The sequence below is a fragment of the Adiantum capillus-veneris genome, chromosome 5, assembly GCF_014529385.1.
Source record: "Adiantum capillus-veneris isolate H3 chromosome 5, ASM1452938v2, whole genome shotgun sequence".
NCBI lineage: Eukaryota > Viridiplantae > Streptophyta > Polypodiopsida > Polypodiales > Pteridaceae > Adiantum > Adiantum capillus-veneris.
This window is the reverse complement of record NC_140935.1, coordinates 17,704,057-17,776,145: the sequence shown is the minus strand read 5'-3', so window position 1 is coordinate 17,776,145 and position 72,089 is coordinate 17,704,057. Positions and strand designations below refer to the sequence as shown.

General features: G+C 42.2%; 1 protein-coding gene across 2 annotated transcripts; it reads right to left on the bottom strand.

Moving 5' to 3' along the window:
- Nucleotides 1–38,735: 38,735 nt before the first annotated feature.
- Nucleotides 38,736–42,749, bottom strand: LOC147456945 (uncharacterized). 2 transcript variants are annotated; one of them, XM_086512013.1, is made up of 4 exons: nucleotides 42,593–42,749; nucleotides 41,184–42,291; nucleotides 40,159–40,455; nucleotides 38,736–39,357 (listed from the first exon to the last, which is right to left on the bottom strand). In XM_086512013.1, the coding sequence occupies exons 2-4, from the start codon at nucleotides 42,167–42,169 to the stop codon at nucleotides 39,093–39,095; spliced, it is 1,548 nt and encodes a 515-aa protein (XP_086368139.1). In that variant the 5' UTR covers nucleotides 42,170–42,291; nucleotides 42,593–42,749; the 3' UTR covers nucleotides 38,736–39,092. The 2 variants fall into 2 exon arrangements, with proteins under 2 accessions (XP_086368139.1, XP_086368140.1); XM_086512014.1 differs by lacking the exon at nucleotides 42,593–42,749 and adding an exon at nucleotides 42,384–42,577.
- Between the last annotated feature and the right edge of the window lie 29,340 nt (nucleotides 42,750–72,089).

The window sequence follows — 72,089 nt, the reverse complement described above, 5'->3', positions numbered from 1 at the left end:
TAGGCTAAACTAGGCCACTTAATTACTGACTTTAATTCATAAATATTCTAATAATTGTAGTAACTTTAGTAATGTTTTATGCTATGAGGATATAGTTCTCTCTAGTTTATTTCACCTAAGTGTGACTTGTGTTATGGAAGCCCATGTGTTAAGATGGTATTTGAGACCTTGAGTGTCCCGACTAGTTTAAGCTCAAACTGGTATTTGAGACCATGAGTCTCCCAGCTAACTGGTATTTGAGACCTCAAGTCCCCCAGCTACTTGTAGCAACTATGACAACAAAGGGGGGGGGGGGGGGAAAGAGAAAGAAAATAGCACAAACTTCCTTGTATTTTATGTGGATCACACTTAAGTGGTATAAGTGACAAGACCACTATTCCTTAGACCCCGACGAGCATTCCTAGGGTTAACTACTCTTTAGTCGACATTTCTTAATTAACGTTGGTCAATCTAGTACTTACTTTAGGGTCGACTTAATAGACCTTAACGCAATTGCATTTTATTCAAGTACTACGCTTGTTCTAGTTGAAAATGTTACAATTCATGAATTTGTTTTTTCATTTCTTAGAATATCATGTATGCGTCTAACTTATTGCACACCTGCACATGCTGCCTTTGAGCTTTGACAATGTTGTTTTTCTTCTGACACAGGTACTTCTATCGTGGATCCCGATGCTGCACTATTATATCTCGAGGACAGAATCTACATCAAGAAGGGGGGCATGTTAACCATTGGTGTCTACTTCTAGTAGTCATGGGTCGGGCTTGTCGATCCAATAGGAAAAGGATAAGAGTGATCGCCGATGAGAGGTGCACTATAACAAGAACATTCAAGGGTTAGTTGGCTAAGTATGGGCGTCCAAGTGTGAATGGGGCGAGCTCATATAAAAGTCACCTAAACCTAAAAATCGTTCATTCTCTCATTTGTGCAATTGAAGAGTGCTCTTGCTCCATCTCCATCTTCTTCTTCTTCATCTCCTTGTGTGTGTGTATGCGTGAGAGAGCGCGGCACAGTGGTAGCTCCTTCTTCTTCACGGCAAGGAATCCTCCACGAAGGCAAGCGTAGGGTGGTGAGTGACACACCCTTGCTCTCTTGATCTTTCTAGATTAGTCTGGTTGTTGTGTGCTTGAAGTTGTTTGTGGCTCGCACACAGCATATCGGCAAGTCCCTTGCACATGCTGCCTTTGAGCTTTCACAATGTTGTTTTTCTTATGACACAGGAACTCCTACCGTGGATCCTGATGCTGCATTGTTATATTCCGAGGACGGAATCTACATCAAGAAGGGGGGCATGTTAACCCTCACGGCTCACGGACACCCTATCACCTACGACAGACGTCGTATCATTTATTTGGGAGAGTCAAGGACCGGGCTTGTCGGTCCAATAGAAAAAGGGTAGACTGATCGCTGATGAGAGGCGCCCTCTAACTGGAACATTCAAGGGTTAGTTTGCTAAGCATGGGCGCCCAAGTGTGAATGGACGAGCTCATATAAAAGTCACCTAGACCTAAAAATCACGCTTTATCTCATTTGTGCAATTGAAGAGTGCTTTTGCTACATCTCCATCTTCTTCTTCTTCATCTCCTTGTGTGTGTGTGTGTGTGTGTGTGTGTAACAGAGAGAGAGAGAGAGAGAGAGAGTGCGATTGAGCATTGCAACAACAGCACGGCGGCGGGGAGGCGGTTGAGCGCGGCATGGTGGTAGCTCCTTCTTCTTTGTGGCGAGGAATCCTCCACGAAGGCAAGCGTAGGGCGGTGAGTGGCACACCCTTGCTCTCTTGAGCTTGCTAGATTAGTCTTGTTGTATGCTTGCAGCGATTTGTGGCTTGCACAAAAGGTACCGGCAAGTCCCTTGCATTGACAAGTGCGACAGATGCGCACAACACTGATCAATGGTCATGATAAGTATTGTACTTCATGGCAATGCGTAATATCATTATCAGTTTCAATGCAAGTGTATGTTTTAGTGTGAGAAAAAATTTAGCAATGATGTGTGTGTGTGTGTGTGTGTGTGTGTGTGTGTGTGTGTGTGTGTGTGTGTGTGTGTGTGTGTGTGTGTGTGTGTGTGTGTGTGTGTGTGTGCGCACCAACCCAAGAAAAGGTCCACTTGGCGGAAGATTTTATATTTGCGAGCTTTTGTTTTCAAGCTTTTGAAATTGAAATATCTTTTTTGAGCTTTTTAACGCTTGTATTACACTAGCAATATCTTCAAATATTAGTGTGGCATGAGGAATGTCGACATTAGATTGTGCAAATGCAATACAAAGGCATTCCATTGAATGTGTTGTCAATGTGCTCAATGTGTAAAGTAACTGATTTTTAGTGGATGAGGCCATATCCTTCTTGATAACATGAGGGAAAACAAATATAACATACACTAGGGATGAAGAGCACTTCCTCATATAATTGACAAGTGTGAAGCGAATGGCATGCATGTGACAAAAAACATTGTATCGGTCACTTTTCATCCACCGATGCAAAAGGAAGCACCTCTCTACCAAATGCCTTCACATGTGCTTGTTTCAACTTAGGGGTATGCATCATTTCTCAAGACATTAGACGATAACATGGGAGAATTAATTTATGGCAAGTAATTGATCATTAAAGGTTGTTAATAGCCAAAATATCATATCTAGAATGGGGTCTCTTACAAATGCATCATTGTGGGAGATGTTGAAATCACAAAAATTTGTTGATGATAATCTTGTTTAATATTCCATCTCTTGGATATGCAAAAAGGGCAAGAACCAAAAATCTTCAATATGCTTTTAGAGAATGCAGATGGACAATCTATTTTGAGATTTTGAATCTTGACACTTATGGTAGGATATCCTGAGTAAGTGTTGACCAAGAAAGTTATGGGCTCTTTTCAATGGATGTACCTTCTTCTAATACATTTTAGGTGCAGCCCAATGAATTACCAAGGTCACTCAGACATAGGCTCTGCCTCAAAGGAGGCAAAGGCTTTTCTTGAATGTGTTGCAGAGCACTTTTCCAAAGAGCTGGCCACCACTCACATTGCAAGTCATATTGCAAAATTGAAGGAGGCAGTTGTACATTGTGCATGGTAGTTTACGTGATAGCTAATCCGTTACAGAAAAATAGCAATAAGCGCCTTCTACTTGGCATGCATTTCACTAAACATTCCATTTGTGCAATACTAAGCACACTTCGTTCGCGCATCTACAAAAAAAGGGGGGGCTCCAATCCCCCCTTTTTTTCAAGTCTTTACATTTTTTTAAATCATTAGACCCTTTGCACATAGGCGTCAAGAAAAGCAAAAAAATACCCATTTGGGTATATCCTACCATCAACACACTCTAGGTGATTCCATAGCCCATCAACAACTTTTGGTGCTTTCATGCAACTTCTCGATCTTTCGTGAGGTACAACACTTGATATATGTAGCTTATAATATGCTTCCTAAATATGGACTTTTTTACGTAGCTCACAGTTGTGGAGCATGTCGGTCATCTACGTGTGCACGAATGATCATGATGCCCTAGTGACCAATTATTCTCGAGCTCTATTGACCAAGCTATATTTTGAGGGATGCAAAGCATACACAAAGCAAGTCTCCTAATCTAGCTTTCTGGTGGTTAGAGCAAAGGACACCCACTTGGAAGGCACTACAAAATGGGTAGGGAGTGGAGCTGTTGTGAAGGACCTGGCCAAGCAAAGCAAGTAAAAAAGAGGGGGCTAAAGCACCTCGCTCATCCGCCCGCGGATGTTGAGAGGGTGCTCATTGCTCCACCCCATATTTTGGCTACTTACTAACTTTAACAAAATATTTATGAAAATTTGATCTAAAAAATAGTTTTTGAGTATGTGAAGAGGTCAAAATATCCAAATTTTTGGAGGAAAAAAAAAGGAGGCAAGAGCCCTCTTCTCCCCGCCCCTCGCCCCCACCACCCAAAGTTTGAATATTTTGACCTCTTTGCAACTAGAAATATCCAAAAAATAGGGTGTGTCAAAGCTTGCCCATCATCCGCATGCAAGCAGATGATCGAGGAGCTATGGTTCCCCCTTTTGTTCTATGGGATTAAGGAGAAATTGTGCACACGGATGATGGGCGAGCTTTGGTGCCCCTCTTTTCTTAAACATCTCTATCAAAAAGGCCTTCCAATTTCTCCTTAATCCCATAAAACAAAAGGGAGAGCTAGGGCTCCCCAATCATCGGCTGGCACGTGGATGATGGGCGAGCTCTGGCACCCCTTATTTTTTAAGTGTGCGAGGAAAAAATACTCCTATGTAACATAAAAAATCTTAAATTGCGACAAATATTTGGAAGTTTAGAGCTTGAACATGTTCCTCTTCAAAGTTGATGATCTTTTGCAATTGGTGATACATAGTTTTTGCTCTACCTGAACATTTCATTAGGTGGAATCTCATGACATTTCACCTTAGCAGCACAATCTACCATGCACTGTGTCAAGGTCCAAATGATGTTGCAACAAATTTGAGCTTGCAACCTAGAGCTTTTGAATGAGTTTTCTGACCCAAGTCAGTGTGTTGTGATGCCTTGATTGCCTCCTAAATGAGGCACAAAAAAGGTAACTTTGTGGTTTGGTGCCTCGTAGATGTTGGTCCACTAAGGACCTCTACACGTGTGGGGCCTCCTCCCACATGTACCCTTGCCTATTGGGTCTTCACATCTTGCAATTTTTTCTTCTCCTTTTCTTTTCTTTACCTTATGCTTTTTTAATCTTTAAGAGGTATCTTTTGTAGATTTCCATTAAAGAAACCGTTCCAGAATGGTGGATCATGGAGACATGCTTCATGATGTGTATACCTACGTTCAAGGGGATCTTGATCGTCCGCATTCGCGCTAACAATCATCCAGCTTCACAGCAGTGGGTTATTTTGGCTTTGCTGCTTGATATCGGGCAAGTTAAGGGAGAGCAACATCATAGGTCTCTGCTTGTTTTGCACCTAAGCCTTTCGAGCACTTTTACACCGGTAGTTGCTAATCTTGCCCTATAATCAGTTAGGTGTTAAAAGAAGTAGCAATGAAATCTATGGCTATGTTTTCGAGCTCTCATGCTTATCCACAAGCTTTCCCTTGGCCCTCAACATCTAGGCTTGCACCCTCCATTGTTGCTAGCATTGCTTCTGTTTGAATGCATTAAATATCATGACCCTTAGCAAAATCTTCTTCAAGCTTTCAATGCCACAGAGCACTATGAAGCCCAACTCTAGCTTGCGATCAAGATTAGCATATGTCTGCACGCGCACACATGATAAGAAACCCTCGCAACAGAGGGTTACTTTAGAAAATTGTGGATCGTAGTTGGTAATGAAGTTTCGAATGCTCAACAGTTTGCCTTCTTGTGAGCCACTCAGTAAGTTGCTTGCTAGCTGCATGGTTGTTGAGGGTGTTGCCACTTGGTGCACAAGAAGTTTTGGACAAATTCTCACAATATTTCCCACATTGTGACTTACGTCAACATCATGAGCTTCTGTGAGGGAGGTGTTGCATACCTTGCTAGGTACGATTGGGGATAGGGGACTGTCGGCCCGGTGGGGGGGCCAGTGGTCCGATTGCCCCCACTCGTACCTAGCTAGGTACCTAGCTAGGTATGTGGTGCCTCTCGAGCATAAGCTCATGATGTTATGCATTGTATGAAAAACACTGAGAAAGACTTTGTTTCTGTACATGAGAATATTTCTAAATCTTCTTGTGGTGGAGTTACTTGCTGGCTGCACTCACCATCAGTCTTACTACTAACTCATGCTCACACACCCCGACGAACGTGTTTGACAAATAGCACTATAAGAGGTACATCACATTAGCGATGCTCGTAGTGCGACGCTCAAAAGTGAAAATCCACGAGTCGCTATGGGCGTCGCTATTTTCTTTGTTGAATAGCAACATCTATAGCGACGCTCATAGCGATCGCCATAGCGACACCAACACAGGTAAAAGATGAATCGAGAGTGCCAAAAACTCAGATCTCATATCTGAGTTTCGGGGCTCTAGCGAAACAGGTAAAATCCGTGCTCTCCCTCTCTCTCTCTCTCTCTCTTCCCCAGACACACACACGCGCGCGTGCACAAGGAGAGGAAGCAGAGCCAGGTATGCTCCTTCCCTCTCCTCTCTCTCATGTTCCCTTCCCCTCTTTCTCTCTCTCTCTCTCTCTCTCTCTCTCTCTCTCTCTCTCTCTCTCTCTCTCTCTCTCACACACACACACACACACACACACATTGTGTCTTTGAAAAAGAGAGAGAGAGAGAGAGAGAGAGAGAGAGATACAGAGAGAGAGAGAGAGAGAGAGTACACACATGCATAAACAGAAAACACATACACACACACACATGCATAAACAAAGAATGCACACACACACACACACACACATTGAGAGAGGAAACGAGAGAGAGAGAGAGAGAGAGAGAGAGAGAGAGATAAAGTAAAGAGAGAATGAGATATATATATATATAAAGCAAAGAGAGAGAGAGAGAGAGAGAGAGGAGAAAACAAAGAGGGAGAGACAGTGAGAGAGAGAGAGAGAGAGAGAGAGAGAGAGAGAGAGAGAAGAAGAAGAAAAGAGAGAGGTAAGGGGAAAAACAAAGAGAGAGATAGAGAGAGAGACAGATAGAGAGAGAGAGAGAGAGATAAAAAGTAGAGAAAATATGAAATGAAATGTTATATTAAGATTTAGGGTTAGCTTAGATTTAAAAGTACATTTAAGGCTAGGTTAGATTAAGATCTAAGATTAAGTTAGATTATATTTAACCTATATCTAAAATTTATGCTAAATTTAAAATTAGGTTAAAATTTAAATTAGATTTAAGATTAGGTTAGATTACATTTAGGTTTAAGTTAGATTTAGGTTTATGTTGAGTTTAAGATTAAGTTAGATTTAAAATACGAACAAGATTTAAGATTAGCTAGGTTAGATTTAAGCTAGATTACATTTAGGTTTAGGGTTTAAGATTAAATTAGATTTAGGTTTATGTTGAGTTTAAGATTAAATTAGATTTAGATTTATGTTAGATTAGATTTAAATTTAAGTTAAATTACATTTAGGTTTAGGTTAGATTTAAGATTAGATTAGATTTAGGTCTATGTTGAGTTTAACACTAGAATGGTAACAGGACACTTTTATGTCCTGAGACACTTTTGTGTCCTGTTAAGTGACCATTTTGCTTGAATTATTTGAAGAGTATGAAAATGAATTTCTAGGTGCTATATATCCACAAATTTGCCTTATGAGCTGAAAAAAACTTAGCATTTTTTTTGGAGTATCGATCTCACCATTAACATTACTCTTGCACAACATTTTTGAACCTAAACTGTCTGAAAAAACGGGTCCTGTTTTTGGCTTTTTTTCAATTGTTGGCAACTATACCACTCTAAATTTCATGTTTGTGAGGTTTAGATGGCTAGAGTTTAGGCCTTCATAGTTCTCAACATGTTTTGATGCTTGTAGGGAGAGCTAAGTGTTAAAATTGAAAGTTATGACCAATTTACAAGAATTGCATAATCTTGTTTTTTGGCCAAAATTAGCACTTTCATGATTTTTTTGGTGGCTTTCTTGATATCCAAATTCAATTTTGATTGTGTAAGTGTAATGTATAGCATAAATCTAATCTTCCTTGAGTTTTGGGGGACCTAATATGCTATATAGCATAGTATATGATGATGGTTGAGTTTTTGGATTGTTGAAGAATACGATACATTTTAGAGTAGCAAGTATAACTTTCTCAATATTGCTAGTTTCTTAGGCGAATTGTGTGTATTTTGTAGGTAGTAACCATATCTAATCATAGACTACAAACTTGGCTAGATATTGAGTAGTTTCTATGGGTTTCTAGAGGTCATAATGCTAAACCCAGTTTTTTCATGTTTGCTGTATTTAGCACTTTATCATTGTCCCCAAGGTTCCAATTGTAAGAGATCCATTATCCTTTTGACATGCTCCATGGCTCCTTTTGAATCCAAAGGCCCAAAGGGAACTAAGAAAACATGTATATAGTATATGTATTGAGCGTGACTATAGAAACTTTGATGATAGGTCCGTAGAATGGCAAAAATGCAACTTTTTTGTACCTATTTTTTTTGCCAAAAAAAAGTTTAGTGAGGTAAAAGCAACCATATGTTTTGGTCACCAACCCATTGAAGTTAACGGGGCATTTTATGTCATGTCCTACAAAAATCCCCACTCTTATCTATATGCAGTCAACCGTAAGAAATTGCTCTTTTGGGCAAAAGGCACTGGTCCATCAACTTTGGAGACTTGTAGTGACCAAGGGATGAGAAAAATTACAAGTTTCTCATTTTTTACATATGTAGTAGTTATTGAACTATAAGCTCATGAAAGGATTTTTCAAAATGAGTGGATCTACTATGGTTTTGGAAATTTTTCCCAAAACCCTAAAAGGACACTTTTATGTCCTGTTAGGTTACCATTCTAGTGTTAAGATTAGATTAGATCTAGATTTATGTTAGATTTAATATTAGATTTAGGTTAGATTTTTGGGCATGTCAATGAAGGCTTTGTCCCAAGAGCAAACGCTAGGTACACAACAATATGTATATTCCCATCAGAATCTCACACCTATTAACTCACCCACTAACCATGTTCAATTAGCTCAAAATCACCATATGTTCAATTAGGTTAGATTTCAAATTAGATTTTGGATTTAGTTTTTATATTAAAGTCTACCTTTGGGATTAGGAAAAAAATTAAAGTTAGGCGAACGGTGATCCCTCTCTTCCTCTCTGTGGATGTGACCTTAAGTTGGAAAGCTTTCAACGGCATGATGCTCAGATTGGAGGGGAACATGTAATGTGCTAAGTAATCCCTCAAACAAGGATCTGTTGTGAAGAGATGTTAAGATGCTGTGAATTGCTCAAGCTAGAGAAGAGGCAAAGGGGATTTTTCCACTACATGCACTGTCATGTAGACATGCATGTGTAGATTTCTCGTACCCACAAATATAGGCATTGACCAATAAAGATGATATTATAACCCGGTGGTTCTGATCTCCGTGCACCTCTAGAACAAGGTGTGAGGATCAGACATGACTAGAGAATGTGAGGTAGTTTACAGTGTGAACAAAGAGAGCGAGAGAGAGAGATAAAAGACGGAGGATGCCAATAGAAGAATAAATTTATGTCCAGGTTATAACGTTTTTACATTCATTATGAGTAGTGACGAGGATGTAGGGCCGTCCAATCGAAACATCTATCTCTCAACAAGGATCTTATGTCCTTGTAATCAATGCAAGCATGTTGTACGATGGACAAGACGTGTTTCTTTGCAGCACGTTCGTGAATGTGGCAAGTTTGATCCATCTATTATAGATCGATTTGTTGCCAATTATAACTCGTCGGACTCTGACGCTAGTCAACAAGGAGCAATCTTGCAACCTAATAGACGTGTTCGCAAGCGCTTTGATCAAGCATCATACGTGAGGCCACAAGATGTAGCCTCTGACAGTTTGGAGGATGATCATGCAGATCACATTCCCAACGAGGCAATTTTTGAGCCCAAGATCAATGAAATGATCGAGATGATCATGGATTCAAAAAGGCTTATCTACAATGATATCAAAAGTGAAGCCGATATGCCATTGTATGATGGAGCACGTGTGTCTAGATTGAAGGCACTCCTGCTTCTTCTCAACATGCAGGCAAAGTTTGGATGGAGTGACACTAGCATCACAGCACTTTTCAGGTGATCTATTACAATATGTTTACTTCAATAAAAAACTCTAGATGTATAATAATCTGATAGATTACTTACACAAGTATACCGCATTTTTTTCACTGTGTAGATTGCTCAAAGAACACATACTGCCAGCTTATAATGTGATGAGATTCCAGAGAGGAAGCAAGAAAGATCTTGGGAAACTTGGGGATGCATTACAATTTGATTCACGCTTGCCCTAACGACTGCATTCTTTTCAGAGGGGAATACATAGACATGGAGAAGTGTCCAAAATGTGATTCCGAGAGATATCGAGTAGATCTCCACAGACAAAAAATTCCACAAAAGGTTTTGCGACATTTTCCTCTGCTTCCTCGCATCAAGCATTTCTTCGAATGTAAGTCCATGGCCTCCCTAGCATCATGGCATGAGGAGAATAGATCTTCAGATGGTGTGCTACGAATTCTTGCAGATTGCGCAGCCTGGAAACATATAGACAATACATGGCTGGATTTTGCCAGGGAAGCTCAAAATTTGTGCATAGGCCTAGCTATGGATGGCATAAATCCATTTGGTTAGAGATCATAATCTTACAGTGTATGGCTACTTGTCAACATCAACTACGACATTCCCCTGTGGTTGACTACCAAGAAGGGACACCTATTTCTAAGCTTGATTGTGTTGGGGTGGTATAAAGTGACTAATATGGATGTGTATGTTCTTCCACTATTGGAAGAGTTACAAAAATTGTGGATTGGCATAGAAGTGGTGGATATGAGCTGACACACAGGTCGATGGAATGCTTTGATCAGAGGCATTCTAATGTGGACCATGCATGACTATCCCGGACTAATAGAATGCTCAAGTGATTTACACTCAAACTCAAACACTATAAATATTGGTTTTTCTCAAGCTTACCTATTGTCATGTGTATACATGCAGGACTTCAAACAAGCAGATACAGAGCATGTGTCACATGTGGACCTAGACTTAATGCACGTTGGGCGCCCTCACTGAAGAAGCAAATCTACGAAGGTCATCAAGAGTATCTTCCAAAGAATCATGAGTTACACGATGTCTGCACAAGCATGGTTAGAGCAGAAGGAGATGTGTGATGACGGTTTGCCCCCAGGGATGAAGAGACTCTTTCTATGGTACAAGGTACTCATGATCCAATGACTTGCTTGATCCAATGCACATAATCAAGAATGTGGGTAATGTGTTGTGGGACCATCTGACCGGCAAGAAAGGAACTTTGGGAGCCAGGGTTGACCATAGAAATGTGGATCGTATGGAGAAATATTGACCGCAGACAGCACCCGATGGATCGATAAAACTCCCTAAAGCGCCATGGATTTTGACAGGAGTCCAAGAACGCAAAGTAAAAGAGACCATTCAATCTGTGCGGACCCCCAAAGCACTCGCTCCAAACGTGTTTCAGTAAAGAAGGGAAGTTACCGCTTTGAAGTCACACGACTGGCGTAAAATGTGTTAGGTATGTTTGAATTGGAATATATCATAGTGGGAATTATGTAACAAATTCATGTGTGGGCTTTAATATCATTGCTAGACATGTTTTGCAGTTTATTTCATCGGTGTCCATTGAGGGATGTTTGTCTCCTGACGTCTGTAACACAATCTACAAACTTGCAAAGTTGGTGCAATGGATCTCAGAAAAGGAGATCAATGTAGACTCATACCATTCACCAAACTAAACACTGTGGAGGTTGTGTGCATGTTTGAGAAACACTTTCCTACTACCATGCTTACCATTCAGGTGCATCTTCTTGTTCACATAGTTGATGAGGTGGAAATAGCTGGCACAGTACATTCCAGATGGATGTCCTTTTTAGAACGTTTCATGAAAACGCTCAAGGGATATGTGCATCAAAAGGCACGTTCAGAGGGTAGCATGGCAAAAGGTTGGTTGGTATCAAAGTCCCTAGTTTACATTAGAGAGTTGCTAGATGGATTTGATAAAGCCCGAGACATGATATGGCAAACCATAGATGATGAGCGCATATCTGGGATTTTCATGTGCAATTTCTATGTTGAGAAGAAGATGACGAAAGATCTAGAGGCTAAAATCAACCGATTTTACATGCTTCACAATCTAGTGATGCAAAAGTGGATTTCACAATACAAGGATGCAAAGCAAGAGCGATAAAGGGCACGAATCGAGTGGAGACGAGGAAGACGACCACCAATGCATTACCCGGCGGGTCTGGAGAGCCTACCAAAATTCATGAGCTTAAGATGGTTACACAACCAATTGAAAATTGCACAATAGTGCGGTGAAGAAGTGATTGAGGAGGAGTGGGAGTATGCTTGGGGTTGTGTGACCAAGGTAAGTTTTCAATGTACGACTAGCAACTTTCTAGATGTTTGAACGACCACTCATAATCTTTGTTGGTTGTAGTATAAGTCATACACAGTAGCATGGATTAAAGGTTGACATTTTAGGGTGGAATGGATTGACAAAAAGCGTTCTACACAAGATTGTGAAATCATGGCAGAATTTGAACAGTCTAGTCGACTCCTCTGATGCAGATCCTGTGGTGGTGGAACTCACTTACTTTGGCACGCTATAAGAGATTTTGAGGATCGATTATAGAGGATTTTTTTTTGACTTGTTTGATGTGCAATGGGTCAAGAGATGAATTTAACTAAAAAATGGATCGACCTAAGAGACACTTTCGTACTACCCAAGCATTGTGAACAAGTAAGTCTATAAATATTTAACATCCAATTTTAGAAGTTATGTGCTTGGAAGCTCTCATGTAAGTTATGTGGCTTTGGACGGTGATATTTCCTCCTAAAAAGTCTACATCAAACTAGTGGTACTTCATAGAGGTAGCCCCTCTCAGTGCATGGATGCATGAGGGCTACCATGTGCCAATCACACTGGCATCAATGGAGGAGATCGGAGGTGAGAAGTTACTGAGGTGGTCCCAGACGAGCATCAAGCTGCTACTCTCTATGGGGTGCATGTAGAGAATCTAGATAATGAAACGGAGGACATCTGCCTAAACGGAGAGCTCTATATAGACATAGGGAGTTATGTTGAGCTATGCGAGCATGAGAGAGAGACCCCTCAAAGCCATAAACATTGTATTTGAACAATTTTTCTCCGTGATATAATATATATTGTATTCACGTGGCTTTTTGTCCATTCCTGTCTATATGCTATACTTGAGAAATTTATATTATGTTTAATCGTCATTGCTTCAACTCCAGGTATGCTCCTTCCCTCTCCTCCCTCTCATGTCCGCCTTGCTGGGGCAAGCACTACTACTACCATGATCACTCATATTGATGGAGTCTGAGAATCTGCAACTCCCCAAGAATATAGAAACCTGCATATACAAAATAGATTATACATACCGGTCTCTCTCTCTTGTGATAGATAAAGATCTGTCGTAAGTAATCAAGAAAACTATGGCAAATAGAAAAGAAATGTAATTTATGACCAGAGTGTCTTGTCACGGCTACATATAAAAGGCATGTTGTTCAAGACATAGCTTTTACAAGATACATAGAATGCACACAAGAGACAAATTCACAAGAACTTCACAGGAATCTCTCTACACAGACGAGTCCTCTCTCTCTCTCTCTCTCTCTCTCTCTCTCTCTCTCTCTCTCTCTCTCTCTCTCCACAGGAATCCCTCTCCCTATTATCTATAGTATTATCTCTCTCTCTCTCTCTCTCTCTCTCTCTCTCTCTCTCTCTCTCTCTCTCTCTCTCTCTCTCTCTCTCTCTCTCTCTCTCTCTCTCTCTCTCTCTCTCTCTCTACACAGGAATCCCTCTCCCTATTATCTATAGTATTATTATAACTTGTCCATGTTTTCTTCTCCATTAAATATTAAGATTAAATGTTTGTGTGTTTAATGTAGGTATGGATGATGATGAGTTTCTTCTTCATTGTCACCCCAGCAGAGAAGGTGGTACGAGGAGTGTCATCACTCTGAAGAACCATCACTTCGTTCCACTCCTTCCGTGTATCCCTCTGTTTCAAAGCATTCAGTGTGCTCCAAAAATTCAGTGTCGATGAGACGATCTTCACGCTTGTCTAGGCATCAACACTCTAGCGGTGGCGGCGGTGGTTGTTGTGGGGATGTCGCCGCAATGATGCCTCGACATTGCCTCGTGTTCAACGAGGCTCCTTACCTTACCCTTCTTTACCCGCCCCCACACCAGCCACGACATTGCCATCTACACCAGGTTTTTCACGGCTAATAGCCGTTCCTGGCTACACACCACTAGCTACTCCTCCGAGAGTCACTCCAGTCGACACTCCTCGCTTCGGGGCCCAGACTCCAGTGGAGACACCTGATGTCCGTACCCCCATTGATATGCCACTAGAGACCCCTGTTGAGACACCCATTTTCACACGTCCACAGGCAAGAGGGCTTGCCGTACTCCGTCAACATCAGCGGCGGCATCATCTTGGATGACAAAGGCAAGAAGGTGATCTTGTGCATGCGTGGTCTTTGCTCTCAGGTGTTTTCACACTACATACTAAACACCTGGAGTGAAGTGCCAAATGAATTAAAATACAAAGTCATCAGCATGTTGCATGACGAGTTTCCCATGTCAAGTTGGGATGAGCACTTCAATGAAGACCTGATGAAGGTTTGAATGCGCGAATACTGCAAGCACAAGCGTTTTGAAGTACAAAAAGCAATAAATCATGGGTGGAACAGACCAGATTTGCTAGCCAAAGAACATTGGGAGAATGCAAAGCAAGCAGCGTGCGAGAATCCTGACAAGTGGAAGCAACAAAAGGAGGCAGTCAAAGTGCGAGTAGAGGCAGGGAGCTCGCACCAGTTGGGGAGCAACGGGTGGGCATCATTTGAGGCCGCTGTTGTAAGTGTTTTTGCATTGCTCTTTAGATTTGGTACTTACATCTATTTGTACTTTTAAATTCTAATATAATGGATTCTTTGTATGTTTTGAACAGTGGTTAATGATAGGACGTGACCCCACACCATACGAGTGTGAGTACGTAGGCAGAAAGGGTTTGAATTTCCTGATGGACATTCTAAGTTCTCGCGGCGGCATGGTTAGTATTTCACTTTACTCTTTTACATTTGTTGTATTTTAATGATAAGCTAAGAAAATAGATGGTTTTGTAATTATATGTTTATACTTACAGAAAGTTTTATTGTTTTTTTTGCAGAATCCGACAGATATGCCGCTTCGACGTGATGAGACGTCTGATTAGACGATGTCAGTCTAGCTGTAGCCAAATATCATTAGTTTTCTTTTGTCATAGCATGTATAATGAGATGACGTGTATACGTCTTTTTGTAACTATTGGAAAACCATGTATTTTCTCAATAATGACAATTGTGTTGTAACTATTACATTTGCAAAGCTTAACAATTAAGTGATTTTGCCTATGATTTGTATGATTGTCATTAATTTACTTCCGTCAAATTACTTTTGTTAGTTTTGTATCTTTATTCTGCAAACAATACTATGCATGATGGAGTTAATGGTTATATTTTCTTGTGAGTGACTTCTTTGGGTCTATACCTTGCACTTTCTTTCAAAGGTGAATATGGGCTTATCTTGGATTCATTTAGGTTTACTCTATTCTGGAAACATTCAATATGCTTGATGGGTGGTAGGGCATTCAATGCTCTACCACCCAAAAAAATTTACTCTCGGGTGTCGCTATAAGCGTCTCTATGTAAGGTTTTGCAACGTCGCTATAAGCGTCGCTACAAAAGGACTACAACTGTCGCTATAATTGTTGCTATATAGCGACACGTATAGCAATGCATATAGTGACGGTTATAGCGACGTTCCCATAGTGATGCTATTAGCGACGGTCTTAGCGATGTTGGGGAGTATAAACCCCAATGTATTTCCGTCACTAAAAGCCTCACAAGTGCACATAAGCTCTTGTAGTGTAGCCAAATGATTTTATTGATTTTACAAAACTGGTCCTTATTGGGTCTACCTTGGGAGCAATTGTGGAAATTAATCATTGCCACTTTGAGAGAGTTTTCCATTTGTTTCTGCTTCTATCAAGATGGATATTGAGTAGTGGTGGGTCAGGCTCTTTCTCGTCCTCTTTGGTAGGCAATGGATGCTATGAAAATTCTACACAATTGTATAATTTGAACGCAATGGATGTTGTCTCACTTGAGTACTATGGTTAGAGTACCATAATGCTTTGATCCATATTTATTCCAAATGTGATGCCCTTATAGAAGCACAATTAGTTCTTGATGGACATCCACTTTGGGATGGCATCTCTCTTGGAGCATGTTTATTGTGTAATATGTAGTGGCAAGGAAGCTCTGGGCTATCTTATCTAGATGCGAAGAGGGTCTTTCTCCAATTGAAATTGTGTATGCTTACACCATGAAGGCATATGGCCTTATGCAAGACCTTTGCATGGGTAAGAGAATTTACAATTAGATTGCTAGCTCTGGGTTATCTTATCCAAATGTGAAGAGACTGCCTTTATCCAAATGCAATCACGTATACTTGCACCATGAATGTATGTGTCCTTATGCAAGACCTTCACATGGATGAGAGGATTCACGATGAGATTGGGAATTCGGGGCTATTGGAGAAACATGTTGTGCTTGATGGTGCTTTGGTTGAAACGCAAATTAAATTTAGTGCCTTTTGAAAGCAAAAAAAGCTGGTTGCTCAAACGTAGAAAATGCAAGCATCACTGAGCCACAATGTTGTGAATGCATCAATGAACTATCTTGAAAACATGCACTAAACCACAATGTTGTGAATGTAGAGATGAACTATCTGGATTAATAAAAAACATTAACTGCAAGAAGACATGTACTTTTATCATTGGATGTGAAAGGATGGCTTGCACCTGAAGGCATGCGGCCTTATGCATTGCTTTGGTCAATATGTATGAAAAATGTGGTGCATTTTCAAAATAATGAGAAATTCTTGATGGGCATCCTCTCCAAGATGTCATCTCTTGTAGCTCATTCATTGTAGGATTGTCAAAAGGAAGCTCTAGGCTGTTTTAGGCAGATATGAAGGGAGATCATTATTTAAATGTGTTTAACACTTTCATTTTGAGGAGCTATGTCTTAATGTAAATGTTCACATGGGTGAGAATGTCTTGAGCAACATGTTTTGTAGATGGTTACACGGTATGGGAAAAAGTTGTTACAGCTTACGGTTCATCCATGAAAATCATACAGATGTAGGGAAAAGAAGAAGGTGAATATATTGCCTCCATAGGTTTCTAGTCTTGTATTAGTCAAGGGAGGGATTAAGCAAAAATAATATTTTTCTCTCCAAAAGTATCATATTCCCAGCCATTTTGAGAAAATGTAATATGATTCCATGCCCATCAAGATCGTGCAAATCTACCTTTTAGCTGTCCAAACAAGATAACACGATATGGCCTCTTTTCCAATGTAATGTCCTTGGCTTGTATTCTCAAAGCCTGTGGAAAGTGTAGGAGCATTGGATAATGCCATAAAAGTACATGATTGGATCATGAAATGGGCATGCACAAAAGATATTGTGTGCTTGGCACTGTAATGTTAGGTATGGATGCCAAATGTGTTGAATTGGAAAGGGAACACCAAGTTTTTAATGAGCTTTCAGTCCATGATGAAGTCACTTAGGTGCCCTTTGTCTAGGATAATGCCCACATGGGCAAGGGGAGACAATACTCAATTACTTCAAACATATGAAGTGTGAAGGCATCCCTTCAAGTAAATCAACCTTTCTCTTGTACACTCAAGGGATGTGCAAGCCTAGGTGCAGTCGATAAAGGCCACAAAATCCATGATAAGATAATCAAAGACGGGTTTGAAAGGTATGATCTTCTTGGGAATGGGCTTGGAGATATGTATATGAAATGTGGTGCTCTTGTCAAAGCAAAAGCAAGCAATGGATGAGAATCAGGAATACGATCATTCTAGGCTATGCTTAAAATGGTCATATTGTGCATCTATCAAACTAAGGGAGTTGCTCCTAACATGACAACTTTCCTTTCCCTTTTGAAAGCCTATGGTAGCCTATGAGAGAGGTAAAAATAATATATGCAAGCGTTTGAGAGCAGGGGGTTGTGAGTGCAAATGTTAGGCTTGGTCATGCATTTGTTGATGTTTAGATCAAATGTGAATTTCCAAAGGTGCAATATGTATTTGGTGAGCTTCCTTTTCATGTAATGTGCTATTGGAAATATATATTGAACACGGAAGTGGCTAGAAAGCACTCACTTGATTTGAACTTTTGAAATGTTTAGGTCTTTTTTTTTTACTTAATGGCCTATATGCTAGCATTATGAAGGCTTGTAGTCTCATCAAGGGCTACCAACTTGGGCCATGAATAAGGGTTTGGGTCTACAAAGATAGTGTCCTTTGCATATCATTAGTGGATATGTATGCCAAATGTGGTGTGTGACCAAGAATATCCCATGGGCCAATTTTTTGCTGAAAAATCTTGTCTCCCAATTTCATAAAGCATTTATTAAGAATGAATTTGTTCAAAGTTTAAAAATACTCGAAGGAGAATATTGACTCCTTTGGCCTCTTGACCAAAGTCATCTTATTACTTGATGGTTTGAATCTTAGAAACCTAGATTGTTTGATAGCCCTTAAAATATTTTCAATGGATTTCATTAAGCTATTGGGATAGCTTCATTGCAAGCTTTAACATCAAAGGTATGCACATCAAGGACGTATTCGTGTAGGGTTAACCAAAAAAATCATACTCGTGCTCAATCATCCAATATGCATTAGGTTTTCACTTTGGTATGAAAACTTTCCACAACCTAATGAGAGGCAATGTTAAGTGCTTTGAGCATCTTCATGATTAAGGAAATGATTGTGGAAAGATATAGTTGTGGGCATTGGTAATCCATCGAAATTCATTTTTGTATAGTTTAAGATTCCCCATGATATAGGGTAAGCTTTTTGTGTCAGGAGGGGAGTTATCCATGTTGTTCATAAATCCCAAAGATGCTTTCAATAGAGGTCTATTCATCATCAAGTACAAGTTTGAACTCAAGAGACAATTCTCTTTCACAAGATGCCATCCCGGCTAACCTTTTACAAATAAATATGGTTGTTTGTGGTAATTTATCTAGCTCACAAATGAATAGATGTTCAAGTAAGGTAATTAATTTCATCTGTAAGATTTTCATCCTTAAACCATGGTTTTTGATTACTCTATGGTTGGGAATTTCTTATGAAAAGTGGCCATAATAGTCTCCTCAATATAAAAAAGGTGGTTTCCTTGTATATTGATACATAATAGGTGGCAATTCTTCTCCCAAGCTCTCTTATACTCTTGAATAATAGGTTTTGGGTTAATCAAGACCATAGGAATATTGATTAAGACCTTTCTTCACTATCTCTTGTAGGTTTGGGTGTCTACATGTGTTTATATTTGAAGTCAAGACATGTGCAGCTTAGGATTAAGGTGAGATCTAGGAGTAATTAAGACTAGGCATTTTGTAGTCTTTATCATATGCTACGTTGCATTTATACACCCGTACCAAAAACAAAATACGTATAAAACGTCATTATACACCAAAATCTCAAATAATCACCAAATAGACGTTTGATTTCTTTTCGATCAAAAGATGTTTACAATCAAAATATCTTTCGATTAAAAAGTCTTTCTATCGAAAAAAATAGTTATATGAGAACCGTCGCTGGTCTCGATCGAAACCAGTGACTACAGGAGAAAGAGCAATAGACAGCTAGAGCTTGAGGTCTAATTTTAAAGTTATTACCATTTGTTCTAGCTTGTTTTTGTGTGTTGTACCAGACTCGTGTGGTGCAGTTTTTTTTCTCTCACCACCACAGAGTTGTCTTGCAGGTTATAGGCCACTTTGTGGTGTGTAGCCATGCGGCTCATTCCATAAGTGAGTAGAAACTAGTCACCTTTCTTGTGTTGTGCAACCACTTGGCTCATTGCAAAGAAGGGTTTTAGGATAGACTTAGATTCTCACTCGTGTGGTGCAGTAGTCTATCGCTCACCACAGGACTGAGTTAGAATTTAGTGGTCGACTCGTAGAGTGCAGTAGGCATGATGCTCCACCTCTCACTTCAAAGTGACCTATAGGTTTCTCGATTTTAGATCAGCTCAAATCATTATTTGTATCACGTAGAAATGCAACAGTTTTGCTCATCAAAAAAAGAGTGGAGAGATGCATAGTTTATGCCCTCTTCATCTATGTGTGACGCACTATTTACTCTTGTGTTTCGAACTCCAAAGACACATCATTGTTCATCACTAGATGACTTGGTGTTGTCTTGGATGTAGATACAAATGATATTTGGCCTGCATCTGAATTGTTAAGTTGTTCGTGCTTATGTTTGTGTTGTGAGTTCCACACACTTCATCAGGGATTAGATTAAGTCACATCATTATTCTTACTACATAGAAATATGAGGGATACATTTGTCTACCTAAGAGTGGAGAGATGCATACCTATGTCCTCTTCATCTTAGCATGACACGCTTTGCCCTTGTACTTTTTGATTTGTAGATATGCCACTCATCAGTAGATGACTTGGTGTTGTCATAGATGTAAATATGTATGATGTTTGGCCACAATATGAGATTTTTAAATTGTCCGTTGATGGTTGTGTTGTGCGTTTCACACACTTCATCAGGGATTAGATTGATTAAACTATCAATCAACATTACAACAATGTCCAGGACTTGTGTTGATCATATCTCACACAAGCTGGGTTATTCACACTCATGCTCCGATCGTTTATGTGTATTATGTAACGCACATAAAAGGGTCTAGTTCTTGTGATGAGCGTACCTCACACTCCTGACTTGTTCACCTTTCTCCATGTCTTTCTTTGTGTATTCTCTTCTCTATTGTACAATGTATGTATTGCAATCATAATATATCACCGTTTGCTATGAATTATGTCAAATTGTGTATGGATTAGGATCATGACATGATTTTGATAGTTTCCCCTCTCCTTTGACAACATTTATGTTTTAAAAGTATATCTTGCAGATATGGCGGATATTAAGCTCGCAAAACATCAACAAAAATTCGCCTTTGTATGTATTGCAATCATAATATATCACCGTTTGCTATGAATTATGTCAAATTGTGTATGGATTAGGATCATGACATGATTTTGATAGTTTCCCCTCTCCTTTGACAACATTTATGTTTTAAAAGTATATCTTGTAGATATGGTGGATATTAAGCTCGCAAAACATCAACAAAAATTCGCCTTTGAAGTGATAAGTGCGTCACTTCCATCACATGTTAAAGCATGAGCTTTGTCATTGCCTAAACCCCCTTGCTTTAAAACATTATTACCAGTTCACAGAGGCCTTAGCAAACTCTATATTTGAGCAACTTCAGCACGCATTTACGCCCGCTGTTCTTGACATATCTCTAATGACATCAGGTTCATTATTGAACATGGTCAAGCAGTCTATTGGACAAATTTTGCAAAGATTTTTTAGGATCTAAAAAATTATAAAATCATTACTTTGCCAGGTATAGCTACTCACATACAACTTGTGCAACAATTGCATACTCAGTTCCAGAGCAAGGGAAAGATGGAAAGAGCAGCAAAGCGCACGAGAGTGGAAGCTAGCTCTTTTGATGCTACTCAAGAGCTAGAAACTATGGTTAGAATAGAGTCTGTTGCTAGTGCCACTCTCGCTCTTGATCAGTCTTAGCTCCCCCCTGTATTACATCTTTTGCCAGAAACTGCAATCTTCAACATACAGGCTCTGCACAGCTGGGAGAAGGGAGATGGGCACACATGAAGCGTGTAGGTGTTACACATCCTGCATTTAAAGATCCATTGTATGTGTCTAAGATATTCAAAGTGCACTTGCATGGACCCACAACATGGTCCACCACATAGAGCGTCCAATGCTCATTTCACATTTTGGAATGGCGGCCATGTAGAGCAGTGGTGGATAGGAGAGTGCAAATGGCAGTCAACCTACCATTTGCAATTATGTAACCATTGAAGGAACAATAGAGTTATTCCAAAATAACATTTTGCAGATAGTAAATGTTCGTCTTCAGACCCTAAAGTATCTACATGCGCACGACTATCTCCACAATGTTTGGGGTGTAGGCCAGGTGGCCGTGGGAAACCACCCTTGTACACTTGATTTTCCCTATTCAATATAGGGAGAGAAAGAGGAAGAGTTAACTTCTTCTCTTTTCTCTCCACTAACCCAACCTGTCTGTGTGCTTCATCCCCTTCCCCTTCTCCTTCCCTCTCTTGCACACTCCACAACTGCACCCATCAAATGGTATCAGAGCACTTGAATCAATGCTCCCTTCTTCCCCCATTGCACACAGCTTCGCCTTGGAGTTTTGAAGCTTTTGAGCTTGAAACTGCAAAAGAGATTCGAGCAAGTAGGCAGAGCTTGAATGAGATCCGAGAGCAATTGGGGGATGCATAGGAAAACCAAGGCTGCATACAAGCAAGCGGGATTGCAAAGATAAACGGGCAGCCAAGTCCAAGAAGGAGGGCTATGAACACCTTGGAAAAATTTTGGCAATGAGCAGTGCGAGTAGGGCACATAGAGAAGTAATTGGGCAGTGAATTGTGGGGCAATTGGGTGCATCTCAGGCTTAGAGGGAGCAGCCGAGTGACAGCATAACGCACACACTTGGAGAAGCTTGAGAAAATTTGAGCAAAACAAGAAGTCAAAGCAGGTGAAGGCGTCATCTTTTGCTTCTGTGGTGTAGTACACACACACAGAGGTCTATGCAGCGCTGCAGACAAAAATCAACAAGCCTTGTGAATCGACGAGCATAAGCAAACTGCAGTGCATCGAGGCAAGGTGGACAATGCTGGCAAAGGGCTTGGGGAATTGAAGGCCTTGAGTAGCTTGGGGGGGAGCAGAAGCAGTCAACCGGTAGAGCTTACACACACACACACTAAGTGAGTGATGCAGTAAGGAGAAAACACCTGCTCGTCAACGCTGGCACAGACTCAGAAATAAGCAATAAAAATCAAATTTTTTTTCTTTGAGCCATAAAACCTTTTGTGTGCAAGGATTCATTCCCACAGAAAGCCCTCGACAAAACCCATTTTGATGCTCCGACCCCCGACTCCTCTCCTCAAGCTCGTGAAAAGGAAGATCTCAGAAATTTGCAGCTTGTGAGATTGAGAGAGAGAGAGAGAGAGAGAGACAGAGAGAGAGCTTGAGATAGAGCGGACACATTGTGTTCGGCTATAGGCGACGACTAAGCCCGGACATCACCCGACATCGGCCCATTTCCTCAGCATTTCTCGGCACCAGAGACTCTCTCCGGCAGCGGGAGGCGACATCAGCATCAGTTTTTGACGATTTCCTAGCATTTCTCCTCCACGGCTTCGAGCACCGGCTATTGGCATCATTTTATGACACCATTTCTAGCGCATCGGCTCGGCATTACTTACTCATTGCGGTGGATCTCTGACATCCGACCCAGACACCGGGCGTTTCCCCACACGAGCGCGTTCCCGCGATCGACGACCGTGCTTGCGACATGCGCGGGTGAGGTACCTCTATCATAGAGGAGTGACACCCGGCATCGGCACCGAGCGCACCAATCGCCTTCTACGACACAGTTTAAGGATACGACATCTTTGGCGGCTATTCGACTAGCATATTTCTGCCCGGCGGCAGAAATCGGCACATAGCGACACCGACATGCAGGTTACAGGCTACAGGGGGGTTTTTCAGCCCATTCATTCACAGATTCTCCAGGTTACCAGACACAGCGCTTTGGCGATTTGGCAGTCATTTTGACATCAGATTCTCTGCGGACACATGCGTTAATAGATGCATTTTGTTGTGAGCACACTTAGTGCTACTGAGCTCTTTTGAGAGCAGATATCCCCGCAGGGGTCACTTTCACTGCATACAGCAGTTCTTGGCACCTGTTTGAGCGCGGTTTTACTCATGTACGTTGAGTTGCGGACACTGCCCACTGTACTACGTGTGGAGCCATTTTTGGCTATTTTGGCAGTTTTTCCCGGCCGTTTCCGAGACTCGGACCGGAAGAGCCCTTTCTGAGACTGTGGCTAGTCCATTTGTGTCTGCATTAGCTTTTGGAGGGTCGATAGCGTGAGTTTTTCTTTGAGCTAGGGTGTGCTCGAATGTTGAGACACTTTCGGTGATACAGGTAGCTGGAGTTCCCCTTTACGGTACCCTTGCCATAGGATATGTATCTGGACGGTTATTTATGCTTTTGACGCCGAGTTGGCACTCACATAGCAGTTGTTTTGTGCAGCAGATGCCCAGTTAGTGCAGTTGGCACATTTATATGCATTTTGAGTTGAGTTTTGACTCCTCATACAAAGGAAACTCTGCCGGATTTACTACTTGCGAGTTGTGACTTCCATTGTTGGCACTTTTGAGTCTATTTCGGTTGAGATTTTACTCCCAATACAAAGGTTACTCTGTCCAAATTTCTACAGCTTCTCGCCATAGTGTGGCACCTCTCAAACCCTCTTATCAGCGATGGCTTCTTCTTCAAAAAAGGAGGAATATTTCATTCGGAAGTTCGATGGCAGCAACTTCACCATGTGGAAAGAGCGCATGAAAGATGTTTTGATAAACAAAGGCCTCTCAGAACCGTTGAAAGAGCGCGCAGAGGATGATATTATACACAAGATCAATGGGAGCTTTTGGATGCAAAAGCCATGGCTACGATACGTCTACATCTAGCCGAGTCAGTCTTCTTCACTGTCATAGGGAAGAAAACAACCAAGGAACTTTGGGATAGCTTATGTTCAGCATGGGAGAGCAAAAGTGCATCCAACAAAGTTTTTCTCATGAAAAAGCTTATAAAGCTCAACATGAAAGAAGGTAGCACAGTTTCTAGTCATTTAAATGAGTTCAACTCCTTGTTCAGTCAGCTGACATCTCAAGGCTTTAAGGAGTTTGACGATGAACTCAAGTCTATCTTCTTATTATGCTCTCTACCCAGTTCATGGGATATCTTTTGCACAACCATTAGCAATTCGGCTCCGAATGGCAAGTTAGAATTCAATGCTGTCACAGATGCGTTGCTCACTGAAGAGACTCGTCGTAAATCTCTCGATAATGCTAGTCATGGGGATGCATATATGGCTGGTAGTTCAACAAAGCCAAGAGGCTGTGACAGGAACAAATACAAAAGCAAAAGTAGAGAGCGAAATCCTCGTAGTCCTAGCAGACACAGGAACCAAAGTAGAGACCGCAATGCCAAAAATGCTGAGTGTTACTATTGCCACAAGAAGGGTCATTACAAAAAGGATTGTCGCAGTTTCCTAAGAGATCAAAAAAACATGCAAAAGGATAATTCTGGCAAAGGCAAAAGTACAGTAAAGATTGAGGAGCTCAATATTGTTGAGTCTCCCATGCCTACCACTGCAATAGAGGATGCTCCTCCTCCAGTGATGCTCATTATGCCCACAGAGATTCATCCCGAGGTGACAGCAGATGCCTCCGATGTTCTCATCTTCACTTCAGATCTCACTCCAGATGCTTTGGTTGCATAGGATGAGGGTTATGCACAGAATTGGATCCTTGATTCTGGTGCAAGTTTTCATGTCACACCGCATAGAGAATGGTTTTCCTCTTATGCACCCATGCATGGAATAGTCAAGCTTGGTGATTCCTATGAGCTTGACATTATTGGCATTGGTGATGTGAAACTTCAGATGCATAATGGCACTACTTTTGTGTTGCATAATGTCAGACATGTGTCCAAGCTTATGAAAAGCTTGCTTTCTATAAGGCAATTAGATGATCTTAGCTACACTACAGTTTTTGGTAATCGTTCTTGGATGATCCGCAAGAACAACCTTATCATGATGAAAGGCAATAAAAACGGATCCCTGTACTCTTTGTTTGTTTCGAGTGTTGACGAACACTCTATCTATGTTGCCGAGCTGCCGTCTCCTGAATTGTGGCATAGCCGGCTAGGGCATATTAGCCAAAAGGGAATGAAAACACTTCAGCGTTTTGGCTACTTACCTGTGTTAGATTACACGGACTTTCCATTGTGTGAGCATTGTCTGTATGGCAAACAGACTAGATTGACATCTTCGCCATTGAATAAGAAACTAGGCGAACCTCTAGACTTGGTGCATAGTGATTTGTGTGGTACAATGCCACATAAAACTCTAGGGGGGGCAAACTACTTTCTCACGTTCATAGATGATTCTACCAGAAAGGTGTGGGTGTATCTCCTTAAGCGTAAGAAAGAAGTCTTTTCGACATTCCAAAAATTCCTCGCCATGGTTGAGAACCAATCAGGAACAAAGCTCAAAGCTTTTCGCACAGACAATGGTGGAGAATACGTCTCCACAGAGTTCAAGGATTTTTGCAATAGAAGAGGCATTTGGCGGCAGTTTACTACTCCATACACACCTGCAGAAAGAATGAATCGTATGATTCAAGAGCGAGTTGTCTCTATGATGTCTATGGCGAAGCTTACTCCAGAGTTTTGGGGGAAGCTGTTCTGACAGCAGTGCACATCATCAACAGGTCACCTAGTTCTCCTTTGAATTTCAAAATTCCAGAGGAATTATGGAATGGCAAAAGGCCAAGCGATGAGCATCTACGTGTATTTGGATGTGAGGCATATGCACATGTGCCCAAAGAACTTCGTCGGAAGTTAGATCCCAAATCACACAAATGCATCTTTATTGGCTATGGTGCAAACGGAGAGATGGGATATTGTCTCTGGCAGCCAGAATCAAACAAAGTCATTCGTAGCTCCCATGTGATTTTCAATGAATCAAAAATTCACAAGAAGCCCATCAAAGATGTTGAGTACAGACATGTTCGTTTTGAGGATGTAGCCTCCGAACCAACTCAGTTCAGTAGTGTTGCACCCACTCCTCAAGTGCAAGATACTACTATTGCTCCGGAGAGAGCGGAGTCCAGCAGTCAGGCACTGAGACGCTCTGAGAGAGTATCACGTGCGCCCGAGCGGTTTGAGCCGGGTATACACCACATTTTGGTCACTGACAGTGGAGAGCCAACCTGCTACAAGAAGCTATACAAATGGAGGATAGCGTTAAGTGGGAGCAGGCTATGCAATCAGAATACAATTCGATTGTGGCTAATGAGACATGGGATTTGGTTGAATTACCAAAAAGCAAAAATGCTTTACCTTGCAAGTGTGTATACAAAAAGAAGTATACAACGGAAGATCCCGAGCCTAGATACAAGGCTCGTCTAATTACCAAGGGTTTCAAGCAATAAAAAGGTGTGGATTTTGATGAGATTTTCTCTCCAGTAGTCAAGATGACTACACTTCGCACCGTGCTTGGCTTGGTTGCTATCCAGGACATGGAACTTGTCCAAATGGATGTGAACACAGTATTTCTTCACGGGGATCTAGATGAAGATGTCTACATGAAACAACCAGAGGGCTTCGTATGTGAAACCCAAAAACCCGCGAGGACCGAATTGGTTTGTAGACTTAAAAAGGCACTCTATGGCCTCAAGCAAGGTTCAAGGCAATGGTATCAAAAATTCGACAAATTCATGCAGTCTCAGGGTTACATTAGAAGTCAAGAGGATCACTGCTTATACACAAAAAGGTTGAACGATGGTTCTTTAATGATCTTGATCTTGTATGTAGATGATATGCTTATCACAGGCAAATCAATTGATGAAATCAATCAGCTGAAAAAGATGCTAAGCACTCAGTTTTCCATGAAGGATTTGGGAGATGCCAATCACTTTCTTGGTATGCACATCAAGAGAGACAGGCAACGTGGAATTCTTGAATTATCTCAAGAAAAGTACATTCACAAAGTCTTGCAACGTTTTAGTATGCAGGGGGGGAAGTCATTGAGTACCCCAATGCAAGCATACTCCAAAATTAGCAAAGAAGACTCTCCCAAGACAATGGCTGAGAAAGAGGAAATGGCGAAAGTACCATATTCTTCAGCAGTTGGCAGTTTGATGTACGCTATGGTAGCCACAAGACCAGACATTGCACATGCAGTGGGAGTGGCTAGTAGGTACATGGCAAACCTGCAAGAAGCATTGGGAATCAGTGAAGAAAATCCTCAGATATTTGAAAGGTACAGCTAGCAAGTGTTTACGCTTCGGAAACAGTGATGCATCTATTGTAGGTTACACGGATGCGGATTATGCGGGTTGCGTGGATCGTAGAAGATCCACATCTGGCTATGTGTTCATGTTTGCTGGAGCAGCTATCTCTTGGAGATCGTGTCTCCAAGATTGCACGTCTTCATCTACCACTGAGGCAGAATATGTTGTTGCGTCTGACGCCAGCAAGGAAGCCATATGGTTGGCTCGTCTGGTGGGAGATTTGGGCATTCACGAGGTTCCAGTACTACATTGTGATAGTCAGAGTGCCATTGCTTTGGCAAAGAATCCAGTGTTTCACTCAAAGTCGAAACACATAGAGGTCAGATACCATGTCATACGAGATGCATTGGCTGGCAATCGTATCGAGCTTGTCAAGGTTCACACTGATGACAACCCCACAGATGCTCTCACAAAGAGCCTAGCCTCGGAGCGATTTACACATTGTATAGAACTTATGGGTGTAGGATGAAGCCTTGGCAATGCTTCATCAATTTTGTATAGACTAACTATACTAATGCCACTATTGGCCACCATGACCTTCAAGTGGGAGGTTGTTGGGGTGTAGGCTAGGTGGCCGTGGGAAACCATCCTTGTACAGTTGATTTTCCCTATTCAATATAGGGAGAGAAAGAGGAAGAGTTAACTTCTTCTCTTTTCTCTCCACTAACCCAACCTGTTTGTGTGCTTCATCCCCTTCCCCTTCTCCTTCCCTCTCTTGCACACTCCACAACTGCACCCATCACACAATGACCTTCACTCCCACAAGATGATGCTTCACTTTGGACAGAAGGGGGTCTATGTAGGCATTGTGGATTGGGGGTCATGTACAAAGACCAAAACAAAAACATGCTTTCCCCCTCTCCGCAACTTGCAAATAGAAACTAGAAAGCAGAGCAAGAGATATTTTCCATGGGCTACCCAGAATGCATATCTACTAATCTCCCTCCCTGGAATAAAGCCATGGATGTCTACTCCATGTGTCATACTTGTAAACGACTCTTGAAGTGCATGTCAGTGCCGCAAGAGCAAAACAAAAGGGATTTTTTAATCAATGTACTTAATCACCTTAAGAGTGGCATTAGGAAAATTTTGAACTCATTTTTGGGCCTTTTAAGAGTGCCACATCATCAAAGTTGTACAAAAGAAAGCAACCCGGTAGACCCCTCTAAATATTGCTTATAACCCCATGATATGACCTATCATTGGAAAGTTCTTGAAAAATGGATTTGAAAGAGCCAAGGTCCGAAAAGTTTGGATGACTTCTATGAAAGTTATGCCATTTTTTTTCAATCAGCCAGGTTTTGTTACCGTTACGGTAATCTAAAATCACCTTTTTCTAGATCTACATGAAGGCAATGTCCGATACATGCATGCTATATATCAATAGATAGCATTTGAAGAGTAGATTCTAAATATCCAACCTCCAACAAGTTTGGATCTTATTTGAAAAAAAATTACCGATCCCCACTTTTGAAAGCTATGCCACATCAACAATTCTTACAAGGCCCTTTTTCGAGTCCAAACTTTTCCTAAATCCAAGTGAAACAACCCCTCAACCCGACCTAAGGCTTTTGATCTTTCTCTCCGTCTAAATAGTGCCCATAGAGTGGTTTATCACATTGTAATGATTTCTAGTCTATGACCAGCTAATGATTGAAGTGATGAATTATTTATTGTCCTCTTTAGTTGCACTTGTAAATTATATAATTGATCAATTTATCTTGTCTCTTTCCAACGACATGGTGATAAATATTATGTCTCTTTCTTTCAGCATGATTAAGTTATCATATCTATTTCTTTGAAGATTTGAAAGTGATAACCTATTAACTTTATGATAAGTCTTTCTAATGATGACATGTTCGCTTGATTGGTAGATCTGGAAGAAGAACATTAACCACGCTCAAGCACAGATCATCTACAAAGAAGAGAGAGACCGTTATGGCCAAGAGAAAGACCTTGAAGCTATTGCACGAATCGAAGAGGACAAGTCTGGGTTGCAAGGCGAGCCTCTCAACCTTAAGGAGTGCAGGAAGCTATGTCCAAGCCACTTTGTGTGCCAACATTTATTTTGAATCGGCTCCTATAAATCTATCATCTTTGCAGCACAAAGGACTCGCATAGGTATTGCTCTGAAGATTCATACGTTGGAAGAGAGTTATTCCAAACAACAACCAAATGGCACTCTACTTTATATAGCAATGCTATGTTTCCAACATCCTTGGAGACATGTAGATTGGTCATACCGCCCCAAGAATTCTGGCATTGGACATGGTCGGATTGTAGATAAAGTGGCAGCAAGTCATGCCAATAATCCAATGCCTGCACACAAGCGTCTCATAGTTTTGCTTCTCGAAGAATCAGATATGCTCGTTGCATTGGCAAGCCAAGGGCAAGATCTTGCAAGCCAAGGAGAGACATCTGATATTTTGCACGGCAGAATCCTTGAGCTTGAGATAGAGCTATTGGAGGCCCAAGCCAAGCTGCAACAGTATGCAACACTCTATGGACCATTGCCAAATCAGGCCGGTCCTTTGTAGCAAGAACCTCCAGGCTTGAAAGTACTGAGTTCGACATAGATAAACTATTCAATGAGCTGACTCAATCTTTGGCTTAAGCACTTTTCTCACTTTACCCCTATCTATTTTAGCAAAGGGATACAGTTTTTGTACTGAAGCTCATCATTTATCCACTCAGCTATCCATTTTTATATTCTTGATCAAAAAAATTGTATTGTATTGTATCTAATTGTAATTATGACTCTTATTGCAAAAGTAACTTGAGAGAGAGAGAGAGAGAGAGAGAGAGAGAGGTGAACATCTTGTAGTATAAAATGGCAATGTGTCATAATTTTCACATACTCACACAACGAGCAAAACTTATAGGCCTTAAGTCATACATCTTTGTCTCCATCAAACACACCAATCATATCATCTATTTCATCCATATCAGAGCATTATGAAGCTATCTCCCATTCCATATCATCGTCATCGTCTACTTCCACAGCTATAGCTTCATGGGTTTGAAAAATTCCATAGTGATTTTGTGTTGCTCTTGAAGCAAATGTTTTGTCATAAAATATAATATCTAACCAACCCAAATGATTCTCTCATATTAAACTGATCATTTAATGTGGGAGAATAAACGAGAACAAGGGTTAAGATATAGACATGTGCTTATAGATCCATCTCAACATGGGGCCAATGGTAAAGGGGCCCAAATGAGGCATGGTCTATCGAAGAGAAAGGCTAACCAATGGAGCACAATACCTTAGGGTTAGCTTCATTGAAGACCTCCAATAATTAGTGTAAAAGTCCTTTGACCTTAGGTAAGCTAGGGCTGAGCTTGAGGTGGGAACCCGGCCCAAGCTTAAGGTGCTTGAGGTCCTTATTGTGCTTGATGACTAAGGTGCTTGAGGTGCTTGATGATTGAGATGCTTGAGGTGTTTGTCATGCTTGTGATGCTAGGGATGTACTTGAGGTGAGAACCCAGCCCAAGCTTGAGGGGCTTAAGGGCCAAGCTTGTGGTAAGAACTAGGCCCAAGGTTGAGTGGATTGAGGTGTGCAAAAGTCAATGCCAATCCCTACAAGGAGGGGGCGAACCCTACATAAGGGGGAATAAGAAAGAACACACACACACTCACATAAGGCATGCCTAGTATCAAGAAAGCAAAAGGAACACTTGTCAAGTTCCTCCTCATGTTGCTCTCATGGTGTGCCTGAAGCCTATTGGTTGGCCACCCAAGGGGTCCAATGATATCTTAGAATATTTGATTAAATATTTTAGCATTTATCAAGTCCTCTCTCTCAAAGGGGAAAGGGGGACACTTGTCCCAAGACTGCCTTGATTGCTTGATATGACTCCTACTTATGATTGGCTAGGCCTAGAGGGTCCAATGAGCTTCAAGGATGAGCTACAAGGGGAGGTCGACCAAAGCTAGTAAGGGGCTTGCTTAGGGGGTATACTCTCCCACACACACTCTCATTGTGTGAAGTGCAAAGTGCAAGAGCTCCCTCTCCTTCTCCAAGCAAGTAGAGAGATTGAGAGCCTACGCCAACACTCTTGGCTATGGAGTACAAATCCAACCAAGAGCCATGCTTCAATGCTTAAGCTTGCCATCTTCTCCATCTTCATTACTATGCTATTATGTATGCTAGCAAGAAGAGTGATGATAAGTGAGGAAGTAATTCTTTCTCCTATGAAATGTTTCTTCTTCCTCTTCTCTACCCTCATTCCCTGCTAGCTCTCTCCACCTTCAAAGGTGTTTGAGGTCTTGGGATTGAGGCTTGCGATAGTTAATGCTTTCCACAAGGTTTATGTCATGCTCCCTACAAAATTTGACATTTACCCTACTAAATTTTAAATTTGAAGGGGAGAAAACCTACAAAATTTGGAAAAATTTAGTGTAAAAGCCTTTCAATATAGTCAATTTAACTATTGACTTGCTGCTTTGATGCTTGTGCTAAATTGATATAAATATTGAAATTGATATAAATTGATATAAGCATTTCACCCTGATGTTGCATTTCGGAAATTTATGGAAAAATATTGGGGGATTTTGGGAATTTTTGAAATTGAAGGATATTTTGAGAATTTCCACAAATTAGAGGGGTATTCTTGTAATTTTCCCAAAAAAAATTCAATTTATAGTCAATTTTCCAAGTCTCCTAGTCGCTCTCTCTCTCTCTCTCTCGAGTCTCCCCCCTCTGTTTTCTGTGCACGAGCAGTGTGATTGATCCTAGTCTCCATGCGTCTCTCTCTCTCTCTCTCTCTCTCTCTCTCTCTCTCTCTCTCTCTCTCTCTCTCTCTCTCTCTCTCTCTCTCTCTCTCAGACACAATGCACACTGCACACACTTACACAAACACATACACTATACACATAGCTGACTCGACTGATGCCAACCTCCAGGAGTTCAAGGCCCAGGGCATCTCTCTCTGTCTCTCTCACACACTGACACGCAGAGACTTACACACACACACACACACACACAGCTGAATCTCGACTCTCCACTGTCTAGGACTCCAGGCGTCACTCGAGGCTTGACTCGGCTTGAGCATATGCATGCACACTGAGTCTATTGCTAATCGCCTCTCTCTCTCTCTCTCTCTCTCTCTCTCTCTCTCTCTCTCTCTCTCTCTCTCAACTTTCAAGACACACACACACACACACACACAGTCAAGTCAGACGCCTGCAAGATGTCGACGTGGGGCAAAAAGGCTACTCTGTCGCTGCAATCCAGGCAAGACCTCTCTCTCTCTCTCTCTCTCTCTCTCTCTCTCTCTCTCTCTCTCTCATACACATAGGCAGTATTCTCACAGTACACACAAAGGACCTACCAAGAGTCGACAGGAGGTTGAAATGAAACATTGCAGTCCGAGAGAGGCTTGGAGGAGTCGACACATGGATGCCCTCTCCTTCCTTAAAAATTTTAAGTGGCTTCATATATAATATAGATTATATATTTTAACACAACAATAATATCAAATTTACATTCATATGTATTAGGCTATGGTCACGCGAAGCTTAGGGTACACGGGCGAGTAATGGGACGGGTGTCAGTGAATGGACGTGTCTACCCCCAAATATGATAATACGTGAGCGCCATTTCTTGGACAATTGAACGTGGGTTGTTGGATGGTTAGCTCACCTAGGAATGAGTTGAGACCGTCGGATGCGCGCTCGATTCACGATGGCAGAGTAGTAGAAATGGGCATAGATGGTTGAGCAACTCGCCCTTCTTTTTTTTACACATGACGGCAATGATTGCATCACATCCCTCTATGAAGTGCCGATTGCGTCGACGTTTATGCCACAGGTAGGTCATTCTTGCCCAAGCCGATCGCAACCCCTCCTTCCTGAAAATGGAGTAGCACAAACAGAATCCGGCCAACGGCATGTTAAAGGTGCTTAATATGGCCCCTTTACCCTAGTTATCAGTTATTTGAATTGATAACTAAGCCCCATTCTTGGTCACACACAAAAAAGAGCATTAAATGAATAACTATGCCTACCCTTTGTAACTATGCCTATTTTGGCATAGTTAAGAGGTTGAATGAATAACTACACCTTGCGCGACCATGCACAAGGCTTAGTAATTCATTTAATGCTTTGTCTACGTATAGTTGGCATAGTTAGCTATAATTGATAACTAAGCCTTGCGTGACCATAGGCTTAATATTTTGCACAGTAATGATTTCAAACCTACAAGTATTAGGAGATACATTTTCAAACCTACAATCATACCTACTTTATATTTTTTACACAATGACGATTACAGACCTAAAAGGTATTCCTAATGGCTTCAAAAAATTTAAAAGGTGCTCCTAATTCAAAGATTCCACTCAAAAACAAGAAAAACGATGCGTTAATCTATAGCATGTAATGATAGGCAATGATGAAGCACATAGATTTGCAACAATATTACCTAAGAAAAATGAATACAACATTGCAAGAGAGAGAGAGAGAGAGAGAGAGAGAGAGAGAGAGAGAGAGAGGAAGACGCTAAAGAGAACTTAGAAGAAAACACTGAAGGAAAAATAAAAGAGCAGAGAAACACCTATTATATGGACACAAAAGGTCTTTTCACTTTCCATCTTCATTTGTCTTTGACTTTCTACTTTCATTGATCTTTTGACTTTCCACCTTTATCTGTGTTTTCATTTCCTAAACTCACTCTTCACTTATGCACTTAATATGTTTTGAAAGAATTTTTATTTTTCTGAGATTGGGGAGACTTAAAGACCTACGATCGTATTCTATCTCATCTACTAACATAATATGGCGGAAGGGAGAGCCTTTTACACATGTCGCAATCTGCGACCTGAAGACTAAAGTCCAAAACAAAAACAAGCCCCTTTGCACGCGATAAAGAGGGAGAGAGGGGGAGAGAGAGAGGCCGCCGAAGACGGTCGGCCGTACTAGTATTGTTATATGTTTTGCACAATGATGATTTCAAACCTACAATTGTATCTCCATGAAAACTTAGGAGACGGAAAAGACTAGGAAAGGTAAAGTCACCGTAAGGAGAAGAAAAGACAATATAGGATGTAAGAAATGAAATATAGAATGTAGTGTCTTTTTGGAATACCTTGAAATCTTTTCATCTCTTACGCCATCACCCTTCACTTTTGCCTTTTAAATGTTTTGCGAGGTTTTTGGTTTTCCTAAAATGGTGGGGACCTAATACCAATTTCTCACATGCTTCATACTAGCTACTTCTAAAACAAAACCAGCCTATTTATAAGATTCACACACCATCCCCCCCCGCCCCCCCAAAAACACGTGCACCCCCTCTTCTCTCGGACATCAAATATGTCAAGGCCTTCCCTTTGCACAATGGTTTGCCTGTGGGGGAGGGGAGAGAGAGAGAGAGAGAGAGAGAGAGAGAGAGAGAGGAGGAGGAGGGGGGGGGGGGGGGGGGGGGGGGGGGGGGGGGGGGTGCATAATCGTCCACGGAGGTCATATATGCCCCATGGGATCGGAGACAAAAAACATTACAACGCTGCCTTTAAGTGAAGACATTGGATACATACCAGTTAAGGATTGAGGGTCCGTCAACACAATAGAAGAAAAGAAACAAGACCTAGGTGGAGCTGGGTAAGGGGAGACCCCCTTAGGGAGTTCAGAAAAACTGGATAATGGCCTTACTCCCTCATAGACTACCCATTTGTCTTGCTTTCGGGTTTTGTCGACCTTCTTGAGCTCCCGCTTTTTAACCTTGCGTTGATTCATGGTAGCTCCTTAGCAATCCATACATTTGTTCCTTTGAGGCGGCAAGATTGGCGCAATAGCCTCACCCGCTCCTCTTTGTCCTTGAAAGTGAGAAGGCAATGCTCAGGTGGTACTTTCCTATGGGTATCGTTAATCCAAGAAATGGCTTCTGGCTTGATTTTAATGAGCTGAAGAATATCGTTGATCTTGATAATTGCCTCTTCAAGGGTGTCCTCAATGGTACACCATGGTGAGGGAAGCCCACCAATCCAGACCTTAGAGGGCATTCTCTACGAAACTTCGTTGTCACACAAGTCTGCACTTTTGCAATGGCTACAAATTGAACTTGAGTGACCTTTGCTTCGACTTCTTTTACTTTGTTCGTGGCAAGATTGACCACAGAGGCAAAGTGTGCCTCAAGCTTCCTAAGGGGAGCTTTGAGATCACGATTTTCTTCCATAAGCTGATCAAGAGCTCTTTGTAGTTGTCCAATCCCATTGCTTTTGCTCGGTGCTGCTACAACGGTTGCAAAACTGGGCCATCTCCTCGCCATGATCTTTGGGGTGTTCATGGTGAAACTCAAGACTCCAATGGCTGCTCACACAAAACTTTGTCACAGGGTAGACAGAGCTTTGTACCGAGCTCTGTTGGATAAGAGGGTTTACTGATTTATTTGTTTGTGAGGATTGTTAGGTTGAAGACTGAACCAGCACCCTTAGCCTTTACTGATAGGGTTGTGGTTGCCTTGGCAGCGAAGCTGAAAGTCCTTATCGAAACTAGGGTAGACAAGAGCTAGGCGAGGGTAGACCAAAGCTAAGTAAAAGAGAGAAGGAGGCTGCTGCGCTTGGGCTTCCCAAGGGATTAGGCTGATCTTTAACGACCCCCACAAGGCCGCCCCTCGCCTTGCAGAGACTGTGGAGGAAGACGCTTTTGTGGTTAGGGTTCAGACGGCTGCGCGCAAGCTGAGAGAGAGAGAGAGAGAGAGCTGAGCACTGTGTGTGTGTGTGTGTGTGTGTGTGTGAGAGAGAGAGAGAGAGAGAGAGAGAGAGAGCTTTAGGGTGGATTCATATTAGGCGACAGAAGAGAAATGCAAAGGGGCGTGGATTCTTCATGGCGAAACTTGATTGGCTAGATTTGAGGCACTCTTCCACCAGGCCCTCCATTTTTCTTCCGACCCCCCCCCCCCCCCCCCCCCCCCCCCCCTCTCGGAAGAGTTGATGGCCTCTCTCAACCCCCTTCACTTTTTCACTTTTCCTCCTCCACATTGTTCACACTAGGCGGTGGAAGATTTGCGAAGTCTTGTTTCTTCCGCCGCTTCAGTCTGAACCCAGCCTTATTAACATCTTCTAGAGGCCGAACTCGGTCTATGAGACAAAACCATGTACATGTGTGTATCCTCTCGATATCCAAAAAAGGATAAACGTGCTGAAAAAGGACTGAACTAAAGTGATACAAGACTAGAGGTGAGGTGGTACAGTGCTGCAGTGATCAGATAAGAGGTGGGATAATACATGTGCCAGTATACTGAGGGGATGGAGCTCAACTCTAGTAGATGTGAAACTATATGCTCAGGGGGTACAATGATGAGATGCAATCTAGCTCCATCCGGTAGAAATCTGAGGGTGTAGGGTATCATGCATAGGAGGGTGAGCCCCTGTAGTATGGCAGCCGGGTCGGAGAAGACTCGTTGTATCTCTCTTTTTGTCTGGCCTCTGGTAGATCTCTCTCTGGTGTGCTCGTCGAGCATGATATCCCTTTGCTCTCGGTCGTCTCCTGGCTTGAATCACACCTGCCTACTGGAGAGTGACCCCTCTCTGAAGTCATAGCAAAGTGGTGCTGGAGTCGCTCTATGAAAGAAATCTGTAAGCTGGGGCTGCCTACTCCCAATGGATGACTGTAGTATTGGGTCTCTCTGTCTCTGAATCTCAAGGAGAGAGAGCCCAAGTTGTCTCTCGTCTCTGGACTCTATAAGCTCAGCTCTCTGAGTGTAGGTTGTGCTGAAACAGGGCAGGGTAGCAGCTGCGGATATCCTGGTAAGCTCGGAGGTGTGCTCGTCGAGCACAATATCCTTCTGCTCTGGGTCGTCTCTTGGCTCAAATCACACCTGCCTACTAGAGAGTGACCCCTCTCTCTGTAGTCGTAGCAAAGTGGTCCTGAAGTCGCTCGATGAAAGAAATCTGTAAGCTGGGGGTGTCTACTCCCGCTGGATGACTGTAGTATCAAGTCTCTATGTCTCTGAATTCTCAAGGAGAGAGCGCCCAAGCTGTCTCTGGTCTCTGGACTCTATAAGCTCAGCTCTATGAGTGTAGGTTGCACTGAAAACAGGGCAGGGTAGCGGCTGTGGATATCCTGGTAAGCTCGGCATCTACAAACATAATGCTCCTCGCTCTCCGCCTCTGCTGTGCATTCCCTACATATCCTCTGGTCTCTGGGAGTATGTGATGCTCAGCCTGTCTCAATCTCCAAGAGAGGCCTGCCAGATACACACATCTAAGAACAAAAGGGACGGCTATGCCAGCGCTCTGTCAAGCACATAAGAGAGAGAAGCTCTGCCAGAGAGAGAAAGTCCACTGTGGATGTGAGAGAGAGAGAGAGAGAGAGAGAGAGAGAGAGAGAGAAATAAAATGAAATGTTATATTAACGCCTTCAAAAGGCCAAAATGACCTGTGAATCTGACATCATGTCTGGGTACGGAAATTACAAAGAACTAACACTAAAACACTATGTGTTAGTGTTACTCAATGCCTGCTGCTTCAATGCACTTCCGAGAGAGAGAGAGAGAGAGAGAGAGAGAAATGAATTGAAATGAAATGTTATATTAACGTCTTCAAAAGGCCATATTGACCTATGAGACCCGAAAGTTACAAAGTGGTGGATCTGATACAAAGTCAGAGTAACAAAATAACCTAACAACAGTACAAAACAAAGATATATACTGTGGGGTCCTAAGCTGGTTGATGTGAGTCAAGCAAAAACTAAGCAGAGAGAGAGAGAGAGAGAGAGAGAGCAGCTATGTGTTACAGTGTTACTCGATCCCTGCTGCTTCAATGCACTTCCGACACGGCGCACAAATATTTGCAATATTAAGGGAAAAAATCACTTACAAAGAATTCCTCTCAAATTTAAGCATCCCTCTTACATCTAAACAAATTTCCCACTCACCCACAACAACCAGACAACTTCCTCAAAAATGACTGGACAGAACACAACTGGTACCACAAGCTGGCCTCAAGCGAATGACAAACATTATAAATTTTTTCAAGCCTGCGGCCATATAAGATGCATTGCAAGTCATACAAACATGATAATACACAAGAAAAATGCTAAATTAGAAACATTTCTTGAAAAGAAAATGATTTCAACAGTATATGTATTGTATATGTCACCAAAGGGACTGCACATTTTGCAGCCCCGAAGAAATGTTAAGCCCTACTCTCTATATCAACAGTGCAATCCCGCCCAATGTGGCAAAAAGAGTGTCGTCGAAGAAAAAAGACACTCCCAATAATAGACTTCCTACATCACATGCTTGGAAGCAGGGCTTCCTTAGCATGCAGAAAAATGGATGAATGATACAAGGATCCAACTATGTTTGATGATGCCACCATTCTTGCCCCAGCCTTAAATGTCTGTGAATGCAACTGTTAATTACCTGCTTACATTCACTGGGCCGCCCATTGTGGCACACACAATTTAAGAAAGCTTGTGAGCAGCTCACTGTATTTGTCCGGAAACGTCCTAAAATGGTCGACATGCGGTGAGCATTGAAAGTTGCACGCCTTCACCATATGCCCGGCCTTCCTCTGCTCTTCAATAAAAGATTCGACCGATTTTGCAGGAATCACAATGTCCGCACTACTATAAATGTACAACTGAGGACAGGCGGGTTGTTGACTTGCTAGCACCGATACCACATCCTTCAATCGTCTACACAAAAAAAAGGCCAATAATAATGATGAATTTACAAATGTCAAGAGAAATGATAGCAATGCAAGAGCATATTGATGACATCCAGAAGAAAATCAAGCCACAAAACAAATACAAACATGTTGTTCCAATCCTTCGCCTTCACACCATGTACTTTGGGATTGGATTACGCCCCACAATCACGATGTCACTTGTTGTCAGCTTTACGCTACAGACTAGGCCCCAAGAAACAGCCCCTTCGTAGAGTGAGGTTTGATGACTTTTACTCAATACCAGACTGCAAATACTTTACACAACGAAAGGTCGTAGGCAAGTGTTTGAAGAAGATGGGAATCGAAGGTCTGGAAGTTGAATTGGAAGACTCACAAGGCTGACCATATGAAACACACATGACTACCATTTACACAATATCGGACTGCATATACACTAAATGTATTAATCCCCCCTAAAACTTTCCCTACAGAGATGCATAAGAAGCACACACCGTTACCTCATATTAACAAGCGGGCTCATGAAGCACAGATAGCACGTGCAGATAGGGTACGTAGAGCACACCACGGGCGCGGCCAACATGGCGACAGGGGTGTGTGGACAGCAGGTCTATATTCCTAAGGTTGGGTGGACAGTTCTATTCTCAATGCTCCAATGTCAAAGAGCTCTCAGGAGAGCTCTTCCCAGTGGATTAAAGCAGAGGCGTACGACACCTTCATATCACACATAACTACCCTGCATGAAAAATTTAATGCCAGACATTAAAGCCATCTGCAGCATATAAGTCTTTTAAAAGGGACCTCAACTTACCGACTGACATATGGTATCTGCAGAAACACAGAAAAAAAATTCTCCAACATTGCCAGAAGAGCGGTTTCTTTGAAACTTGGCTTCGGTTGCGAAATCGCACCATTCCAATCATCGGCACCACAAGACTGCAGCATTTGCGTTGCCACACTGCCTTTTTTCAACAAGGCCGCAGAAAAGCCCGAGGCCCAAACATGCGGATCAGGCCTTGCCGAAGGTGCAGAATCGACCACGCACCCTTTTATCCTATCCAGAAGGTCGTCTCCTTGGCTGATGAGCCTTTCAAGCACAGCACCGTAACTGAAAAACCATTGTATTGTTATGAATATCCATCAACTTTGTAAAGCAAGAAAAATCTGAACTTGAAGGTTTCTCAGAAGAAAGTTGCTAAGAAAAGTTTTTCAAAAAGTGAGCGGTGAAGATATCAAATGAGTAACACACTTAACAGACATAACGAGCACTTTCAGCTTCACTTAAAACAAAGAAGGTAAGTCGTAAGGACTTTGTATTGTTTTGACAAGTTTGTTTCGTGCGATATCGTGTCCTTGCAACAATACACACAATCCCATTCAGGTAGTGATAGAAACATTAAACAAACAGGTCCTGGATACTACATCCCTAGACAACTGGACGAGCGCCTCAACAATGTTCGGCCACTGTGAATGGGCCCTGCCTGTGAACACACCCTTAGTTGAAAAGATATTAAGACCGGCAGTTAAATAGGATTCCTTAACCACCCTTCCTGATCCCCGGACATTGCTAAGGCGCCCATCCAGATGTCTAGGGATGTAACACCAAAGCAGCCGACCATACTTTGCTCGAAAAGCATATGCGAGCTGTAACCCCTAAGAGAATTAATGTGCCAGCAAGTTCCGTAGAGGTTGCAATGTTTAAGGGTTACATGGGTCTGGGGAGTGCTCTAGAAAATTAATACCAGATATGACATATGGCAAGCCTACCCATCAGGAAGTTGAGATACTAGTATGGATCATGCAAGCGAAAAGAGAAAAAACACACTTTACACTTACGTCAGCCAGCCTGTGTTGCTGAATGTGTGAAAAATCACAATCTTTTCATCATTGCCTCCACTGGCATCTTCGTTAAACCACTGCACCAAATTCTGAGTAAGAACATCCACATGCTTCTCAGCTCTATCTCCCGCTTTCAAAGTCAAGAGGTCCTTCATGGGAACTACGAACGTGACTGCATGAATTCCTCTGGATGTATACCAATCTGCATACCTTTTCAAGTGCCTATGCTCAGCTCCAAGCCATCCCAGTAAAACAACAGCCACCAAAGGCTTTTGCTTGACTGGCGGCTTCTCACCATCATCCGAGTCCGGGTTCTGTACTGGGCCTTGCCACATGTGCAGAAGAGATGTAGAAGCCATTGGAGGATTCGAATATGCGCCATATAGAAGCGCATGCAGCTTCTCAAAGTGAAACATGTGTGGCAGTCTTGGAAGTGAAAAATCTGTGACCATACGATGCTGTCCAGCGATGAGGGCATGCCAGTTATGAGCCATCATTGGATGCTTCCAATTTCTCCATCGGAGATGCGCAATTGCATCTGATGGGCTTATGTGAGCTGAGACTGCATCAAGCAGGGGCCTATATGTCATGCAAGGAAAATTCTTTGTCAGATGATAGACCTCTTGAATGGGCCGAACAACCCCTTGCCTGTAGATTTGACCAAGTGAGATTGTCGATTCAGGCTTGTAGAAGCGCACTGCGGAAGACTGAGATGTAAAGGGCGAAAATGGTATGATATGGGTAGCTGAGGGGAGAGGAGGTTGCCCACACGCAAGGGACTCCATCGGAGGAGAGTCTGGAAGGCTAAAACCAAACTCAAAAGATGTAGGTGCGTAGCGAGAAGATAACAGAAGAGTTTGACCCATCACACTGGTAAATGATCTCAAACAAGACTTGTCAGGTAAATCTGAGGATGCAGAAAAGGTTGCCATAGTGGCAAGAGCTGTGATCGATCCATGGAGTCTGTGTGTCAAGACTCCCATGAAGCTACCAAGAGGCCCAGGCACAAACCCAACTATGCAACACAGTCGAGCGGCTTGGCACAAACCAGGATCACACGTTGAAGAAGCACCGGATGGCAAAGCAAGCTTATATCTCCAGCAACCTAACACGCACACATAGGCAGCCATTAATATGAATTATATGATGACCAAAGTGGAGATAATCATAAGCACCAAATCAGATACCATCACCGACCTGATAACCCTAAATAGGAGGCTAGAATTAGACATAGAAGAATGCAATTCACAACGAGAGAAAAACTGAGAAGTTGGGTGTGTGTGTGTGTGTGTGTGTGTGTGTGTGTGTGTGGATTTACAAAAAAAAAAAAGTGTGTGTGTGTGGTAACCCTAAACCATCAAGCGAAAGAGTACATGAACGCAAAATGCAGTACCAAGAATGCATACCTGACAATGCAGTATGAGGAGGGCTCGCTGTGTGTGAAAGAAGAAGGCTTCGAAAGCTCGAAGAGTCGAAACCTCCAGGTTGTGGCCGCAGAAGCACAGGAGAGAAATGCACGCGGCCACGCTTCGACTTTATCAAAAGTACCACGCCAGCATATAGCGCCCAACACATGCACAACCCAGCAACGCGGTGCACCGAGATTTGAACTGGTCACGTTTGCGAACACTCACATCTTCATTATGTTGGATTTTTTTTTAGCACACACGGCATATTCCCTTATGTAATGCTTCCTCTTTGAATCACTACTTGCCACATGGCACCATATTTGCCTCATGTCTATCTAGGCTTCAAGCCAACATTGCGGCACAAGATGGATGCCACATGTCAATGCTTCGCACAGGGTATGGATCATGTGTCCTGATTATGGCAAATAGATTCAAGTGGACTTGGCCACCAACAACTTGCACCTTAGCTTGTAGCACTGCCAAAATGCTAAAGTATAATGGCTTTGATTGGAGTATTTCCACGGCTATTCCATTATCAGTTGCATTATCTTTCCAGCATGATTGTTGTACAGATAATGCTAATAAGTAGTAGTAGGGTGGATTGTTTTGTTGGCTGTAGCAATTGTAGCTCAATGCATGTAACAACCTATGTTGCCTGTGAGACAGGGAGCATCGACATGCAGACATTGCAATCATCCACCAGCCTCAGCTCCCTTTCTTCAACCATTCTTTGAGACCTCCCGTGGTGGGCCCCACTATATGGCCACCCAAGGGGCAAGGATGCCCAATGTATTGCCCATATGAGCACCCTCACTCATGGAGCTAGGCATGCCTCCTAGCTTGCATCACCCTATGTTGGCCAAGCCTTTGTTTCCACCATCCACGATGTCCCCAACCCTCTTGCAAATGCTTGCTCCTCCCCATTCTTGGAACATTTTATTGGTCCATTGTTTTTGAAGTTGACACCTCTCCTAGCCACTTCCATGATGGTGTGTCACCTAGAAAAGGACCATACTATCTTCCACCCACTTGGATGGATAGATCTAGGACTTGGCCATGCTCCATATTGGCAAGAATAATAGCGAAACCCTACCAAAATAGTGTCATAATTGTGTGTGTGTGTGTGTGTGTGTGTGTGTGTGTGTGTGTTGTTGTTGTTGTTGTTGTTGTTGTATACTTATACACAAAAAAACATAAAAGTTCAAAAGATAGCTGGCTTTAGACAAAGGACAGAAATTAACACAAAAATGACTCAGTCTTAGATTGATTTTTGTACATCAAAGTGAGAATGAAGTATCATTCTAGTGTTTTTATACATGGAATAGTCAAAAAAAGGGTTCTAAAGTAGAGGAGGCCAGGTTCTTCAGTGTTGGACAGCAGCTAAGCCAAAAAGATCATAAGCAAAGATAGAATTCTCACCAGCATCCATATAGACAAGACAACAAATTCGTTAGCCTTGAATACGCATTACAGGTGTCAACGAACCTATCAGTTATTATCTATGTCCTACTTAAAAACCCTTTTAACTTAAACCTATTATCCTTTTTAGATTATATCATGAAAGAGTAAGTATTTAAATCAAAAGAAGAGTGATCAAAAGGATACCACCGCTTTCAATCTGTAAAACTCTGGGGATTGGAGCATGTCACTTTCCACCCAATTGGGCCCTATATAGGTCCTGCCTAGCTAATAATAGGGACCCCCTGTACCGCATGTCTGTCATGGCCCTTGGCCTGCCCGGTCTTACCCTATGTCTGACATTACTCCACCCTTGGAGAAGTGTTTTCGTCCTCGAAAATAGAAGTGGTTGTATCTTCATAAGAACACTAATGTTTTCCATAGTGGCATCCTTCATGGATCCAGCTGTTTGTTTGACTTAAACATGGTTCAGTAGGAGGTTCAATGAAATCAAGAATAACATTTTGATTTTCCACATTGTTTTCCCTTTGCAACTATTTTGTGTAACCGGCCCATATATAACATAGCGTATAAACTCTATTTAGAACTCACTTAAGTATACTAAATGAGTTATCACAACAAGGAGGTGTCGCAAAGAATACCTCTTCTCACTTTCCATGAAAGTAATATGCTGACATAACTCATCAGCGAAGCTTAATCCCTTGACTTATTATCTTATTGCATCGATAAACAACCCCACCATAACTAGTGTGCAAGGTTGAGAACCTGGCTTAAACATGACGAGACTAAACCTAGTCGCAAATATGTTTTACCTTATGGTAAGAAAACTCCAACTAGAGCGATACATGCTTCCTAATTGGATTGCTTGGTGCTGAAGTACGCACTTCGCATATCTTTTAGCACAAGATTACACTTGTAATCTATCTATCCTCTTTGGATAAATGTTAGTACTGAGGTGTGTTTTCCCACTATTTACAGACAGTCTTCCAAAATGACTGGTAAACAGGGATTACAGTGCCTTACAACATTATTGAAGCATCAACAATGTTATGAATAACCATCTTGGTTATCTTGAAAGATCCGCAAGCACCCAAACAAAGCCATGACCTCTATTGGTGATTGGTAGATTGAAAATTATCCCATAAAGATACTGCAAATAGAGTGCAAGATGCTTTATAAGTGACTAATGTCATGAATGTGCATGCCACTCCAAATCAACCTTTGCTAAACAATAGGGCCCATAACACCTACTGTGCATTTATTTAGCAAAAATATATCCAAACCTACATATCCATGACCGTACTTATCAGTACTTATGGCAAATATGATGCTCATAGCACACTTGAAAGAAGAGTGTAACTAGTTCTCAAAAGGAACAAAATACTTTCTACTACAAGCTTGCTAAAATGTTTGAACCATTATAGAATGTGAAACATAAGTCACTTCTAGGTGCAAACAATGAAACATTTTCATTAACAACACATAGCTTTGCTATATGCATAAACAACCTTCTGTTAATGTTGTGTAGCCGCTCTTGTAACCTTAACAAGTCGTTCTAAGTACCCAACCATTCTTGGCCACTGAAATTGTTCCTGATACGACGTGCTCAAAATGGTCTTATCAGCGGATTTGACAAGTACCTAGGGACTTTGTCGTGACATATAATTGAAATAGCAAGCGCCAGTGTCAGTTCCAAAAACTCATATTCTCCACATGTGGAATATGTCTCAAGTAAGAATGCCTTAAAAAAGAACATCCTTCAAGTACCAGATGTACTTGTGTGTGGAGGTAACTAGAAACACTTAGCAACATGAGTGAGAGGGACCCTCATTAGCCTTACTCCACACTGTTTAAACCGAACTCCTTGAGTTCTTAAACCATGTTGTATCCCATGTGACACATGTGCCAAAGAAAACCCTACATAGAGGTCCATAAACTGCATAATGCATAAATGTATTTGGGACGTTGCAACCCAATATTCTTTGTTCTTACATGACATTGCTATGTCTTTGAAGAGCAAAATGGATGAAAGCTGTCATAATAATCAATATCTAATTCTCCTAAATGATTTTCTCATATTAAACTGATCATTTAATGTGGGGAAGTGCCAAGGGAGAAAAAGCTAGAATATTGGTTAAGTTAGCAGACCGGCCACAGTAGGGATCCAAAGGAGGGAAAATAGGGATCCAAAGGGGGGGGGGCATCTGCAAAAGAGCCATATGAAACAATGGGCCAAAAAGACCCTAAGGTTCAGCCCATTAAGACTTCCAAAATGCTAAGGTTCCAAAATTCAAAGGTTGTGTCCAAAGGTCAACCTTAGGGAAAATTGGATGCTTAGTGTGTGCCCAAAAAGTCTTTGCATATCCCTACATGGGAGGGGGCGAGCCCCAAAGCTAGGGGATGAGAGAGAAAGCCACACACACACACACAGGCTCCCTTTACACAAAGGGAATGAGGGACACATGTCAGCTCCCTAGGCCAGATGCCCACAAGGTGTGCCCAATTCCTATTGGAAGACCCTTGAAGTGGACCAATGAGAATTAAGCTAGAGTAAATCTAGTCTAATTAATTTAAAAACATTTAATAAAAGAAACCAATAAGAATTAAGTGTCCTAGAAGACTATTGGGCAGTCTCCCAAGGGGTCCAATGAGCATTCAGGAGCCCCATGGCTTGCCTGATTCCTATTGGCCAGGAGGCAAAGGGGTCCAATGAGAGTTTAGTTTAATTATTTAATTACCTAAAGCTCTCACAAAAGGGGAAAGGGGGACACATGTCAGAAGGCTATCACTTATGCTGCTTAATCCCTATTGGCTTGACCTGGGGAGGTCCAATGAGGCAAAAGGCAGACTTACTTAGCAGCTAGGGCTCGCCCAAGAGAGAGGGGGGGCTGATTTTTGCTTGGCATTGACACACACACTCACACACTTGACCGTGTGTGAAGGGAAAATACTCTATCTCCTCCCAAGCTTTAATGGAGAGCTCATCACCTACTCCAAGCTTGTGAGATAGAAGCCTACATCAACACTCTCTTGGCATGTGGATGCAAATCCAACCAAGAGCCAAGCTTCAATGCATGCTCATCTTCTCTACCAAGCTAATTACTAAGCTAAGCTATGCTAATATGAGTGATTATGTGAGGAGATGTACTTCTTTCTCGTAAGATACTTCTTTTTCCTCTCAATCTACTCTCATACCCTGCTAGCTCTCACCATCTTCGAAGGTGTGTGAGGTCTTGGGTCTGAGAACGGGGATAATTCAAGTTGTGTTTGATAAAGTGTTTTGCTTGGTGTATGAAGCTTCCATCTTCATTGCACTAGCTAGTCTTGAAGGAACACAAAGAATTGTATTGTACAATGTCTCTCTTGATGGGAGAAACCATAATACAAAGCCTTTTGGAGGGGGGACCGGCTCCATGCAAATCCGGTCCTCAACTGTTGTCAATAGCTTAATTGCTCTCTCTTTTGAAAGTATTGTCGATGCTATCTAACTAGGTGTTATGCTTTTTGTTGCTCTCTCCACCCAAGCACTCTTGTAATTCTCATTAAGAATCAACTCTAATGAAATGCCCACTATGTTCATGCTAAATTCCGCTACACAAAAGAATTTAGGCCATTAAATGTTACATTGGTATCAGAGCTCAAGGTTTCTCTTTTCTTGCTCAAGAAGGGAGGTCCTCAAGCTAGCTACAAATGGTTGGTATTATTAATTGCCTGTGAGTAAGTAGAATAGGGATTTTTCAGCCTTGCAGTGCGCCTGCCTTTGTGCAGTTAACGGGGCATCACCGTCGAGAGCTATGGTCTTAATAGTGGAGTCCTACGGGGCTTGCCTACGGCTTAACCACTATTGAGCTATTAGAAGCTTGACAGGAGCCGGTGCTGTTTTGGTGTCGAAAGACCCTCTCTTCTATTCCTTGCAATTAATGGTATTCGAGCCGCGGGTACAGTAGCTTGAGTGCTTTTTCTAAAGGGGTAAAGAGGAGTAGCAACTAGGGCTTGAAGTGCCAAAGTACACCTAAAAAGTTTACACCTAAAAGTTGTTAGAATGGCTGACAATAGTAAAGAGAGTGAAATTAATGTTGATAACTTTGATTTTGCTCATGAGCAAGCTACTAATGATGCTTCAATGCTTGTTAACTATCTTGTTTCTAGGCTTCAACAAGCCATGGGCAATCCATCTCTCCAAAGTGAAGTGCAACGGCAGCTCCGTGCTCACGGGATTCTCCAAGCTCATCACCATGACGAGAGAACACCTAGGAAGCCTCCTTGTGAGACTACCAAAAGAGGTCTCTCTCCGATTCGGGAAGAAGAAGAGAATCCATATGAAGGGCTCAAGAACTTACTTCTTGATGATGCATCTCCTTCCCAAAGGAGAACTCAAGAGCCTCCACCGAAGGAACGAGAAAGAAGCGAGTCTCCCGCCACCTCGGCGGAGATGGCTCCACGAAGACGGCGGGCTAAACGCTCTCCATCACCACCAAAACGGAGAAAACCATCATATTCTTCTCCTCACCACAATTCAAAGAGGGATGATAAAAAGCAAGAGAAGAAAAAGGCGAGAAAGAGGACACCCTCTTCTCCATCTTCTTCATCCTCTTCCTCTTATGAAAGCTATGGTGAAGACAACAAAGATCAAGACAAGAAAAAGGCGAGAAAGAGGTCACCCTCTTCTCCACCTTCTTCAAATTCTTCATCTTCTGAAGAAAGTGATGGTGCAACTTTTGAACCATCAAAAAGAAGAGGCCATAGGAAATCCTATGCCGCATGGAAGAGGTCGTCCAAGCTGAAGAAATTCAAAGAGGGAGGGAAGAGCATCTCTTTCCTTACCTATGATGGCACCTTTGGTGCTACAGACAAAGTTTTGGCCTTTATCCAGCAATTCGATGCGGCGTTTGGAGATGAGGGCTTCACGGAGTCCTCTAAGCTACGCCATGTAGCTATGCACTTTCAAAAGTCCGCCAGACAATGGTGGTCTAGCCTACGAGCCAACGGTGAAGCTCCACGAACATGGAAGGCTTTAAGAGCTTCCATTATGAAGCAGTTTTTGGCCACCGATGCCAAAGACAAAGTACTCACCGAATGGCGAAGCTTAAAGCTCTCTCCCAATGAATCCATCCACAAATATGTAGACAAGTTTTGGGACCTACAACTCAAAGCCACTGTCTTCAAAAAGTTGGATTTTGGAGAGCAAAAGCAACAATTTTGTGCGGGCTTAACCGAAGAAATGGCGGAGTATGTCAACTCCCAAAGGCCACGTACCATATCGGCGGTAATACACCATACTATGGTGGCCTCGCGAATCAATTTCCAAACGGGGGGTAAAAGAAATAATAAGCCCCCGGAAAACAAGGGTTCCAATGAGCCTAAGGGGAAGGACAATGTCCAAAAGTCTCCTAAGGGCAATTCCAACAAAGCTAAAGAGAAGGGAGTTTACAAAGGAAAGAATAAACTCTCTCCTGAAGAGCTTGAGCGTTATCGTAAAGATAACCGGTGTTTCAAGTGCGGCGAACAAGGGCATGCGTACCGCGCTTGTCCCCAAAAGAACAACCGCCAAGATCCTCCTAGAGCTTCTTTGGTTGAAATCCAAGAGGAGGAGATTCATCAAACTCACCACAAAGGATCTCCTCTATGCCATGCTTGGGGAAAGGTAAGAGAACATGATGCTTTTATTCTCTTTGACCCTGGTTCTACTCACAATTTCATATCTATGGAGTTAGCCACCAAGCTAGGCATACAATCCTATGAGATGGGAGATATCCTACCCGCAGACAGTGCCTTCAAGGGGCAAGAAGCTTCAGTCACTCCCTTAATCGGGAAATTGAGGCTTCATGTCCAAGGCTATGTGGACAAAGAGGACTTCTTTATCTCTCCTCTCAAGCATGAGGATGTAATCCTAGGGGCACCATGGTTTGACCGTCTGGCTGCCCATGTTAAATTTCCTGAAAGGAGAATCTCCTTTAAGTTCAGGGAAAAGGACATGTATATAGATGCTAGGGAGATGGGTAACACCATCCCCATTGTACATACACCAGCTTTCAACAAGTCAATAAAGAGCTCTATTTCCGTGTACATGATTTTTGTTAAAGATTCTCAAAATGAACCTAATGCTTTAGCAAAAGAAAATAAAAGCAACCAAAAGGAATTAGAGTTATCCAATTTTCTCAAGGGGTTTCAAGATGTCTTTATTGACGACATCCCTTGTGAGCTACCTCCTAAACGAGGTAATGACGACCATGCAATTGAACTTCTTCCAGGAAGTTCACCGCCTAACAAACCTCCTTATAGAGTTTCTCAAGCTCAACAAGAGGAGATTATGCGGCAAGTGCATGAGTTAATTGAGAAGGGCATGGTTAGGCCTAGCTCATCTCCATTTTGCTCACCTGTGCTATTAGTGCAAAAGAAAGACGGCACATATCGTATGTGTGTCGACTATAGAGCACTAAATAGGATCACTATCAAGAATAGGTTTCCCGTTCCACGGGTAGAAGACCTATTTGATAAGCTACAAGGATCGACCTACTTCAGTAGGATTGACCTAAAAAGTGGCTATCATCAAATAAGGATAGTTGATCAAGACATTGTAAAGACCGCATTTCGTACTACATTTGGTCTTTACGAATACATTGTCATGCCTTTTGGCTTGACTAATGCACCAGCCACATTTAACCGCTTGATGGAGAAGCTGTTCAGGCCTCATCGAACCTTCACTGGAGTGTTCTTTGATGATATTATCATCTACTCTAATTCATTGGAGGAACACAAGCAACACCTCCAGGTAATATTTCAAGTTTTAAGAGAGAATAAACTTTATGTTAATCGAAAGAAAAGTGAATTTTTCTTGCAAGAGATTCAATATTTAGGTCACATTATCTCTCAAGATGGAATCCAAATGGATCCATCCAAGTTAGAGGTAATAAAAGGATGGCCTAAACCAAGGAATCTTCATGAACTAAGAAGCTTTATAGGTATGTGTGCATACTATAGACGCTTCATAGAAAAGTTCTCACAAATTGCGGGACCATTACATGACCTAACAAAGAAAAATGTTAGGTATACGTGGTCTGCTAAGGAGAACAATGCTTTCGAAAAGCTTAAAGAAAAGCTTATCTCTCAACCTGTGCTTACACTACCGGATCTCTCAAAACCATTTGAGGTCCAATGTGATGCTTGTGGTGATTGCCTTGGGGCTGTTTTGCTCCAAGAAGGGCACGCCATAGGCTATGAGAGTCGAAGGCTCGACCCTGTTGAGCAAGCTCTAGGCATATACGAAAAAGAACTCCTTGCAGTTCTACATGCCTTAGACTCATGGAAGCACTATTTATTGGGGACTCCTTTCATTCTGCGAACGGATCACCAAAGTCTTAAGTACTTCATGACGCAGACCAAGCTCTCCGACAAACAAATGAGGTGGGCAAATTTCCTTTCGCAATTTCATTTTCATATTGCTCACATTGCTGGCAAGCATAATCAAGTAGCCGATGCACTCTCAAGACGACCGAGAGTGAATGCGGTTTCCATAGCAACTCACAATGATCTATCTTTAATGATAGATGAGTATGCTATTGATCCCGATTTTAGAGATGTGATTTCAGCCCTTGCATTAGGGAAGAAAGAAGAACCATTTACTTTACAAGATGGTTATCTTCTCTATGGCAATAGACTATGCGTTACTAACTCACTACGTGAGAAAGTAATGTATGAATCTCATGCTCCCCCATATGCGGGGCATAGAGGGATTCAGTCTACCCTAAAGGGAATTGAAACATATTTCTATTGGCCTACCATGAAAGTGAACATACATGAGTATGTTTCCAAATGTGTGGTATGTCAAAAGACAAAATTTGATAGAGGGAAGCAACTTGGATTGCTTCAACCCTTGCCAATCCCTAATTCACCGTGGGAGAGCATATCCATGGATTTTATCTTTGGATTGCCTAAGTCTATCCATGGGAATACGGGAATATGGACGATAGTAGACAGGTTCAGTAAACAAGCTCATTTTATACCTGTCAAAAAGACTATCAAAGCCCATCAAATGGCAACCCTCTTCATTTCACAAATTTTCAAGTACCATGGCTTGCCAATGTCCATAGTGTCGGATAGAGATCCTAGAATGACCAGTAATTTCTGGAAGGGTCTCTTTGAGAATTTAGGAACAAGGCTAAACTTCTCTTCGGCCTATCATCCACAAACTGATGGCCAAAGTGAAATAGCTAACCTAACTATTCTCGATCTACTAAAAGCTATGTAACGGAAGTAGATCAAAGATCCCAATGGGAGAAGTACTTACCCTTAGTAGAGTATGCTTACAATAACACTGTACATACTTCTACAGGAAAAGCACCTTTCGAGGTAATTGAGGGAAGATCAAAAAGTCCCTTGCTACTTAAGGTACATGGGAAGATCTTCGCTGCAGATGAGTATAGCCGAGACCTACAAGAATCTTTCCAAAAGATTAAGGATGCTATCTCTATCTCACAGCAAAGGCAAAAGGCTGCTGCTGACAAGCACAGAAGAGCCCAAGCCTTTAAAGAAAACGATTGGGTCTTGTTAAAGTTTCCCAAGGCTCGATTAAGGCACACGACGGGCAAGAATCCTACGGGCCACCAAAAGTACTATGCTAAACTAGCAAAAAGGTACTATGGTCCCTTCCAGATTCTTAGGCCAATCAATGAGATGGCCTATCAACTTAAGTTGCCCAATCATTGGCTCATACACAATGCTTTTCATGTGAGCCTCTTAAAGCCTTACAAAGGAGAGCCACCTCAAGAACCAACTATTGAAGACCCACCGGAGATTGAGGACCACGAGGAGGTGCTGCAGCCCGAGTCCATTCTCCGACATGAAGACAAGGTATTAAGAGGCGGTAAGACTATCCGACGATATCTTATTAAGTTTAAGAATTATCCTTTTGAAGATGCTAGATGGATGCAAGGCATACAATTAAAGGATAACCTAAACCTTGTCAATGCTTACAATGTTTCCCAAGAGTAAGCAAATGTACAAAATGAACAAAAATTTTTGTCTTATAAGACTCTCTTTTTCTTTATTTGTGCACAAAAATGAAGTAGTATGCATGCTTAGATCAAGTTTGCGGGGACGACGTCTCCCAAACACCAAAGTAGGGCTTGTCACTCTACTATGGAAGACTGATAGGACTAATGTGCAGACATGCTTGCGGCAGCCTCAGGCTCTCAAGCGCCAAATGGACTAGTCATCCATTATGGAATGATGTCGTAGGGTAACATAGGGATCCTCTACCCGCTAAGAAAAGGACTCATGCGTATGCTTTATCTTCTCTACACCATAGTCGAGGACGACTATGATTTCAAGAGAGAGGTAATGTCATAATAATCAATATCTAATTCTCCTAAATGATTTTCTCATATTAAACTGATCATTTAATGTGGGGAAGTGCCAAGGGAGAAAAAGCTAGAATATTGGTTAAGTTAGTAGACCGGCCACAGTAGGGATCCAAAGGAGGGAAAATAGGGATCCAAAGGGGGGGGGCCATCTGCAAAAGAGCCATATGAAACAATGGGCCAAAAAGACCCTAAGGTTCAGCCCATTAAGACTTCCAAAATGCTAAGGTTCCAAAATTCAAAGGTTGTGTCCAAAGGTCAACCCTAGGGAAAATTGGATGCTTAGTGTGTGCCCAAAAAGTCTTTGCATATCCCTACATGGGAGGGGGCGAGCCCCAAAGCTAGGGGATGAGAGAGAAAGCCACACACACACACACAGGCTCCCTTTACACAAAGGGAATGAGGGACACATGTCAGCTCCCTAGGCCAGATGCCCACAAGGTGTGCCCAATTCATTTGGAAGACCCTTGAAGTGGACCAATGAGAATTAAGCTAGAGTAAATCTAGTCTAATTAATTTAAAAACATTTAATAAAAGAAACCAATAAGAATTAAGTGTCCTAGAAGACTATTGGGCAGTCTCCCAAGGGGTCCAATGAGCATTCAGGAGCCCCATGGCTTGCCTGATTCCTATTGGCCAGGAGGCAAAGGGGTCCAATGAGAGTTTAGTTTAATTATTTAATTACCTAAAGCTCTCACAAAAGGGGAAAGGGGGACACATGTCAGAAGGCTATCACTTATGCTGCTTAATCCCTATTGGCTTGACTTGGGGAGGTCCAATGAGGTAAAAGGCAGACTTACTTAGCAGCTAGGGCTCGCCCAAGAGAGAGGGGGGGCTGATTTTTGCTTGGCATTGACACACACACTCACACACTTGACCGTGTGTGAAGGGAAAATACTCTATCTCCTCCCAAGCTTTAATGGAGAGCTCATCACCTACTCCAAGCTTGTGAGATAGAAGCCTACATCAACACTCTCTTGGCATGTGGATGCAAATCCAACCAAGAGCCAAGCTTCAATGCATGCTCATCTTCTCTACCAAGCTAATTACTAAGCTAAGCTATGCTAATATGAGTGATTATGTGAGGAGATGTACTTCTTTCTCGTAAGATACTTCTTTTTCCTCTCAATCTACTCTCATACCCTGCTAGCTCTCACCATCTTCGAAGGTGTGTGAGGTCTTGGGTCTGAGAACGGGGATAATTCAAGTTGTGTTTGATAAAGTGTTTTTCTTGGTGTATGAAGCTTCCATCTTCATTGCACTAGCTAGTCTTGAAGGAACACAAAGAATTGTATTGTACAATGTCTCTCTTGATGGGAGAAACCATAATACAAAGCCTTTTGGAGGGGGGACCGGCTCCATGCAAATCCGGTCCTCAACTGTTGTCAATAGCTTAATTGCTCTCTCTTTTGAAAGTATTGTCGATGCTATCTAACTAGGTGTTATGCTTTTTGTTGCTCTCTCCACCCAAGCACTCTTGTAATTCTCATTAAGAATCAACTCTAATGAAATGCCCACTATGTTCATGCTAAATTCCGCTACACAAAAGAATTTAGGCCATTAAATGTTACAAAAGCATTCAAGCGTATTCATCCGACTTGAAAAAGTCAAGCAAAGCATACTCAAAAAGGGAATACAAACGAAATCATATGCATACCTAGAGGTTGAACATAATGTTCACTTGTAGTAGAAACTGGTAACCTTGTCTGCTTCCTTTGCAATCTAAACCCCTCCGTTAGCTTCTGCAAAGTCAAACCGCTTGGTTAGAATTTGCATGGAAACTGCTCAACCTAGCAACCAACGGTGACAGACACAGTCTACCGTGGTCAAAAGTATTTGGAATCAATTGAGAAAGTTGAATTTGTAACATTTAATGGCCTATAATCTTATGTGTAGCGGAAATTAGCATGAACATAGTGGGCATTTCATTAGAATAGATTCCTAATGAGAATTACAAGAGTGCTTGGGTGGAGAGAGCAACAAAAAGCATAACACCTAGTTAGATAGCATCGACAATACTTTCAAAAGAGAGAGAAATTAAGCTATTGACAACAGTTGAGGACCGGATTTGCATGGAGCCGGTCCCCCCTCCAAAAGGCTTTGTATTATGGTTTCTCCCATCAAGAGAGACATTGTACAATACAATTCTTTGTGTTCCTTCAAGACTAGCTAGTGCAATGAAGATGGAAGCTTCATACACCAAGCAAAACACTTAATCAAACACAACTTGAATTATCCCCGTTCTCAGACCCAAGACCTCACACACCTTCGAAGATGGTGAGAGCTAGCAGGGTATGAGAGTAGATTGAGAAGAAAAAGAAGTATCTTACGAGAAAGATGTACATCTCCTCACATAATCACTCATATTAGCATAGCTTAGCTTAGTAATTAGCTTGGTAGAGAAGATGAGCATGCATTGAAGCTTGGCTCTTGGTTGGATTTGCATCCACATGCCAAGAGAGTGTTGATGTAGGCTTCTATCTCACAAGCTTGGAGTAGGTGATGAGCTCTCCATTAAAGCTTGGGAGGAGATAGAGTATTTTCCCTTCACACATGGTCAAGTGTGAGAGTGTGTGTGTCAATGCCAAGCAAAAATCAGCCCCCTCTCTCTCTTGGGCGAGCCCTAGCTGCTAATTAGGTCTGGCTTTTGCCTCATTGGACCTCCCCAGGTCAAGCCAATAGGAATTAAGCAGCATAAGTGATAGCCTTCTGACATGTGTCCCCCTTTCTCCTTTTGTGAGAGCTTTAGGTAATTAAATAATTAAACTAAACTCTCATTGGACCCCTTTGCCTCCTGGCCAATAGGAATCAGGCAAGCCATGGGGCTCCTGAATGCTCATTGGACCCCTTGGGAGACTGCCCAATAATCTTCTAGGAGACTTAATTCTCATTGGTTTCTTTTATTAAATGTTTTTAAATTAATTAAACTAGATTTACTCTAGCTTAATTCTCATCTTCAAGGGTCTTCCAATAGGAACTGGGCACACCTTGTGGGCATCTGGCCTAGGGAGCTGACATGTGTCCCTCATTCCCTTTGTGTAAAGGGAGCCTGTGTGTGTGTGTGTGGCTTTCTCTCTCATCCCCTAGCTTTGGGGCTCGCCCCCTCCCATGTAGGGATGTGCAAAGACTTTTAGGGCACACACAAAGCATCCAATTTTTCCTAGGGTTGACCTTTGGACACAACCTTTGAATTTTGGAACCTTAGCATTTTGGAAGTCTTAATGGGCTGAACCTTAAGGTCTTTTTGGCCCATTGTTTCACATGGCTCTTTTGCAGATGGCCCCCCCTTTGGATCCCTACTGTGGCCGGTCTGCTAGCTTAACCAATATTCTAGCTTTTTCTCCCTTGGCACTTCCCCACATTAAATGATCAGTTTAATATGAGAAAATCATTTAGGAGAATTAGATATTGATTATTATGACATTACCTCTCTCTTGAAATCATAGTCGTCCTCGACTATGGTGTAGAGAAGATAAAGCATACGCATGAGTCCTTTTCTTAGCGGGTAGAGGATCCCTATGTTACCCTACGACATCATTCCATAATGGATGACTAGTCCATTTGGCGCTTGAGAGCCTGAGGCTGCCGCAAGCATGTCTGCACATTAGTCCTATCAGTCTTCCATAGTAGAGTGACAAGCTCTACTTGGTGTTTGGGAGACGTCGTCTCCGCAAACTTGATCTAAGCATGCATACTACTTCATTTTTGTGCACAAATAAAGAAAAAGAGAGTCTTATAAGACAAAAATTTTGTTCATTTTTAACATTTTGTACATTTGCTTACTCTTGGGAAGCATTGTAAGCATTGACAAGGTTTAGGTTATCCTTTAATTGTATGCCTTGCATCCATCTAGCATCTTCAAAAGGATAATTCTTAAACTTAATAAGATATCGTCGGATAGTCTTACCGCCTCTTAATACCTTGTCTTCATGTCGGAGAATGGACTCGGGCTGCAGCACCTCCTCGTGGTCCTCGATCTCCGGTGGGTCTTCAATAGTTGGTTCTTGAGGTGGCTCTCCTTTGTAAGGCTTTAATAGGCTCACATGAAAAGCATTGTGTATGAGCCAATGATTGGGCAACTTAAGTTGATAGGCCATCTCATTGATTGGCCTAAGAATCTGGAAGGGACCATAATACCTTTTTGCTAGTTTAGCATAGTACTTTTGGTGGCCCGTAGGATTCTTGCCCGTCGTGTGCCTTAATCGAGCCTTGGGAAACTTTAACAAGACCCAATCGTTTTCTTTAAAGGCTTGGGCTCTTCTGTGCTTGTCAGCAGCAGCCTTTTGCCTTTGCTGTGAGATAGAGATAGCATCCTTAATCTTTTGGAAAGATTCTTGTAGGTCTCGGCTATACTCATCTGCAGCGAAGATCTTCCCATGTACCTTAAGTAGCAAGGGACTTTTTGATCTTCCCTCAATTACCTCGAAAGGTGCTTTTCCTGTGGAAGTATGTACAGTGTTATTGTAAGCATACTCTACTAAGGGTAAGTACTTCTCCCATTGGGATCTTTGATCTACTTCCGTTACATAGGCTTTTAGTAGGTCAAGAATGGTTAGGTTAGCTATTTCACTTTGGCCATCAGTTTGTGGATGATAGGCCGAAGAGAAGTTTAGCCTTGTTCCTAAATTCTCAAAGAGACCCTTCCAGAAATTACTGGTCATTCTAGGATCTCTATCCGACACTATGGACATTGGCAAGCCATGGTACTTGAAAATGTGTGAAATGAAGAGGGTTGCCATTTGATGGGCTTTGATAGTCTTTTTGACAGGTATAAAATGAGCTTGTTTACTGAACCTGTCTACTATCGTCCATATTCCTGTATTCCCATGGATAGACTTAGGCAATCCAAAGATAAAATCCATGGATATGCTCTCCCAAGCCCCCTTTCTCCTTTTGTGAGAGCTTTAGGTAATTAAATAATTAAACTAAACTCTCATTGGACCCCTTTGCCTCCTGGCCAATAGGAATCAGGCAAGCCATGGGGCTCTTGAATGCTCATTGGACCCCTTGGGAGACTGCCCAATAATCTTCTAGGAGACTTAATTCTCATTGGTTTCTTTTATTAAATGTTTTTAAATTAATTAAACTAGATTTACTCTAGCTTAATTCTCATTGGTCCACTTCAAGGGTCTTCCAATAGGAACTGGGCACACCTTGTGGGCATCTGGCCTAGGGAGCTGACATGTGTCCCTCATTCCCTTTGTGTAAAGGGAGCCTGTGTGTGTGTGTGTGGCTTTCTCTCTCATCCCCTAGCTTTGGGGCTCGCCCCCTCCCATGTAGGGATGTGCAAAGACTTTTAGGGCACACACAAAGCATCCAATTTTTCCTAGGGTTGACCTTTGGACACAACCTTTGAATTTTGGAACCTTAGCATTTTGGAAGTCTTAATGGGCTGAACCTTAAGGTCTTTTTGGCCCATTGTTTCACATGGCTCTTTTGCAGATGGCCCCCCCTTTGGATCCCTATTTTCCCTCCTTTGGATCCCTACTGTGGCCGGTCTGCTAGCTTAACCAATATTCTAGCTTTTTCTCCCTTGGCACTTCCCCACATTAAATGATCAGTTTAATATGAGAAAATCATTTAGGAGAATTAGATATTGATTATTATGACAAATTTGTTCACTACCCCTTGGCAGCTTGTGGACTTCTTTCCTTGAAAGAGTAAGTGTGAAGGTTCCAAGAATTGACCATCAACACTTAGTAAGTGATTTAATAATCATAAGCTGGGTCTTACCCCAAAACTGTGCTCGTATAGACACTCTCAGTGCTATAGACAAGATAGGAGATCCACTGAAGTTGGAATTGTATTCACAACTAGATCTTTGGTGGACTTGAAAATCCATAAGCTTGGGGTTTTTTTTAAATGGACACTCGTGCTGTCTGAAATGGTTGCTTCATATATACACCTTGGCAGAGATAAACCTTTACACGTTTAAGAAGTTCAAAACCCCAATGTGATCTTTACACGAAAAGTATATAGTGCTATAGTAACACTCAAAAAATCATTAATGGCAAGACTCTTGCTTGTCCATTAGGATGGATGGGTACTGGATTGGATAGAAGTGTTCAATCTTGATAGAAATTACTGAATGATTACAAAAAGATGGTCCTTAGCCATTCCAAAATAGATGGCTCATAGCCCTTCGAGAACAAATGGCTCTTACCCCTTCCTAGTACGATATCGGCATAGGAAGGTTTTAGTAAAATCATGCCTAATTTCACTATCCCTGTCGAGAATTTGGGAGAGAGAGAGAGAGAGAGAGAGAGAGAGAGAGAGAGAGAGAGAGAGAGAGAGAGAGAGAGAGAGAGAGAGAGAGAGAGAGATGTTGGGCTGAGGAAAATCCCTTATTCTAATGTGCTGTATGCCCCCTGCGTATGCCTTTGTGCATGCAATGTCTATGTTGTAGCTTATCCTATAAGCGTACAATGCTCTCTCATGGAGAGTCAGCAAAAAACATAAGTCACAGCTTGACCTACCTACCCTTGACAGTGATCATGACTATATCAGATTGACTTACTTCTAGCGCTTCATCCTTGAATGAAATTTGTTTGATAATTTGGTTTTAAGCATTCAATATTTAATTGTATCCTTGACAGAGTAGTTGGTGTTATAGCAAAACGTAAGAAATGATGAGGTGGAATTGATTCCACCGTACTGATAGGCCATGCATGCAAAGCAGAGAAATAAAGTGGTAAGAGGATGATAGTCTCAACAGAGTGAGCCAAAATAGTAAATGCCATGCACAATCTGGAGTGGCTTGGATACATCACAATTCAACGTTGTCCTATGTAAAATGTGAACTTATATCCCGATTGCCAAAATCCCAAACATGTGTGCCATTGCCCTGGATCTCAAATCAATGGGCAATACCTGGGCACGGGTTGGAAAGCCTTGCTTCTCGTGAATTCTATCATAGCACTTTGCTTTGCACAGCAAGAGATATTTTACAAAAATAAAGGTTAAAAGACTGAAAAACAAGCAGAACTTAAAAGTTGTAACCTTGTCGCCCACTTGTGGCCAAGTGTACCAATTCATAAGTAAGAAGTATCGAATCTGTCTCATAGCCATATGTACTGCTCAAGTGAGTTAGCGTATGTATCATATACGCCCTCTTGTGACATAATAATCTATAGACACCTTGGCAAGTTTCCCCCAGTTTGTATGCTAATAGCATATTCCAAACTTTGGAAACCACGATGGCAAATGACAAAATGGAAGCCTTGCTTCACATAAGTACTCATGGAATGCTGGTGCTCATAGCTAACAGATACTCTTGCCCATTTACAAATTTCATAGCAAAAGAAAGTCGACCTTGTCGAGCAATCGACTTTGTTGAATTGTACCACATATTGAAAAGCAGAAAAATACTTGCAAGGTATGTACCTCGTACCTGCTTGGCTTCATTATTGTCGTCCTTAACCATATAAATTGGTCTTGATCAACGGTGAAAACTCTAGAAAACTTTACCTACAAACCATGTCCTACCAAAAATGCAAATCCAGAACACGAAAATAGAGAGACTCTTGTTGGCTACTCAATCTGTAACAAGTATTTGGCCATGCCGAGAAAACGAAGGTAGGGGAGATTAAATGTACATGACAAGTCAAATGGTGAGGGCAAACATGTCATCAAAATCTTATGGAACAAAGGCAACCTTTGCTTTTTGTGCTTGGAATGTAAAGAGATCTGCAAGATTCCATGCGTTCATAATTTAAAACTTTAAAATGAACTTGCTTACTGACTCTTAGAAGCCCGCTTCGAGCAACAGAACCATGCCGTTGTATTCTCGATGTCTTGTTATCAACATCTTGCACGCTGCATGATCATGCATGCCAAGCTTATCATAGCAAGATCCTTGGGAAAAATTTGTCATAGTCGTAACCATGGTCCTACCATGTTGGCTCATAGCCGTGCTGATTTTCCCTACTGAATCTCAAGCCACTCTTGACTTGCTCGACCTTGTCATAGCCTTGCTAAACCTTTATGTTGAGAGTGCTCCATGCCAAAGGATATGACTTTGTCATCGGCAAGTTGTCTTGGCTATGGTTGAGAGGTGTGGGAAAACCATTGTAGGAACCTCGAGGCCATCTCGAGGTTGCAAAGGAGCTTGCCAATGGAACTTCTCTTTGCATTTCAAAGATCAAGCCATGCTGGCCTTGTTCACTTTGAGCATGCCTTGCATGCTATCGAAATCACCATGATTCTACGAAAATTGTAAATAGAAACTCATTAGCATAGAAGAATTCGGTTGAAAGTAAAGACATGCCATAAATCTTGCAATATTGCCTCCGATGATTGAGGGCTTCCCCATGATGCCATGCGGTGAACTCCGTTGTGGGAAACCCCTCCTGCTTTCTACAAGCAATTGGCCAATACCCAATTAATCATACCCTTCATGGGTGCCAAATCTCAATGAAGGACATAATAGCCCTTGGTCTAGAAGCGATCTGCGCTCTTCATGTCGAGACACTCTGATTTTACATTGTCGATGCCAGCTTTGATGCAGGTCACATTGTGCTACCTATGCAAGTAAAGTCACTTCCCATGGCCCTCGACCTCCTCGGCTCTGCATATTCAAGGGGCCATGCCCACGGCCTTCCTCCCTTCCTTGCAAGAGAGCTTGTCCAACCCAAGCTTGCCCACAGAGAGAGAGAGAGAGAGAGAGAGAGAGAGAGAGAGAGAGAGAGAGAGAGAGAGAGAGAGAGAGAGAGAGAGAGAGAGAGAGAGAGAGAGAGAGAGAGAACATGCAAGCCATGCTTTCCCCCCTCCTCCATAGCTCCCCCCTCCCCTCAACTCTACTACGATTGTAAGACTCTCAAGACTGGAGCATGCCATTTTCCATCCAAGCATGCCCTATATAGGCCCTGCCTAGCAAATAATAGGAACCCCCTATATCGCATGTCTGTCCTGGCCCTTGGCTACCCGATCTTACCGTACGCCTGACATGATCCAAGTGTTCAAAGTTTCCTTTAGTTTAACAATGAATTTATTGTGATCAAAAGGCCACCACCACTTTTGATCCAAGTGTCAGAGAAACCCCCAAAAAAAGATGTAACTTTTTGGACTAAAAACCCTATGATATATATACATTTTTTTGTTATGTGGACCAGAAGGACATCATCCCCTTCTGATTCAAGTGGCAAATCCATTATTTAAAATTAAGCTTAACAAGTTTGTTTAATCATTCAATATAGTCTTGGATTATCCATTCAATTTCTATTTAATGCTATATTTATAAAAATGTCAAGATGTCCGTTTTTTAGGTAAAGTCACACTGTCTGCTAAATGGTACAATACACACTTATAAATTTAGAAAGACAACAATATGGTCGGTAAAAGCCATACCCGTCATGCTTTATATTGAAAGCTAAAAGCTGATTTTGTAAGTGTTTTGAACAACTATTCAACATAAGTATTCAATTTAATACTTTGTACATGTAACCTTAAAAACAACCATTCAAACTCTTCACTCATCCTTGATCTAGCCTTTTACCAAACCAATCGGTATCAGACCAGAGTCCGATTTTCCTGGAAAAATCAACCAATCACCCGAATAACTACTATCATGGGACAAGTAAAGTATTAAGTAACCCAAATAGTCTCCCTCAACGGATAGTTCAAAGTTAGCTACAAAGTGCCATACACCCAAAATTTTACAGCTTGAAGAGCCCATTATAGTTTATAAGGTATCAATGTAAATTAGGTTAGGGATTTATCTTTCCTTGTTGCAAATCTAGTACTATTAGGAGTATGAAAACAAATTTTTCTTTAATAGAGAGGAGCCCACCATCCAACTTGGAGCCCCATTCATAATATACAATCCGTTACGCATTGAGCAACATAATTTGCAATTATTCACCAGGGGGAATTTAAATCCCACAACATAGAATTTAGTAAGCACTTAACATGGTGGATCAATTGCAACAGTTGGTATAGTTGTCACCCAAATAAGAGATGAACAAAAGAACCTGTGAGGCAGCGGGCATCACCACCAACACCATGTTGAACCATCAAAGAAGCTATTATCACCTTCTCTCATTTACAATAATTTTATATGCACAGATTAGTAGGTGGTATCACCACGGCCCTCAACTCACTTTCAGACAGGCACAACCACAAAATGCAAGTCTAAGTGAGGTATTAAAACCCTCCCATGGTTAAATAGGAGGTGAGATTGTAGATGAAATGAAAACATCCCTCCCCGTTGTGTGTAGAGCATTCAACCATGTACTGCTAAAAAATCCCCACCTTTTAAGTGGACTCCATCTGGGTAGCAGTAACATGGCCTTGTTTTGTGAGCTTATAGGTAGACCAAAATCCATCTGATCATCGGGCAACAAATCAGTGCCTTCATAGGGTCAAGGTAGGGTAAACCCTTATTTTAACATAGGATTGAAAGCTTGACGACATCCATAGTTTGTAGCACTTTGAAACGGGGCATGTCAACATCAAAAGCAGCTACATACATTTCAGCGCGATAAAGGGGGGGGGGGGGGGGGGAGGGGGAAAGAGTTATGGTATCAAGTGGTGAGCAGGAGACTATATGCATCACAAGTGTAGACATCGACAGAGAGGGAGGAGGAGAAAGATATGGATACGGGCTCGCTGGAGCATTCAGAGTCAGAGGTCAAGGTAAGAATTGCAAGTTTGAAACCCCACAAAGGAGCTAGCATGATAGCTTATGTTAGGTGGTGACAAATAATCCCACCAAAAATGAGACTAGGGTAGATTCCTGAGGGGGATCGGGGAGCACCACAGACGGAGAGTGAGAGAGAGAGAGAAGGAGACAGACACGATGTGGGTGGGGAGACTCAAAGAGTGAGCAGCCCCCTATACACTTATGCTATGTATAAGGTATACAAGTCAGTGGGCGCCCAGACTCTGGGCGGCCGGGCAAGGCACAGGCGCCTATACCCCAACAACCTCCCACTTAAAGGCGACTGTGCCTTTAAGCAAGGGAACCTAGTCTAAAGACTAAAAAAGGTGAGAGAAAACCGCTCTCAACCGATGCCCACTGGCTGGCTGTGATCGTGTGCATCCGGCTCTACTGATAGACAAACATCCCGCTGCGGAAGCCACACAGAGCTAGCTCCAAGCTCTGCAAATAGTCTATAAGAGCTCATGCACTCTTGCAAGTATCGATCCAATACCTGCAAACCTCCCCTATGCTCTATGCCGAGATCAGTCATCGAACGACTGATCAACCCTGCTGCAAATGCTCCCACTGCAGCTGCTATGTCGGGCCTCGAGATCAGCATCTCGTACATAAGGACACCAAACGTTGATGCAACCCTGGCAACCTCTGCCACCTCCAACTCAGAACTCAACTCATGGCAATCCTGTCCCCTATCATAGAGACCATGGCACTCTGACTCCGAGCTCTGGAGTGACTCCTCGTGCCCACCACATATCACATGTGTACCAAGTGTATCCATATGTCCTGAATCTGCATCAAGCTCTGGCATAAGCATATAGAGAAATGACTCCACAATAGTCGACATCTCAACATCCATGTGAGTCATCTCTGTCATCACCTCTGATGACTCATCCTGCTGTGACTCACTAGAGCTGTCCCGCTCTACCTGTGCATTCGTAGACGCAACCTGCACAACAAGGTCACTGCTCTGCACTCCATGCAAAGCATACTGCAACCCACAAGCAAAAGAGACTCGCCTGCTCTCTCGCTCTCTACCTGGCTGCGTGATCACAGAGACAACACCGTCTCTCGCGTGATCCACATGCAATGGGTAACCTGTACCACTCCTGGCACCTCTCGCAATCACTAGCGAACCCAAATGCATCACAAAATCTCGCTCTCGTAGCGAAATCTGACATCCACAATCTCTAAGCTGACCAATCGAGATCAAACTCACTGTCAAATCTGGTACATAGCGCACATGTCGTAACAAGTAAGATGCACCACTCGATAATGACAGTCTCACATCTCCTGCACCTGCTATCGCATGCACCGATCCATCGGTCAAACGTACAATGCCAAGCATCCCGCTAGAATAGCTACAAAACCATGCACGATGCGGCGTGACATGAAACATAGCATCTGCGTCTAGCAACCACTGCGAAGGGAGTGCACTATCCACATGTATAGCATCTCGTGCATAGCTCGAGGTAAAAGTGACATCCCCGTCACTAGTATACTCCGACACTACATGTGCCTCAACTGTCAAAGCAATTGAGTCCATGGCATCACTACATACATCTCTGAGACTGCCATGTCTCCTACGATGTCGCATACGACGAAAACAGCGCCGTCTAACGTGTCCAGAATGACCACAATACCAACATGTTACCTGTCGGCGTGCTCGTGAATGTACATGTCTCACACGAGTCCGTGATGACTCAGATCTATCATACATATCATGTAATCTGCGCCAAAGTGCTCTCGAAGTAGTCTCATACATAACAAGAGCATATACAGATTCCGCAAGGTGCAAAGAGAGCGTAGATAGTGCCATCTCCTCTAGCTCCTGCCACTGATCGTCAGACATGTTTGAAGGTCTACCTACATCACCACTCAATGGTCGTTGAAACCCTCGCTGTGTCAATGCATCAAGCATACACTCTCTCCATGCCGCAAAGTCTGACCCATCAAACACGCGCATCTGTGAGAGGTCACAATTTGATCGATCACCTGTCTCTGCCATGAGCACAATGTAGCAAACTAGAAAGCAAAACCACCTCACCAACAACACCTGGAAAACTGTCTACAAATATGGCCAGAAACACAATGTAAAACCTGTGAGACACACTCCAAAATAGAGCTCCCGCAATGTCAACCAAATCAGCCCTAAACTGGCTCGAATCGCATCAAACAAAAGTCTGCAAATATGGCTGTAAGATATGGCCCCAAATCAGCCCCAAAACAGCCCCAAAATTCAGCTCTTAAACAGCTGCATAAACAAGTCACAAATGTGTCCCAGATCAGCCTACAACTGAGCCATACATGGACACCTGCAAAGAGGAAACAATGGCTGAAAATTCAGCGCCCAAATAAGCCCTCAAACCTGCCTGTAAACTTGTAAACCTGTAGCTGAAACCTGCTGAAAAACCTCAAGCCATTAGTGCTCGAATCCGGCTACCTAGCTCGTAGCCACACAAGCATACATCACAATACTCACTCCTGTGAGTGTGCCAAGATAACTGTACGCCTGTCAAACCCGTGAGCTAATCACCAAGCCCACACTGTGCGGTATCGATGCATACACACGCACAAATCTCCCACCTGCAGAGAACACCGCACGCAAATGTTGAGTGCAACCCGCAATCTCTACCTAGATCGCATAAATGATGCGCATAAAACTCCTAGGAAAATTTCGCCAGAGTTTCGTCAGTAAAATGGCCACAAAACCAGTAACCAAACTGACTGCACGCTCAAAACCATGAGCAACCAAAGCGCATCAAACCGTACTCCAAATGCATGCACCAATCTCCACACTTTGCATACATCATTGCAAACACCTGCAAATCTAGTACACAAATATCTGCTCTACCTGTGACTGCCAAAAAACATGCTCGAGGCATACATTACCGAGCTCAAAATGCAATCACATTAGTCTCCCTGAGCATCAAACCACATAAGGCATACATCGTATCCTCCCACCTGTGAGGAAACTTGCAGCAAATATCACTCTCACATCTGAGAGCAAACCATGTGTGGAATCCTCGACACACAATAAACAACTGCTGCTGCAGAAAATTCAGCATTCAGAATTTTAAAATTCTGATATGACGAGCGCGTCCGGAGCGTGCCAAAACCCCAAGGTAGACTCCTGGATCATATGTATCCGAGTCCGGGTGTGAAAGCTATGCCAAAAACAGTGTTTTTGGGATCCGAAAGTGCACAAATAAACTTGCTGTTGTACCTGCTGTAATTCAAAGCATAATTTCAGCAAATAGACATCACCATCGCGTCCGGAGCGTGCCAAAACCCTGACCTAAACTCCTGGATCATGTAGATCTGACTCTGTATGACGGAGCTACGTAAAAAACTGCGTTTTAGAGCCCGAAAATGGCAAAAACGAGCTGCACACAGTCTTGAACCTGCTCCTGCTCCACTCTGCGTGATGCAATGTCCTCTCAATGCAAGCTCCAACACAAGAGCTCTGCCACAACAGCATCCAAGCACTCGAATGTCAAGCTCTCCTCCGTCGAGCACTTCTCTAACGAGCTCCACTGAGCTCAAAAGCTCCTCTCACCAAGGAAGCTGCAACCGCCTCCTCGACCAAGCTTGACCACACCAAGCTCCTAAGCTCCAAAGACAATGCTCCTCAAGCTAAAATCGCTCTCCGTGAAACTCCGCGATCGAACTCCACCGTCGAGAGCGAGCGAGCTATCGCCTCGAAGCTCTCAAAGCCGTCGTGCTCTCTGCGGTCACCATAGCTCTGATACCAATTGAGGGGGATCGGGGAGCACCACAGATGGAGAGTGAGAGAGAGAGAGAAGGAGACAGACACGATGTGGGTGGGGAGACTCAAAGAGTGAGCAGCCCCCTATACACTTATGCTATGTATAAGGTATACAAGTCAGTGGGCGCCCAAACTCTGGGCGGCCGGGCAAGGCACAGGCGCCTATACCCCAACAATTCCCACATTCAGACTCAACAAAAAAATATAGGGCAAAGAAATTATAGGGAAGAGGTCATGTCCACGGGGAGAGAATGGTTTAGGGATTGCTCTTTTTTCAAAGCCTTAAATGGGTATCAATCAAGGAGATAAGGTCAAGCCAAAGTGATACTGCTATGAAATCATAAGAGTGAATTATCAAGTAAAGGATAAATGAATTATCGGGGAAAATATCTAGCTAGTAAACCACAAAAATAAGTGACATGTGTGTGTGTGTGTGTGTGCGCGCGCGCCCACCCTTACCGAAGCACCTTACTCAATGTTAAGGCAATGGGCCCATTGAGTATGGGCCTACTACCTCATCAAGTTGATGAGAGTAGAATAGTCAAGTCTGAAGACAAAGAGATGTATCATATAAAAAAATCCATGAGTCTCATCAGAGCTATAAGTGACAATGTCAATACAGAAGATTGTACTCCAGTCAGAGTTTTAGGGCTTTGTCAACCATTAAAAAATAATATATATACCATTCATAGTCAATTGTAGAAGTTTTCCATGCTTTTACCAATTTCTATGGATAGTCCTTAAACAAACAGTCCATCCAAGAGTAGTCCGTTTATAGGTAAAATGTTCTTGAAATCAAAATAATCAAAATAATTACACATGGGTAAGTAATTTTGGATTTGCAGCCTAAAAACGATAGAGTCAAAGACTACAATATCTATGAGCAAGAATCCAATCTATAGACAAGGAAAGACCACCTAACACCACCTGTCAACCTAATAAGGAATTATAGACAATGGGTCAATCAAAGCCTATAGACAAATTTTTTTTTAAAGCTAGCATCTTGGTCTCCCAACTTTTTGGGACAACCTTGTGTTTAGGACGTGTGTGTTGTTGTATTAAACTTATACTTATACACAAAAAAACATAAAAGTGAAAAAGACAAATGGATTTAGACAACGGATAGAGATTAGCACAAAAATGGCTCAGTCTTAGATTCATTTTTGAGCATCAAACTAAGCCGCAAAGATCCTAAGTAAAGATAGATTTCTCACCTACATCCATATAGACAAGACAACATATTCGTTAGCCTTGAATATGTATTACAAGTGTCAACGAACCTATCAGTTGTTATTTGTGTCCTACTCAAAAACCTTTTCAACTTAAATCTACTATCCTTTTAGAATATACCATATCAAAGAGTAAGTATTTAAACCAAAAGAAGAGTGATTAAAAGGGCACCGCCCCTTTGATCCAAGTGTTCAAAGTTCCCTCTAGTTTTATAATGAATTTAGAGTGATAAAAAGGCCACCACCCCCTTTTGATCCAAGTTTTCGAGAAATCCCAAAAAATAATAATTAATATGATGTAACTTTTTGGATTGAAAACCCGATGATATATTTACTTTCTTATGTTATGTGGATCAGAAGGCCATCACCCCCTTGTGATTCAAGTGGCAAACCCATTATTTAAATTAAATTTAAAATTTTTGTTTAATCATTCAATATAGACTTGAATTATGCATTCAATTTCTATTTAAGATCATATGTATAAAATGTCAAGATGTTCGTTTTTAAAGTAAAGTCACATTGTCTGCTAAATGGTAACAATAGGCACTCATAAATTTTGAAAGACAACAGTAAAGTCTTTAAAAGCCATATCCTCATGCTTTTTATCAAAAGCTAAAAGATGATATTATGTGTGCCTTGAACAACTAATCAACATAAGTATTCAATTTAAGACTTTGTACATGTTCTTCAAACTCGTCACTCATCCCTGATCTAGCTTTTTACCAAGCCAATCCGTATCAGACCAGAGTCCAATTTGCTTGGAAAAATCAACCAATCACCTGAATAACTACTATAATGGGACAAGTAAAGTATTAAGTAACCCAAACAGTCTACCTCAGTGGACAATTCAAAGTTTAGGTACAAAGTGTCATACAATGAGCCCATATGATCCGACATCGTTTATAAGATATCAATGTGAATTAGGTTAGAAATGTATATTTCCTAGTTACAAACCTAGCACTAGCCAAGATCTGCAATAAGCATCACTAAAGTATGCTCAAACCATAGAACGTAAACCATCAGTTAGAAAGTTATATCAACAGGTTGGCCAAACATCCACATTATTACCCCTAAGGGAGTAGGTGTATGTAAAAAACCAAAACTAAATCAACCATAGGATACAACATGTCAAACCATTATACTCTAATAGTATAAAATGTAAAAGGGTAGAATGTATCTAGTTTCAAAGGGCCAGTGCAAGTTATTTGTAATCATTCTCCTATGTTTTTCTAATAAAAATGAACAAGAATAAGTACTCCTTTATAGATAGTTCTAGTTCTGCAAGGATAAACAACACTTTCAGTCAGGACCATCCATAGAGTTCCAATGGGTTCAAGACCCCATCCCTAATTAAGGCCATGCTATACTAAGTATCGGCATCACAAAGCAAAAGATTTTAGCAATAACAAGCTACATAAAATAAAGGTAGTGGAAAAAACCATAACCAACAGCATAGAGGTAGTGTTTATTCTAGAGCATTTGTGGAATCTCAAGTGAGGAATGTAGGTGTCAAAAGAGCACAACACTGGTTATTGATGTCAACAAAAACCCAAAACTACCACTTGATTGCTCATGCTTGCCCTTGATATTGGTTCATGAAGATTAAGGGTCTAAGTAGATTCTCTTTTACCACTGCTTGGTCCACTTACAAGGTTACCACCTTTATATAGTAGCCCGATTTTTCCCATCTCTGCAACCACATCTTGGACCTAGAAAGGCTTCAGCTAGACAAGGAAGATGCGATCAATTACTGTACAACGCAAGCAGAACGATGCCGACTCACATTCAATCAAGGGCTTAAGGACAAGGGTCTGAAGAAAGGCATGTTAGGATTGAGATACGACAACCGATTCGACACTAGGAAAGATAAGAATTTTCAGCCCAGATGTAAAGGGCCATTCATCATCAAAAGGCGATGCCCCAATGGTAGCTACAAATTGATGGAGGCAGATGGTCGAATTCACAAGACCAGAGTCAATGGATGGAGGGTCAAAAGGCACTTCTTAAGGTTTGATCGAGAGTTCATGATATATATTCCAGAGGAAGGAGAACCCTCCAACTTCGCTGCTAGAGAATCATAAACAGAGCTAGAGGCATGAATGCCTCTAGCCAGAAGGGGAGGGCTAATGATGGCCTGCTTTCAAAAGCCTTGGCCGCAGCAACAAACCCCACTCGAGGGAGATTAATGAAATAAACTAAAAAAGATGATTTTTTCCCTGCAGCTACCTCCCCCCCCCTGACCCTGCACTCACACAGTGGGGCCACCCCCCCCCCCCCTCCTTGGCACCAACCTCTCTCTCCCCCCCTTGCTTGGCATCTCTCTCCCCCTCTCTCTCCTCCATTATCTGAAGCAACAAACGCTCTCTCTCTCTCTCTCTCTCTCTCTCTCTCTCTCTCTCTCTCTCTCTCTCTCTCTCTCTCTCTCCCCTCCTGTGTCGGCAGCAAATAGCACAATTTATCTCTCTCACTTTATTTCCATACACACAAACCCCATACTCTCTCTCTCTCTCTCTCTCTCTCTCTCTCTCTCAGCCTCTCTCTCTCTCTCTCTCTCTCTCTCTCTCTCTCTCTCTCTCTCTCTCCATATCTCGCTCTCTTTCCATCTCTCACTCTCTTTCCATCTCTCACTCTCGTTCAGCCCTCTCTCTCTCTCTCTCTCTCTCTCTCTCTCTGTGAAAAACTCAGCTCTCTCTCTCTCTCTCTCTCTCTCTTTCCATAAACACACACACACACACACACACACTCATAAGCACATACATACTTACCTACACACATCCACACACACACACACACTCACTCTCTCTCTCTCTCTCTCTCTCTCTCTCTCACACACACACACACACACACACACACACACACACACACACACACACACACACACACACACACACACACACACACACACACACACACACACACACACACACACACACACACGCGCGCGCGCACACACACGCGTGCACGCACGCACACACGCACACATTCTTACCCACCAACACATACATACACTCACCCTCAACACACATACACACACCCACCCCCTCACTCGCCCTTTCTACACACT

What these genes read in the sequence shown, in the direction of transcription:
- LOC147456945 (XM_086512013.1), bottom strand. Translation starts at nt 42,169, where the DNA reads ATGGGAGTCTTGACACACAGACTCCATGGATCGATCACAGCTCTTGCC. An exon ending in AGCAACACAGGCTGGCTGAC is followed by an intron (nt 40,456 to 41,183) that starts GTAAGTGTAAAG and finishes ATGGTTTTTCAG; the next exon opens with TTACGGTGCTGTGCTTGAAA. An exon ending in CAGATACCATATGTCAGTCG is followed by an intron (nt 39,358 to 40,158) that starts GTAAGTTGAGGT and finishes TTTTTTGTGTAG; the next exon opens with ACGATTGAAGGATGTGGTAT.